Source organism: Myotis myotis, unplaced genomic scaffold (assembly GCF_014108235.1).
Source record: "Myotis myotis isolate mMyoMyo1 unplaced genomic scaffold, mMyoMyo1.p scaffold_m19_p_3, whole genome shotgun sequence".
Lineage (NCBI taxonomy): Eukaryota > Metazoa > Chordata > Mammalia > Chiroptera > Vespertilionidae > Myotis > Myotis myotis.
The window spans coordinates 30,372,206-30,438,036 of NW_023416335.1; the positions used below are offsets into that span (position 1 = coordinate 30,372,206).

At 38.0% G+C, this 65,831-nt stretch overlaps 1 protein-coding gene across 3 annotated transcripts; it reads right to left on the minus strand.

The window, feature by feature from the left end:
- Positions 1-25,706: 25,706 nt before the first annotated feature.
- Positions 25,707-60,418, minus strand: TNFSF13B (TNF superfamily member 13b). Of its 3 annotated transcripts, XR_004965901.1 has the most exons (7): positions 57,770-60,418; positions 57,572-57,659; positions 42,919-42,975; positions 30,443-30,555; positions 30,205-30,355; positions 28,717-28,821; positions 27,463-27,553 (listed from the first exon to the last, which is right to left on the minus strand). XR_004965901.1 is itself a non-coding variant. In XM_036298303.1 (6 exons), exons 1-6 carry the CDS (start codon positions 58,118-58,120, stop codon positions 27,441-27,443), a joined length of 873 nt encoding a protein of 290 aa, XP_036154196.1. In that variant the 5' UTR covers positions 58,121-60,374; the 3' UTR covers positions 27,359-27,440. The 3 variants fall into 3 exon arrangements, 2 of the variants coding, with proteins under 2 accessions (XP_036154197.1, XP_036154196.1); XM_036298303.1 differs by lacking the exon at positions 28,717-28,821 and having other exon boundaries at positions 27,359-27,553; positions 57,770-60,374; XM_036298304.1 differs by lacking the exons at positions 28,717-28,821; positions 42,919-42,975 and having other exon boundaries at positions 25,707-27,553; positions 57,770-60,406.
- Between the last annotated feature and the right edge of the window lie 5,413 nt (positions 60,419-65,831).

Below are 65,831 nucleotides of genomic sequence, written 5' to 3' on the forward strand. Positions count from 1 at the left end.
GATACTGCTAAACATCCTAGAATGCAAAGGACATCCTCACTACAAGGAATTATTCGATCCAAAATGTAAATGCTGCCATAGTGGAGAAAACTTGATAAAACTTCCTTACACATCTCAGTGGAACTAGGTAAGATCTTTCAAATTCTTAAAATATAAACTAGTTCACAGGATGTCATTTTCACCTCCACTGAGAGGAAAACAATGATAGTGTCAGTCTATTTGTGATTCTGAAGTCACAAGTGTTTTCATTTAAAAGTGCTGGCCCTGGGAATGTAGGTGATGTTTCTGACCTTTGATTGGCAGGGTCTGTACGGAGAGTCTACTCCACACTGTGGGTAGATTTGCAGAGCACTGCACATAAATTTCCTTCACTTCTGTTCTCCTTAGTTTCTACGCCTTATAATTTGATTTTTAAATTGTATCTCTTAGGTGTATATTGTGAATCTACAAGAATTAATGGGGCAAGTACTTTGCCCTGTAAAAGCATAGGTCCCCCACCTATACAAGTGGAAAATAATACACATTCCAAAAAGTGTTGCAGGAATCAAATGAGATCATGGGTGTGAAAGTACCCTGCAATAGGTGCTCAATAAACATTTGAAAGTCCTCACTTAAGGTCCAGTTCAATTCAATAAGGCCGAGTCAGGGTCATCAGCATTTGTGTTTGCCATATCTATTTCACCCTTTTGTAGATGCAATTTATAAATCTACTAGTACGTAATATTTTTGTCCTGTCTTACTGACTTCATATCTACCCCTACTAGTTTATGCAATTGTGCTGCATATATTTGGCTTTCCATTGTCAATTCTTCTAGTGGCACTCTGTTCAGACACATTATTTATATACTTAACTCTATTATATTATCATGCCATGAGCGTTTTAAAAAATAATCTATATTGCTTGAAAGGCCTAATTCTGTGGCTTTCATTTCAGTTTTTTAAAAGGAAAAGAAAACGTTTGCGGCGGTGGTAATTAACAACTGATACTCAGATGACATTGTTTAAAAGTTTCCCCCTGAACAGCTGTGGTTTCTGTAATCTACAACCCAGCTGTCTCAGATGGTATTTTTAGCATCACACTCTCTAAATACACAGGCAGGAGTAAAAATACTGTCAAAGGTGATATCACTAGGGAAATTCTAGGAAGAGAATTGGGTGTCTTCTATTTCTTTTCGTTGTTTTAAATTATTGTTTTCTGCAAATAAGTAAACCCTAATAAAATTGACAAGTGTACCTTTAAGGTAGGATCAATGAGTAACCACCAAGCTACACTTTCGAAAATTGAAATCATGAAATCATGGATGCCTCCAGTAGCCTCTTCTGTACGAGAATACTATAACATTAACCTAAAATTAGGACTGTGATTATTTCTGATAAAGGAAAAATATGATTATAAATTTATCCTTTAAAAGAACATATTTATTGAATGCTTACTAGTGTCTAACTTTCTTATGAATTATACAAAAAAAGATCAGTTCTCTAAAGAAAACAAAAACACTTTTACTATCTAGTTGGTAATCTAGTAGCAATAAATAAAGCAATTAAGAGAAAAATAAAATGCTCGATTGTGGTGAAAATAAAGAAAATAGGAATTTGAGAGGGGGGAAAGGCAACTGAGGGATGGATTTACCAGGGAAAAATCTGAAATGCTGCTCTGAACATTCCAGGTTGGCTATGCCTCTGCTCCAATCCCTGCCCCTGTGCCTGGCCAGTGTGGCTCAGTTGGTTGGGCATCATCACATGCACTGAAAGGTTGCCATTTATTGAGGGCTCCATCCCCAGCTGGGGGCATGCAGGAGGCAACCGATCAAAGTTTAGCTCTCACATCAATGTTTCTCTCTCTCTCTCCCCCTCCTTCCTCTCTCCCTAAAAATTCTTTTTTAAAAATCTTACAAATTCTCAAGTTGATATCATTCAGCTTCATAGGCTTAAATATTACCTTCTTGTTGATGAGTCCCAAATTTATATCTATAGTTCAGACTTTCCCAAACTCCATAAACCACATGTTAATCTGTCTACTGGTCCCTCTATTTGGAAGCATACTAGCCTAAAATCTTATGTCCAAAAGCAATTTTCTCTATTCACATCAATGTGATCTCTTCCCATTAGTCTTCCCAATCTCAGACAGTGGCAATTACATCCTACCAGCCTTCATTCTTGAGTTGTCGCCTCCCCTCACACCCTACATTCCTTCTAGCAGTGTCTCATGTTGTCTTTTTTCTGCTCTCCTCGTGGCCAGCTCCTGGCCAAGGTCGCCATTAACCTTGGTTTAATTATTGCTCTAGCTTTCTGACTTCCTCCCTGATTCTGCTTTCTAACTTTCTGACTTCCTTCAGCTTCTCTATGGTATATTCTCCACACAATCGTCAGTGTAAACCTGTTAAAACTATAAGTCACATCTATGCACAACTCTGGAGATGAGAACAAACTAAAATCCTTTCCATCCTCTAGAGGGCCTTACAGTAACGGGCTCCTCATTGCCCGTGTGGCCTCATCTCCTGGTTCTACTCCTGTCATTCTCTTCCCTCCAGGTGCCCAGTTCCCCAAACACTCCAGGCACCTCCCACTTGCTGCTCCCCACTCTCCCTCCTATTAGCCACGTGATCAGCTTTCTCACTTCATTCAGTGTTTAAAATTTTTTTTAAAATTTTCAATTACAGTTGGCATTCCATATTATTTTGTGTTAGTTTCTGGTGTACAGCATAATGGTTAGATAATCATACAGGGTGGGGCAAAGGAGATTTATGATTGTGAGTATGCAAAACAGAGTTGATTCTTGTATTGTTTTTTAAATTATTATATTATTTTCCATATGAACAACTGTAAACGTACTTTGCCCCACCCTATATAGTTTACAAAGTGCTCCCCCCAATATTTCCAGGACCCACTTGGCACCACACACAGCTATTACAATACCATTGACTATATTCCCTGTGCTGTACTTTACATCCCCAAGACTATTTTGTAACCACCGATCTGTATTTGTCAATACCTTCCCCTTTTACCCAGTCCCCCAAACCCCCTCCCCTCTGGCAACCATCAGCCTATTCTCTGTATCTGTTTGTTTGTTGGTTTATATTGTTCTTTAGATTCCATTCCATTTTAATTGAAACATCATTCTGAGAGGCTTTCTGTGTCCATAGTACCTAAAATGTCAATACTCATGTCTACCTCGAACTGCAACAGTTCATCTGTCCACTCCCTCTTTTATACTTTTTCTTAAGCACGTGCTACTATTATATAGACTGTGCTTTATTTATTCAACTTGCTTATTCTATCTCCCCCACTGGAAGGTAGGCTCCCTGAGATTTTTGTCTTGTTCCTTATTACACCTCCCAAAACTAAAACAGGGCTGACACCTAATGAGCTGTCCATTCAAATTTGTTTCACAATCCCATAGGTGGCTTTAAGGACAAGTCTTCAAATATTATGATCTAGATAGCAAGGCATAGATAGGAGTGTGTGCCAGGGTTCTTGTTCTAGCATCTGGAAGGGTTCAGCAATCTGGAGAAGGGGCTGTGTGTAACTTAAGAGTCCAGAGATGAAGCATAATTTTGAAAGGCATTTGGGGGTCAGAGGAGCCTAGCTAAAGAAACTAAGATCTCCTCATCTCAGGACCCCATGCTTTTTATTAACACAAATTGTCCTGAGGAGAGGCAGAGATATACACTTCAAAGGGTCAGGGTTTCCTATACAGAGTCCATTGTCAGAATGGAAGAATAGCCTAGGGCTGTTCAGGTGTTTGGCTGGTAGGAGGCAATAACAGGTAGATTAAGATGCCCTGAGCTGTCTGGCAGCAAACAATCAACCCTTTTCAGGTTTGGGGAAATGCTTTTAGCCATTCCCAACAGGTGACAACATATGTGACTCAGCCCTTGCTGAGTCCCCAAGTTCCATCAACCTTTTGATGAAACTCTTGCAATTATGACAGGCTGGAATTGGCTTCCGGCAAGTGTGGCCTTACACATACAACACCAAAACAACAAACCAAAGGAATACATTCAGTTAAATAAATGAACAAAGAAACAAAGTTGACTCATATTTGAATTCACTCATGTGATCAGTTAACTCAATAGCTTATGGATACATAGGATAGTGTGTCCTTTTTCATGTCTGAGTTATGATCTACTATGTTTCAAAAACATCTGGAGCGTCCATGAGTTTGACTATTTTAGATATCTCTTGTAAGTGGAGAGTAGAGGGGAAATGAGGAGTTGCTGTTCAATGGACATAAAGTTTCAGTTATGCAAGATGAGTTACATTCTAGAAATCTGCTAGAGACAACATTAGGCTTATCGTTAATACTGTATTAAACATAAAATTTTGTTGGTAGTAGATCTCATGTTATCTCTTCTTAACACAATAAAAACCAAAAAATTATTTGGAACAAAGGATTGCATAGGTTTGCCTCCTGTGGCTTTAGAATCTCCTTCTTATCGATGAGAGTTCCAAAAAAGTATTTGGTTGGTCAGAGAAGCAAAAACACCACCTTCCCTCAGATGGAGACTGGACATATGAATATACAGTGAGAGTTCTTACGACTAAGATAGCATCTCTATAAAATAAAAAGGAATTGCTCACTGCCGAAAGCCCTAAGAGGTAACCATTTCTCAAATGTGTGAGGGAGGTATTTGGTGACCTTCCTCTGAGTATCTAACTTCCTATTGCTCCGGAGATGTGTTAAATATTCACAATGGGCAATTGATTGCTGGAACTAGGGGTCATCATGCCTTCCTTAGATAAACATTCCCTTCTACATGATCCTTCCTCTGTCTCATCTTTAGCAGAAGAAAAAAAATCTTTTTTCTTTTAAAAAAAATAAAAGATTTTAGTGAGGAAGGGCGAGGGAGGGAGAGAAAGAAAGATTAATGTGAGAGATTGCCTCCCATATGTGGCCCAACCTAGGATCGAACCCACAACCTGGATATGTGCCCTGACCAGGGATTGAACCTGAGACCCTTCATTGCATGGGACTATCCTCCAACCAAGCCACACCAATTAGGGTGAAGAACAAAATCGAATATCAATGTGTGGGGGAGTCAAATAGAACCACAGGAATCACTCCCTAATTGTTGGTCCATCATAAGGGAGCGCTAGATTAAAACGTAATGAATTCCTAGCAAGCTTATTCTTTGGAGATGGAATCTAGCATGCCCAAAGAGTTATTGTGTACTACTTGAAAACAGGTTCTATGTCTTTATCATTTTGAATACCGTGAGTTGAACATATACCTTGCATGTACTCAACAATAATAGTTGATGGAATCAGACAGAAGTTTTTAGAATAGACTATTGCATCCCAACTTTCTATTTAATATGTTAAATAAAAGTTGATGTGCCCTCAAGCTAAACCCACTGGAACAAAGCAAGTAAGCAGACCTCACCAGTGTATCTGTCAGCCTTACTTACAATTCTTCATCCAAGAGCTATATTGTTAGGTAACCTGTCAATATTATATTGATGAAGAGAGACACTAAATTCATCTTCCTGTCTTTCTTTCTGTTCAGGCTTCAACTCAGTGATTCTTCAATTACCTAGACCCAATGACAGGACATTTTTTACCACCTTATTTCCTGTACATCAAAGTTCAAAATATGCCAGTTCCTTCCAGCAATTTGTCTTTTTTGACATTAGGTAGTTTTGAACATTTATGTTCATCACTTTTGACATAAGTGCCCTCCTCACTCAGCTGAGAGACCCTCAGAGTCACCAACGGGAGGTTAAATGCATCCGTGGCTTTCAATATAATGGCTCTCTGAGGATTGTCTGAGAAAGAGGTACCCTCAACAACAATTTTGACTTTTATTTTCAATCTAACAAATTGCGAAGGAGCGATGACGTCCTTTCTCCTATGGCAGTCATAGAACTCCAGATTCTTTGAAACATAGCAGGATAAAACTTGGGCTCTTTAAAAGGAGAACTCTATCGCCAAAGGACCAGAGGAAGTGTGGTAGGAGGGCAATGCATGTTGGTCACTTTCAGGAGAAACGGAACCTGAGCGCTGCATTCTCTGGATCTTGGCATGCACCCAGCTTTTGGCCTCAGTATTAAAGGTCGCCCTTCATTTTCACTTCAGCCACCTCTTCTCTGCCACAGATAATCTCTAGTGACTACTAGGTTTATATCAAGCCAAACCGATTAGAAATTATGATTACCATTATGACCTCGAGAGACTAAAATGACAGTATTAAACACTGGTGATATCCAAAGCTTTCTACCAACATGGTTTGTTTAGTGGTTTCTTTCTCATTATTTCTTCACATTTTATTGCTAGTTTTTGTATGATGTTATTTCAAAACTGTTTGTCATAACCTCTGCATAACCTTTTGTGCTTGCCCTGTGCTTGCCCTTTCAAAAGCTTCTTCCCTTCTTTACAGTGTCTAACTCTTTAAATGAATACACACCAAATCTTACCTATTCTCAGCACTTTTTAAATAAACCAACACCAATTCTCTGAGATTTGAGAATGTTGGATGATCTTACAACTTACTGTTTTTTCCTCTCTGTTTAACATAGTACTGAAAGTCCACTATTGTGTATTTCTTTGGGGGGGGGGGGGTTAAATGCCATCCTACCACAATCATTTATTAAAATGTAAAGTGTACACTTTTAGGGATCTAAGACCACTGCAGATCTGGGGTTGGCGGGGGCGCGGGGAGGGTTGTAGTGTATGATAGAAAAAAACTGCAATACCATAAATATAGCATAAAACATGAAGATGTTTATTTTCACTATTGCTTTCATCTTAGTTTATGCTCTGTGTGTTTTACAAAGACCTTTTGCATATAGTGGATATTATTCTCTAGATATGTATACTAGTATATCTATTCTTATTTAATGTTTGGAACAACCCATTCATAGATGAATAACTGAGGTTTAGAAAATTTAGTGACTCCTCCTAGATGTATAAATAATCATCTAATGACTATCAGATTCTAAACCTGGTCAGTAAGGGCATAAGAAAAAATGCTGAAAAACAGTTTCATCTTCATCAGATTCAGTGCTTACATTGAAGTAATTGGATATTTATCCAATTCAGGTATGAAAGCAATTTGCTTTAAAGACAAAGGACATTACCAAAATGTCTGACTTTTCCAAATTGCAAGTAGTTTGTTGCTTTGGCCTAATTGGGAGGAAATATAACATAGGAAGAGCATGTTCTTTAGAGTCATATACACTTGAGGTAGAATACAAATTTTTCACTTCCTAGCTATATGGCTACAGAAAATTTGCTTAATCTTGCTGATGAAATAAGGCTTAATAAAATGATCTGAGAATGAAGAATAAAGTGAGAATAAGTAATCCTATTAGAATACCTGGCACAAAGTATTTACTGAATAAACTGATATAATAATAATTAATAATAGTAATAATAATAATAATAATAATAAGAAGAAGAAGAAGAAGAATAGAAAGTTTAAGAAGAGAGGATGGGAAGATCTAGAAGCTAGATCTTCCAAGCTTATAGTTATGGTATAGTTTGAATACCATAAATATAGCATAAAACATGAAGACATTTATTTTCACTATTGCTTTCATCTTAGTTTATGCTCTGTGTGTTTTACAAAGACCTTTTGCATTATGAAGTTTGAACACACTTGAACTTTAAATCTAATCTAGCCTTTGTTTTGAAAAGGATTTACACCTCAGCCTCCTCCTCAGACAGCTGTGGGTCTGTCGTGTCCCAGTTTGGTTCCACCTGCTGTGTCACACAACCCACAGCTGAACACAAGTAGCAGAGAGAAACACAAGCCCGCCAGCTGGGGCCCAGACTTGACCTAATGCAGTATTTTGATTAAATGTACTCTCTTATGCTTGGGAACACTCCGCGTTGGGTTCTGAAACCACAAGATCTTCAGTTCCCTTAAGTGAGTACTTTAGTGGGAGCTTGAAGGCTATAAACCAGTTATAATAAAGAGGATGGGAGGATATATATATATTTGAAATGGATCTGGCAGGGGGAGGCAAAATGATAAAGGAGCCAAATTTGACTCAGGGGTTTGCCTCCTCGATTATCAGAGCTCTTCACCGGATTCTTAAAACCCTTCGTCTCTGCACTTCTTGTCTTCCCAAACCCTCTTGTCCTAGACCTCCCACATTTTAATGTTCTCTCCTTCACATTCTGCCAACTTTTCCCTAAAGTGTGTATATGATTGTTTTCCTCTGCTTCATAGACAAAAAGTGGTTCCCTATTTTTCCTGCAAGACTGACTGTCACATCTCGCTTGCCAGCTTTACCCCCTTGTCATTCCCTTTGGCCGCGCACACACATGCACACTCACACACACACCACTGGTGGGACTCTTAGTTCCTGTGGTCTTAAATGTTCTCTTTCATATGGCTGAACAGTTGTCCCAGGACCATTTGTTAAATAAGCCAACCTTTTCCCACTGAGCTAACAAACCACTAATATTTTATTGCATGTAAACTGGGCTGTATTGCTGGATTATGTCAGTTAAAATTATTTGGTTTACTATTTGTTTAAACTAATCTATTTATCTATCCCTATGCCAACACCATATTGAGTCAATGCCACTGGCTTTATGGTATTTGCTGACATCTGCTAAGTAGGTTTTAAAATGAGTTTTCTTGGCTATTCCCAGAGATTTGCATTTTCACATGAATTTTAAGACCATTTTATCCAATTCCAAATTGGATGAATTCTATTTGACTTTTAATTCTAGATTTCCTAAAATATACATATTAATATTTAGAGAATTGACTTGTGGCATAAATAATACTCTTTATTATGACTGGCTTTTTAAAAATGTCAAATGCATTTTAATTTCTTTATTAAAAGCCTTATTAATTATTTTACAGAAAAAACACAGAACAAGTCAAAGTAGCCATTTTGGACATCCCAAAGCTATTTTGTCTTTTTATAGCTTTTTTTTCTGGGAGCAAGAAAAGAAAGGTAAAGGATAAAGGGAAATATTGGTGGGAAACCTCTGGGTAATTGAGGTCCTGGCAGTCAAAGTAGGAACAATTTGAGCGACAAAATAAAGAAGTAATGGATTATACCCAAAGTATAAAGTAAACATCCATGAGTCCATATGGTATAAATAAATAAGTGAATAAATTAATAAATATGGGAGAAACAAATCCCCCATGCAGAAGAATTTCAAGTAATTTACAAACGATTTCATGTAATCTACATGCTCTACCCTCAAAGAGTGAAGCATAAATTTCCAGTCCTTAGATGGAGGGTAAGTATAGTGATCTCCTTCCTTGAATGTTTACAGTGGAGAAATGTGACAAACTCTACCTTAGCCAAGTGATTAAGGCCAGCATCAACAGTCACAAATTATGTACATTCAATATAATGTGGCAAATGGTACTTTTTGATCTTCCTCCCAGAAACCCATAACCCCATTCTTATCATGAAAAATACATCTGACAAATCCCAATAGAGAAGCTTCTGAGTTTCCACTGAGGTAATTTTCAGGGTTTGTTGCCCAATATGCCCAGGATTTTTGGTTTGGGGGGATTTTTTAGGTCCAAGATAGATGAGGTAAGAGGTATATTTTGAAACAACTCATCCAGAGCAAAACATATAACCGCTCATTTGTCTTAAAAGGCTGGCTTCATGTGAGGTTGTATCCGAAAAAATGTTCTATTATTGTTGGTGTGTACAAATGTCTGAATATTGATGGCCCAGGAGTAATTTAACAATTTAAAAAATAATGGAAGGGAAGGCCATTTTTACTGGAATTTCAGACTTACTCATGTAATCAATGGCTTATTTTATGAAAATAAAGTGCTATCCATCTAACCGAATATAAAGAACACTTGGATTGACACAACGAAGAGGCTCATTTTCATGGTGCTTCAGCCTCATCACTCTCCTTCCTCCCACAGACAAGCTTATTGAATGAAGTAAAATGCACTCAGCGTCCCATGTCCTTGTCTTCCCTGCATTTCTTCATCTGCTGCCATTAGCCTGATGTTCTTTCAGAATTGAAACTGCTCTCCGCAAAGCCAACAAAGACCCAACTGCTGAAACTTGTTGGAAAATGTTTGTTCTCATCTTAGTCAATCTTGTTAAGACAGGGTAGCACCTGTGTCCGAAACACAAGAGGTAGTCGGGGCTCAGAGCAGGATGAACATGACAACTTGAGCGTGCGGTCGGGTTACTGAGCTCACTGCAAAACCAGTTACCAAGCCATGCAGGGGATATAAACCATGCCCAAGGGCTCGGGTGGACCCAGTGCCCTCTGGCCTCCTCAGGGCCTGCAGGGAGTTCCAGGGTCGATGCAGTCTGCATGGACCAGAAAAGCACAGAGCTGCAGACGTAAGGCTTTTTTCCACGATAGGCTGGAGGAAGGAGTACGATGACTGCACCCCAAGGCTCTTCTCGCTGTGCAGGCGGCATGTCTCTCTTAGTCATTTCCGTCCGGCCAGTGGGCCTGCGGGACCTGACCATGGACATGCACTCTACCTCCTAAGTGTCTACTTTGTCTGTCCACCCTTTCCCTTCCTCTCCACGACTGCCCAAGTTCAGGCCCTCCCAACCAAGTTTCTTGCTTCCTCTCTCACCCTGACAAACCAAGGTCTGCAGCACTGCCAATGCAATCTTACAAGTAAAACTAATAATATAATTACCCATTAAAATAAATTAATTTACTTAATCCCACTGCCTCCAAGATAAACGTTAAACTTCTTAACATGTCATATGAGTACATAATCTATATAAATACCTTACTCTTTCCTGAGCAGATTAACAAAAATAAAAACCCTGTTACTTAATGCCCCCTCTGTTCACCCCAATAGTTAATCTATTTTAGAAAGTCTCACCACTCTGTACCGTAAATCTCTTTGCCTGTCTATACTAATAAAAGCCTAGGTGGCCCTCACACGTGACATCATCACAAGATGGCCGCCACAAGATGGCTGGGTGCACAGCAGAGCCAGGTCCTGGCGGCCGCTCCACACAGTAGGCCTGGGGGTCCCACGGCTCCACGCCGTGTGGAGGTGGCCAGTCCTGAAGTCTCTGCCACCTCGCACGGAGGAGGCGGGTCCTGGCGGAGGAGGCAGGTTGTGACAGGGGAGGGCAGTTGTGGACAATCAGGCTGGCAGGAGATTGGCTAGGGGGTGATTAGGCTGGCAGGCAGAAGCGGTTGGGAGCCAGCAGTTCTGGATTGTGCAAGGGATGTCCAACTGTCGGTTTAGGCCCGATCCATCGGACCTAAACTGGCAGTCAGACGTCCCCCGAGGGGTCCCAGATTGGAGAGGGTGCAGGCCGGGCTGAGTGACACCCTCCCCCCCGTGCATGAATTTCGTGCACCAGGCCTCTAGTAGAAATATAAAAATACTAATATTTAGATGTTTAAGTGAATGTTAGAAGGTGTGTAAATTTAATCTACAAATTATTCAATGAATTGTTAGTTGACTTAATCTGAGATCTCTTGAAAACCATTAGAATCCCAGATATATTGATAAGAATAACCTCAACAATAATAGTTATTAAATAACAACTAACTGTCAGATGCTATGTTGCTCACTGGATTAACATAGAGAACATAAGACTTCCCACCATCAGGTGATCGCAAGAGTCCCTCCTACATATAAATAACTAATTTCAACTCAAAGTAATGAAATAGGTATAATAATAAAAATATCAAATATATATGATAGGCCATGATGAAAGTTATTTTACATATTTTATTTCATTTAATCATCATGATTATTTAAGATAGATATGTTATCAGCCCCATTTTACAGAAGTGGTCATGGGCTTAGGGGTCCTAGGTAAATTTCCCAAGTTACGCTGCTAGGAAATGAAAGATCTGGGATTCAGGCTAAAATTTGGTTGATTACAAAGCCTGCCCTTTGAGAAGAATATGCAGCATACTTTTGGGCATACTTTGTAAATACTGCTAACAGGACACGTGTGAGGAAGGAACACCCATGTACGAAGTTTATTTTCACTGTGAGTAAAAAGACGAGGCTGGGTTTTCAGTTCCCATCGCAGGGATATTCCTGCCCACGTCCATGTTCCCCCTGCAATTACAGGGGCTGAATGTCTGAAAACTATTGGCTTGCCAGCGGACGTAGATTCCATCACTGAGGGACACTCACTGGAGAGCTGGAGCCGGGGAGCCTGCGGAGCCCGTGGGGTTCCAGCAGCAGCCAATGGACACTGCAGCTTCCACGGACATCCCTGCAAACCCCAGAGCTGGCCCTGCAGGGAGCTGAGATTGCCCGTCATGGGTTTTTTCAATTCCTGCCTTTCTTGTCTTCCTGTAGCCAGTGGCCACTTTCTATTTCCTCTGCCAGGCATTCTAGCATTTCATAACGCCAATCCCCTGTACTAAGTCCTTCCAACTTGAAACACTAGTGTGACTTCTGTTTTCCTGACAAAACCCTCCTGATGCTCAGACCCTGTGTTGGTTTTCTGGGCTGGTGTAGCAAAGCAGCGCAGACCGGGGGCCTTGAAGAGCAGGTATTGATTGTTCCACAGGCCAGGGGGCTGGAAGTCAGAGACTGAGGTGTCTGTGGAGAGTGTGGGTTCCCCCTGAGGGCTGTGAGGGAGAATCTGCCCAGAAGGAACAGAAGGGGCAGGACATGGAGGAGAATGGACAGAGAGAAGGGCTAACAAAAACACAGAACCCGTAAACACTGAGGTTGGGCCCTGGCCAGTTGGCTAGGGCATCATCCTACTATGCCAAGGTTGTGGGTTCTATCCCTGGTCAGGGAGCATATGAGAATCAACCAACGAATGTATAAATAAGTGGAACAACAAATCTCTCTCTCTCTCTCTCTCTCTCTCTCTCTCTCTCTCTCTCTCTCTTTCTCTCTCTCTCTCTCTCATCAATTAAAATAAAATTTAAAAAGCACAAGGTCGGACTAAATGGAATTTAAATGATTGATTTCTCATTAAAAAATAAATTGTATGAGCATTTCAGTTTACAGTTTATGCAGTTCCTGGGAAGAAAAGCTTTCTATTATTAGCCCCCAAAGTAATCCAGGAGCAGGCATTATCATTGCACCCCCTCTAGTGGTTATCATTACAGGAAACGAAGCAGCCTTTTGTGTTAAAAATTAAGGACCAGGATTGGATTTAAGCCACATTTTTCCATACCTTTAACTGTTCCCTGTTATAAATTAAGCCTTCTGTCTCTGAATATTTTCATCAAATTTTCAGATCTTTATCAATACTCTCAATTTCTTCTTTTATATTTTTCTAATTAATTTATCTCTATGTTTAATAGATTAAAGGAGAAAAAGAAAATGATACCCCATCTAAAGAACACAACACAATATTAACTACCCAGAGATAATTACTATAAAGACTTCACAATTCTCAGTGTGTGGGCATCTGAGGTTTTCTACATTTTTGTTATTGCAAAGAGAGCAAAGCAGGAATGAAGGAATGTAAATGTTAAAAAGGTAAGTTAGGAAGGAGTAAAGTAGAAATCCCTCCCCCAAGTCCTTAGTGGCACTTAGACATTTTAAGAAATCATCTTAAGAAGCACTATACTTAAAAAACAAACACCCTTGAAAGAATATTCATTTTCATTTTTCTGTTGCTCATCTTACTTTCAATCCCATCACACAGTAAGCTAGATTGCTTTGGCTAAATGGCTTTTAGCCTAATCATAAGCTATTTCTTAACACAGTCCTCTGTGTAGCTCCTACCAATTAATTGGAGTGATCTTGAAGGGTTCTTTTTCATCAGAGAGATTGTCTTTAGGCATAAATCAATCCTTTGCTTGGAGTAAGTTTGAAAGAAAAAAATCAGGATTAAGGAAGAGTTACCAAGCTGCAGGATAGTCCCAGTATTCTGCTGCTTGTTTAGAAAGTACAAGCCTTTACCAGCACCTAAACAAGCAGTAAACCACTTAATACAGAGACTAGCAATAGTAAAATGTTACCCCAAATCTAACTTCCAAAAATAGAAAATTATATCAAAGACATCCTCCACTGAGATGAGGGAAGGGGCTCAATGAAAGGATGATTTATTTAAGCTAATGATGAGCTATAATGACTGAAAATTATTTCTCCTTGTTTTTTTTTCTGGGACTTTGTGTAGTAAAGACTTAGTCTACTTTAGTAGAGACGAAATAGAGACTTCTGCAAGCTAAGTTCTCCCACTCTCGTTCTACCAGTCAACTCCCATCACTATCTGAAATCTCCAGAGTAGATGATATATGAGCAGAAGAGGGAAAAAATAACCCAAGTTCTCATATCCTAAGCTTCTTCATTAAAACAAGGACACAGTTATATTACTTTACTTATTAGCCTTTTTCTATGACATTTGAATCCAAGAACAGAGATAGAAGAAACAATTGTCATTATTAAATTTGTATGATCATATTAGAAAATAAATAACATTTTAAAATTGAAGCTACAATCTCTCACAATCTCTCGCAAAGATTATTTATCCCTAAGGAATAAAAACAACGTCACCTTTACCTCAAATATTTCTTATCTGAATTGTGACTTATCCGGAGTCAGTGAATTATTAGCTTATTGATAAGAAGTGCTACTGAACTGTTGTGTTGGCAGTGGGGATTGTGTATGCAGGAAACAAAAGGGACTACTTCAATTCTTTGTGAGCATTTCAATTCTATTTACTTGAGATGTAAAAAATGTGTTATTTCTCTCAATAAGACCTTACATAATGCATAATGAAAGAGCCCCCATCTTTTTACAAACTGGCACAATATAGAGAAAGAAGTTGACATAGGGCAGGAAAGTCAAAATTGCACAGCATTCCATATTTTCTTAAGTTAGGGTTTATGAGCGCTTCATTCCTTTAATAATTCATTTCCTCAATCAAGAAACAAAAGTATATACCTTTTATGAGCAAAACACTGTGCTAAAGCAATGGAGATAGAATGGTGAGTAAGATAGAGACAGCCTTTGCCCTGATCAGCATCAACAGAGACACACATTGGATGTAGATAATTATCAGACCCACCATGGGCAGGAACTGAGCTACATGTTTTATAAACTTATTTCTAATTCTCACATCAACTCTGTACAGATTACTGCCCCTGTTTTACAGATCAAGAGACAGACTTAGGGAGTCTATTTAGATGTGCTCAAGAATGCATACCTAAAATTGACACAGTTGGGATTCCAACCAGTTCCATTGGACTCCAGGCCTCCTACCCCTATCACAGTACCAGCCTGCTTTTCCAGGTAGTGCGATTAGATACATAAAATATGTAAAAATAAAGTTCTGAGTCATTTCAGAAGAAGGCTTAAGCAACAATAAATGGAGAGAAAGGTGCAAAACCTTCATGGCAAAGAATGTGAATTTCTAGATAAATAGACATTCTTATATTCAAATTTTTAATTAAACAGAGAAAAATAGCAGTGATTCCATCCCGACTGCCATTTTAGATACATATGTGAACTGCTCCACAATTATTAGTTCGTAGCTTGTAAGTTCAAAGAAGAGAGTGTGGGTGAAGATTTACAGAAGGTTTAGGTTTTTCTCGGAGTAAAATGTGTGTTGTCCCAGAAATATTAAAGATGCCCTGGGTTGTCTTACTGTTTTTATCTGGTGCATTATTTTAATTTAAAAGAAAATTTATAATTTGGAGCTCCAAGATAAATATAAGTAACGCAATCACTAAAATTATGATATATCTTAAATATTAGTAACACAGTCATTAAAGTCTAGTCTCTTATGGTATATTTTTAATACAATTCACAATACAGATATTCCTAGTGATGCATGGCTAGTCCAGTTCAAACAAAAGTAAGAGAAATTCAATGAGGCTGCCTCTAGTTCAAGGTCTATTAAACTTAATTCATTATTAAACTCAAAAGCTAATTAGAAATAAAAAGGAAGAGAGACGTAGATGCATTCTCTACCATGAATTGAATTCGTTTGGTTCAGGAAACAAATGTGAAGGTTATGACCATTGCAGCCTGAATGGAGCTTCATATCAGGAACTTCAATAGGACTTGCAAGTATTCAATTTAAAGAAAATGTTTTGTCAAAGGGAAGACAATGAGGCTATGAACAGCGGAGTGCCTCCCAGACTCCTGTGCGGCTCACAGGCAGGGGAGTGAGGGAGTTTGATGGGCGGTGGGGGTGTCAGGGCTGGTGGAGGAAGGACCAACCTGCCTTCCCACAATTTCTACACTGTGAATAGTGCTGTGAATGGTCATTAAATCACTTATTAAAACCACTCTTATTGCCTTTATTAAACTACTAGTAGCCCTGCGCACAAATCTGTGCGTGAGTAGCTCGCTTCTGCTTGCCTCAGCTGGCCACCCTGCCCACAAATGCTGGTAGCTCTCTGCCCCACCCTCCTGTTGCTCTCCTCCACTTGTAGATGGGTCGTGACGTGACGTAATGGCACCCGAGCTAATTTGCATATTCCTCTGTTATTATATTAGATTTGAAAATAGAAACACTAAGTCCTTTAACAAAGAGGGTCATTGGGACTCTAAATCTTTACATTGGTTTGATGGGAGAAGATGATTGAAAAAGCAATGGAATCCATAGCCCCCCTCACCTGTGTTGCACGAGGAAGGGTAGAGAGTGAGAGTGAAGGAGAGAGAAAGAGAAAAGAACCCCTGCTAGCAACAGAAATCAAGTAGTGCTGGGGCAGGCTGCTTTTAGACAGCAAAACATATCTGAGCACAGACTGAGGAAAGGACCAAGGAGAATGAGACCCTTTAGCCATGAATGGGGCACACTCTTTGTGTAGTCAGTAAACTCATCTTTTACCCTACAAAGAAAATAAAGCCTTTCAGGCACACTGTTTCTTTCCTCTCTCTTCTTGCCTACCGCATCCTCTATCTTTAGATTATTCTAGCCTGCCATCCGATGAAGGCTATCTAAAGCCATCTCCTTGCATTCATTCTGTATCCCATACCTGCCCAGGGTCTCCAGTTTCCACCATCACTTGCCTCTTCTTCAAACCGGCCTTTCTCCTACCCAGGGTTTTGGCCTGTGTGCCTGCCCCAGGTTCCCCCTCCAGCTACTGCCCTCCTTCCCGGTCATCACCAAATTGCTTGAAAAACTGTATTTTGTCATTAAACTGCTTACATAATATGCCTTATGGGGGTGTAAAAAACATCCAAACCTGTAGAGAATTTGTATGAATTTAAGCCAAATTGACAAACAAATGCCACAGCACAAGAGCTCAGATGCTCCCCAGAATAAGTTTGGCAGTTTCTTTTATGTGTTTCAAGTTAAGGAGAGATGTAAGGAAGTACATGGAGGTGGGGGAAGCCAAACCGGGGGTTGGATTACAGGGTGGGTAACAAGATTATGTGTTCTCTTGAGGGAATTTCCACATCTGAGGGGCCTAAAAGAAACATTTCCAAGGTGTGTTAACCTAGATCCATGGAAACAATAGACAGGGCTTGCCAAAGCTTCCAGGTTTGTAAACCATTTAGTTCAACTCATCAGGCATCAACTTCCATCCATTGGAACAGAGTAGAAATTGTGATATTGCAAAAACTTCCTTTAGAAGTTGAATATGGTTTGAAGAAACACTAAAAGGGCCTGATTGGTCTTTTCACACTCTTCTAGTTCCTGGTTTTTATCATTTTTAGTATTCCTCTATCCATGTAATTGCATTTCAGAGTAGTGTAAAAAAAAAAAAAAAAAATAGTGTAACCATTCACTTTAGTTGTTCTCGTGCTTCCCTCTAGTGGTTATAGATATGCACAACATCTCGGCAAGGCAAAGGTGGGACATTGATCGCTACATTGTTCAAGCTGAACATTCTCCGTGTTTGCTTCCACATTAATATAGCATGTGCAGTTAAGTAATATAATAGAAAAACATATGGATCGGAAATGCATTAATTGGGAACTTGGAAAAACACAGCCAGTTTAGATGATCGTGTATCTCTGATTTGATGTGATGAGAAGGGCACTCCGTTTCTTTGGTGTTCTTCCCCAAGGCATAATAACGCCATTCTAGCCATGAGAAAATTGTCAGGCAAACCCAGACTGGGGGCATTTTACAAAACCCCTGCCCAGGACTCCTCAGAAATGCCCGGGCCATGGAAAAGAGGAGGAGGCGTGACAACTAAATGCAATGAAGTAGCCTGAACTGGATCCGAGAAAACAAAAAGTACGGGGAAATACTACAAAATTCTAATACGGTGTAGAGTTCAGTTAATAGTAGTGTCCCAGTTTTCTTTGTGGGGTTGTGACAATGTGATGTAAGTAACGTAGGATGTTAACAACAGGGGAAGCTGGGTGAGGGATACACAGAACTCTGATCTTTGTAACCTATTGTAAATCTAAGTCTATTCTAAAATAAAAAGAGCCCTTGAAATATTTTCTCAGAAACAGAGGGTGTTTTTTTCTTCTTTTTCATCTTCCTCTAAGCCTCTTCCCTTCCTTCTTGGGAATATAATTTCAAGTTTCTAAAGTTTTAAATTAAATTCTGTAACTTTCCGCACAAATCTTCAAAATTTATTTTTTTGAAAACATTCAATTTTGCATTTTAAATGGGTAATTTGTACCTTAATAAGGCTGTTAAAAAGGAAAAAGAAGAAAATCTGTAATCTCTATCCATTGATTCTAATTGTATCCTCCAGCATGCTATAGCTCTTTAAATATTGAAAATATTCCCCCCTCCCTCCCTCTCTCCCTTCTTGCCTTCTTCTTCCTCTTCCTCTTTATTGTTAAAATTTATTGGGGGGGGGGGTCTTTCTTTTTTGATTTATTCCTCTTGTATAGAAATTTCTAGTTTCTTTAGACTTCATTATTTGACAGTTTCCTTATTTTTCACTCTCAGGTCATGTATTGGGAAACTCAGAGTCTCTCACCACAGGCAGGTGAACAACCTTTCTTTTCTCCTTCAAATTATAAGAGAAAATTTATTTGGAAAGTTACAGAGTAACTTACTTAGTAGAAGTGAACCAGCTGGGCTGGGTGGGCTCAGGAAATGAGTTACAGAGGCAGAAGGGCCCTTGGAGCTTAGGAAAGAGAAAGGCAAAGGTACCCTGCCTGGGGGCACATAGAGGGGGCGGGGAAAGGCACCTTGGTGCTCCCAAGAGGGAGAGCCTGCTGCGACCAATCCTTCTTGAGACAGATGTGGACTCCTCATTCCCTGAGTTAACACTCAGGCAACAGCTAGCAGTCTGATGACTTATGAGTTTCACAAATGAAAATGAGCTTTCCCCACTCATTCAAATGGCTGGACATAACCTCCTGGTGATGTATCCACTCTGCTAATGTGGGTTAAAAGGAATGTACGCTAAGTGCTAAATTTCCTCTCTTGACACGTGTGAAGACAGATCCCTCAATGCACAGACCACATCCTCACTCCCTACGGACCCTAATTTCAACCCCAAAGCAGCCTATCTTCTCTGGAGGGCTTCCCTCCCAGGCTGGATGGCAGCCTTTCAAGGTGATGGAGGCGATTTCTCAGCAGGCAGGATGCTGTTTAGAAATGTCTAGTTCATTTAAACTGCGGTTTTGGACTCTAATCTGGCAGCCCTGTCAACTCTGAGGTTTACACTTAAGAAAATAAATTAATCCATTTGTCTTAACATCCAAGGGAGCCAAACTGCCATGTATTATGCAACAGACTTATCTGAAATGCAAGTGAAAATGTGGCTGTGGTTTTGTTCCCAAGTGACTCTACCCACACAGTCCTGTCCATACTGAGTGTGGCTGCCATTCCACTAGGTGATCAGGGACCCCAGCTCTGTGCTCTCTCCCTGTTGAAACTCCTCAGGAGGACCCATTCTTTCTCAGCACTTATAGGAAGGCTGAGCAGAACCCTTCTCCCCTTTAACCCTCCTTGCTCCCAGCTGAGCCCTGCAGGCTGGTATCATATGGAAACCCCTTGGCCCATGAAAGAGTCTTCCCTGTGGACATTTTTTCTCATCAAACTCCCTCTTATGTGGTTCTCTTGCCACTGCCATCTGATCTCCTGAATCTGGTTCCCTCTCACTACTATCTGGTTAAACTTAGGATGACCTTCTGTTCCCATACTGAAGTTTTTGCCCCACCTGTCTCCTAAGTCTTGGAAATACTTAACTTCCAGGGTGGGGTGTAATAAGAGATGTTTGTTTTCTTTATCATTTGCATTGCTGAGTAGAGGGAAGGACCTGAAGAAGGGCCAGAAATGTTCCTAAACCCAAGGGACCCCTTCCTTCCTTCCTTCCTTCTCTACTTTCTTCTTCTTCTCCTCCTTCTTCTTCTCCTCCTTCTTCTTCTCCTTCTTCTTCTTCTACTACTTCTTCCTCTTCTTCTTCTTCTTCTTCTTCTTCTTCTTCTTCTTCTTCTTCTTCTTCTTCTTCTTCTTCTTCTTCTTCTTCTCTCAATCATTCTCTCTCTCTCTCTCTCTCTCTCTCTCTCTCTCTCTCTCTCTCTCTCTCTCTCTCTCTCTCTTTCTCCCTCTCTCTCTCTCCTAATCTATTCAAGATATCTTAAAACTAAACAACCAAACCAGGTATTCCTGACAATTTACCTTAGCTTAGCTTCCATTTCCTTTGCAAAAATAAAACCAAAGAGTGCATGTCTCTTTCCTTCTTTTGATTTCCAATTCAAATCCCTATTCTTATGTACGTGTCTGAGGATGTGCGTACGTGTGTCTTTTAAGCAAGAGCATTTAGCACTTAGAATGTGCCAGACACTATATCAGTTCATTTATTTCTCATAGCAACTCCATGAGTTTACCAGTACTATTACCTTCATCCCCCAAATGATAAAACTAGTAAACAACTGAACTGGGATTTGAATTCCAGGGGTGTGGCCCTAGAGATGTGCTCTTAACTACCATTCTCCATGTCTTCCCTCTAATATCTTCAAGCAGGGACACCTCATAATTTGTGCGGCCCAGTGCAAAATAAAAATGCAGGGCCCCTTGTTGGAAAAATATTATGAACTTTGCAATGGCAATAGCGGAGAATTAAACTAAAAATAGGGCCTTCCAGAAAGTGTGTGGCGCCTTGTGCTGTTGCTTAGATGGCATATCCAAGAGGTCAGTTTTGTCTCCAAATACTCCTTTCTAATAGTGTGTGTGTGTGTGTGTGTGTGTGTGTGTGTGGCTATAATGGCTATCAAGGAGAGGGGTGATGGGCAATTATTCACATGCAAGACCACGTTGTATCAAAGGTACTGTCCTAATTTTGATTTTAGTTCTGTAAAATGCTAACATATGGGGAATAAAAGTAAAGGGTATAAGAGATGTCCTTGTACTCCTTCTTCTCTATATTTTTATAAGCTTTAAATTATTTCAATATGAAACCTCAGAAATTCAAAAACATGTAAAGCAGAGTGAATCAGTCACTTCAATGGTAAAGAATTCCCTCCTTTCTTTCGTACCGATTTTTTCCTGTTATTTGTCCATTCGTCACCATCATCTAATTTTGAATGATGCCAGTAAACAAGTTGAATCTCTTTTTTGGCCTCTGATATCCAGAGAGTGGGGTCAGGGCCTCGGTGTGGGGTCAGGAGGTTGCTGACAGTGAGCTTGCACTCAGTGGTCACATCATGGTCATCACAGAACCTTTTCCAGATGGAATTTTGCCACTTCATAGTCAGCTCCAGGGGAGAATATTTGGCCTGCTATTGGTTTTTACTACTCTTCTAAAACACACACACAATAGCATTATTTTTATAAAAACATTCTCATAAAATATATCTACCACTATCAATACAAGCCTAAAGGTAATGTTGCTACCTACCATCATAACTAGCTAGCTAATATTAAAAATAGGAAAGGAGCAAAGGGGAGGCCAGACATTATAAGCATGGTCATCAGGGCAGCTTCACCAGGAAGCTGCAACTTCATGCTCCACAGGGAACCATCCGTCCATTCGCTGCCAATCACTGGGGAAGGGATCTAACAAAGGGGGTGATGGGCACATGCCCAGAGAAGTGGAGTGAGATAGGGAAGGTATTTGCCTGTCAGTCTAACCTGAGAAAAAGATAATTAGCCACAGGGATGGAGTCACTGCAAGCATGTGAAATCCTGAAGGATTTCTTGGATAAGCTCCCACTTAAAATCCCCCAAACAATGAATTCTCTCTCTTGCCACTTGCACTCCAGTTTCTCTTTGCTCCGTGACCTGCACTTGTTGTGTGCCTCCATAGCCATGTAACCCCAGAAGTCATATGGCCCATGGTCATGCGGACTGCAGCTGGGAACATATGGAACAAGAACTCTGGGCAATGGCTTTGATCCTAGCTCTGCTGAAGACAAGATGGGTCTTTTTCCATGGCAGCATGGACGGAGACAGGACCTTGCAAACTAAGGGACTTAATTCCACAGAAAGAAAACTTTCCACAGCACCTCATTCTCCCATGGGGGCCTCAGGAAATATTTATTCCCATGACACCCCAAGAAGCCCACTTCCACCAGCAATAGGTGGGGACACAGAGAGCACCCCATCAAAAACAATGATACAACCAATGTTTTCCTCTAAATGGTCTAAAATGGATTTCATTATTTTATTCATTTATTTGTGAAAAAATGCTACTTTTGTGTAGCTGGAAATGTTAAACAAAGAAATTAATCAACTTGCACTGCTGCATACCAGATATATCACTGTTTCTGTACTGTTGACCTCATTTGTTTAGTCCTTGAAAATGACAAAGTAATCAGCCACTGGGTGATCCAAATTGACAGTTCAGTGTCATAACACCATCTCAAACATTTCTTCATCACACAGAGCTACTCACCCAATCTCAGCACATTGGTTCCTATCTTTGTGATTGGTTTTAAATACAGTGCACAGTTGCAGTAGGACCTACAAAAACATACAAGATAAAACTAAAACAAAACAAATGCCCAAAATTGTAGAGAAAAAAGTATCGCATATTCTAAATATATCATTCAAAGTATCGGTAAGGGCCATAAGATTGTGAAATAAATCTAAATAAGTAACAAATCTTTCCTTGTACTGTATTATTAAATATTTCTATAATTTTATTTTATCTTTATTTTTAAAGTGATCTTAAACACAATGTCATTAAATTATTTTTTAAATAACAAAAGGCTTAGTAACTTGGATAATGCCAATGGTGAAGATGAGAAAATCAAAGACAACCTCAAACCAAGCTTAAAAGAAAATTGCCCTCTCTTCTGATGGTCTGGACATGGCTTTGCAGGAATAGCCCGTGTTTGGAGGTGCTGACTGCCCCATGCCAGCCCTTCATTCCTGTGCATGGCCCAAAAAAGAGTAACACGGAGAAGCTACTCCGACGTGAGCAAGGCTAGAGATCTTAGATTCCCTTTCTAATCATAATTAATTTGTAAAACTTAATCAAATTTATTTTATATACTAGAGGCCTGGTGCACAAAATTCATGCACTGGGGTGCGGGGTGTCTAAATTGGCAGTCGGACATCCCTCTCACAATCCAGGACTGCTGGCTCCCAACTGCTCACCTGCCTGCCTGCCTGCCTGATCACCCCCTAACCACTTCCCTGCCAGCCTGATTGATGCCTAACTGCTCCCCTGCTGGCCCGATTGCCCCCAACTGCCCTCCCCTGCCAGCCCGGTAACCTCCAACTGCCCTCCCCTGCAGGCCTGGTCCCCCCCAACTGCCCTCCCTCCACTGCAGGTCCAGTCACTCCCAACTGTTCTCCCCTGCTGGCCATCTTGTGGTGGCCATCTTGTGACCACATAGGTGTGGCCATCTTTGACCACATGGGGACAGCCATCTTGTGTGAAGGTGTGATAGTCAATTTGCATATTACCTCTTTATTATATAGGATATTTTTTTATTGTTGATGGTATTACAGCTGTCCCTCGTTTTCACCACTTGATCCCCCTCCACCCAGCCTCTATCCCCATTCCCCAGGCCTTCACCACCCTATTGCCCGTATCCATGGGCTATGCATATGGGTATATAACTTCTTTGGTTTATGTCTTCTCACCCCCCACCCCCACACTGAGGTATGTCAGTTGGTGCCATGCCATGCTTCAGGTTTTATTTTGTTGGTCAATTCATTTTGTTCATTAGATTCCACAAATAAGTGAGATCATGTGATATTTGTCTTTCTCTGATTGGCTTATTTCACTTAGCATAATAGTCTCCAGGTCCATCCATGATGTCCCAAAGAGTAAGAGATCCTTCTTTTTCACAGGTACATAGTATTCCATTGTGTAAATGTACCAAAGCTTTTTTATCCATTCATCTAATGATGGGCACTTGGGCTATTTCCAAATCTTAGTTATTGTAAAAAAATAAATAAATAAATAAATTTTAAAAGGGAGAGAGATCCCACCTACCCAATTAATGAGAGTCTGCTAATAAAGACATATCCTGTGGTGAAACTCTCCTTCTAGTAACAGTTCAAGAAGTGAGAAGTGTTTCATCATTAAAACAGCGCATACTTATTGTAGAACACTCAGAGAAGGCAGAGAAAGGAAATTAAAACTATTCTACCGTTCTAAGATAAGCCCCTGCACTCAAAGACAATCGCCATTGCTTTCGTGTTTGCTTTTCTTTTGTCCTTTATTTTTATGCTGATATTTTTTGTTTTGCCAAAAACGGGATCATACTCTACATGCTGTTATAACCTGCTTTTCCACTTGACTCTCTTGATCATCTTCCAGGACTTGGAATAGAGTTCTAGGACATAATTTTAATGGCTGCATAGCATCCCATTATGTAGGCATACCTTAATCTACACAGCCAGACACTTATTGAAGTTGTTTCTTTTTTTGTTAGGGTGTGAGGGGCTACTCTTAAAATCATGCTGTGACAAATATCCTCAAAGGGGGGGGGGGAGGAGGTAAATCAAATTTATACAAACTTACAAGATTAATTTTACAAAGTGAATGTGCATGCAGTTAATCTGGAGTAAGCAATATTTTATAACTCCCAGGTTCTTAGCATAGGGCCAGACAGATAACAGGCACTATTTTATAATTCATAATTCAAATTACAAAAGAATTTATGAAATTTGATCAATAAATTGCCGCATCCATAACAAACCACACTGGGAGGACCGTCTCTTACACGATGACTGAGAGTGGAGCTGATTTCTCCAGAGGCCACTGAGGGCTACACATGATTTCCCTCTGGGCTCTGTGCTAACTGGCTTAGTTCCCACACAAGTGAACAATTTAATACCCTCAAGTAGTTATTCATCACACTCCTGATTTCAGATTTGGACACGAGTGTCTGGACTGGATCCATACACTTAAACCTTAGAAATGTTCTGTTGTAGGTAATCCTAGTATAACATCTTTTTTTTCCCTAAAATCAGTTGGGGGAAGGGTAGAGCAGTGGGAACTCGGGCAGCTGCTGCTGCAGTGGGAGCCCCATACACACCTTAATTCTATTTCCTGATATCTAAATAAACTTTCATTTAACCAAAGTCTAATATTTCTCACATTTCATATATGAGGAAGATAGGGTTCACATTTTAACAATGGTTTAAACTGAAAGTAATATAAGATTTAAGAATATTTTATGTGGCTGAATTCTACACCTGCTGACAAAATATGCTAGGTCATTTATAAAGAATAATGGTGCAAACTGCAGATTTTAATAGCTTAATGTGCAAGCTTATTATAGTGCAGGATTTATCTTTTCGAACTTATTCTCCAAGAAATATGTAATTTATATCCTTTCTTTATATAATACTAATGTGTACAAATCCTTTTTTAAATTTAAATATATTTTATTGATTTTTTTACAGAGAGGAAGGGAGAGGGATAGTTAGAAACATCGATGAGAGAGAAACATCAATCAGCTGCCTCCTGCACACCTCCTACTGGGGATATGCCTGCAACCAAGGTACATGCCCTTGACCGGAATCAAACCTGGGACCCTTCAGTCCACAGGCCAACACTCTATACACTGAGCCAAACCAGCTAGGGCTACAAATCCTTTTTGAAATATATAAAATATTCTTGATTTCAAATACCTTATTGTCATGCCCTAACACATGTGACTTTCTAATGTTTTACAAGTATGTACCTAATTTTTAAAGTGGCATTTAGTAGTTAAATGGAAAGAAACTAAAAGAGGAGTGGTGTTAGACAAACTCAATAAAAAATGAGGCAAAAGACTCGGAGAGTTTTTATTTGGCAATCCAAGTTAGCAGCAACACTAGGAAAATTCCTAACCACCTCCTGGTATCGAAACTCTTACCCTACCTACCCCTTCCTTTTAATGATTATATTGTAAAACAAAATAATTGCAAAATAGATTTTGTTTTAACCAAAAAAGTCAAAATTATATTTTAACAAAGGTTAAGTTTATATACAAAAATACAAATCATTCCTTTTGTTTTGAAAATTGTACCTTTAAAATTGTTTTCATACAGACTGGGGAAAATTTAGTGCTGAGCAGGGTCTATTCTTCCAGCTACTGATTAAACTAATGAAAGAAACTGTTTAATGAAGTGAAAGCTCTTTAAATTGATGACATTTAAAAAACAACAGCAAGCAAAACAAAGGGAAAATAGATGTAATAAATGTCAGTATTATAGCATTCTCAAATGTGGTTCTTTATAAAATGAAAATTAGGTGGTATCTTCTGGCATATGGTAACTTTATAAACAGCATATAGCATAATTCAGGATGCCAAGAAATTGAATTAAACCTCACCTTCAGTAAAGCTAATAACATGACTGTTTTTGAAGGTTGGGACATGTGAACAGTAGTTTAAAACAGAAAAGGAAATAAAGAAAATTTATATTACATTATTACAAATGTATTCATTAATTTCTAGTGAAGGTTTTGTTTTTATATAAGAACAATTATAGTATTTTTTTCAATTAATGGTTATATGCATGAATTAAAATTACCCTACATTAAGTTTCTGAATATTAGCTACAAACAACACACATATGTGCAGACACATGAGTTATTCTCCTTCTATGAAACCTGTTGGGGAGTGTTCCATTGGGTAATATATAACATCAGAGAGAAAAATTGCAAACTTGAAATAAACCAAAAAGGACTTAAATAGTAATATATCTTCAATTGTTTAATATGATGTTTAAATTTAGGCTTTAATTACTTTTACATGTAGGAAATGCAAAATTTCTATATATTTTTTCTTTTTACTTTCTCCAATGTTAACTGAAAAGGAGAGGGGTGTATTTTGCATAAACAGAGAGGATGAATTCTGAGATTTTCCCCTAATGTCTTACTGTCCTATGGAAATGGGCACTTGTTTCATAGTGAAAAATGGAATACTGTTTTTGAACAAATCATTACGGCTCTTTTGAACCCTGAGCTTCCTCTAAGACAAGAAGCTATGACTAAATTGTTTGACATGGCATTATGGTGAAAAAGTCTTTCTAATTCTATCTTTCCTTAAATGAGCTCTACTTCTTGTAATTCACATGACACCCTTTGGCTGTGGTTGTCTGTTAAATTTCCTGTCCGGTCTAGTTTCAGCAAACCAAAACAAATAGCTCACAGAAAAGGCTATGGTAACTACTTTTTTTTCCCCTTTTGGTATTTCCAGTTAAGTGCTTTCTCCTTAGAGATACATTTAAAGGGAGGAAATTAGCCACAAACAAGGTGTAAATAGGTCACAGAAGTTTCAATGCACCAAAAAAAGTGCCATCTCCATCCTGTGAAATTTTAGCATCTCCACGTGGTATCGCAAGTAGAAGTTCATCTCCTTCTTCCAGCTTTGCAATGCCTGGAAAAGAATGGTTTACAAAAACTTTAAGTGGTTGTCCAATGGGGAAGAAAATAAAAAGGAATGTCAAATAAAACAATTTTGTTTTGGAAAAAGGTTAATGTAGGCATTTACACTTCAAATTACAACAGTGGACTTCTAAACCAGTTACTATTCTACTAGCCTAAAGAAAATTAAATGAACAGAAGGAGTTCCAGCAGATGTAAATGTATTTACCACTTACTGCTTATAAAATGAAGAATCTAAACAGGAACCAAATGTTAAAGTTTAAGAAAAAAAATGTTAACTGCATCATAGCACATCCATTGATGGAATATTATATAGTTAAAAATGGTTTTGCTTCATTTTATTGACATGATAAACTTTTTATAATAATTTAAAACAAAAATACACAACTATATTTACTTCTAAATGTACATATAAGATGTATAAATCATTAAAAGTATAAAAAGTGCTATTCATTAACAAAGCACATCTATTACATAGTTTTTCTCTAGACTAGAGGCAAGATTATGGGATAAGGAGTAATTTGGATTACTTTTTATTAGTCATTATCATAGAGATTAAAGATAATATAATATTTTGGCAAAGGCTATAGATCACAAAGCATTAAGTAATATTAACACTTAAATAAAATGAGAATTAACCCCTACCAAAACCTGTTTTGTTTTTTATTTTTCTGTAGGAAATTGTCAAAAGTTTTCTAAAGTAGAGAGAATAATATAAACTCCATGTACTCAGTATTTAGTTTCAATGATTGTTAACCCATTCTCAATCTTGTTTCATCTATAATTTGAAGCAAATTCTAAACATCATATCATTTGAATGCTTCTGTGTGCATCTACACAACTTATCCACAAAAACTGACTACTTTTAAGGTAGATTCTATTTAAAATTCCAGCACTAAGTTATTGGCTATTTCAATTCTTTGAGCTTATAGCAATCTAAACTTTTCTACAATAAACACATTTAATTTGTAAATGGAATAATGAATAAGATTCTGCTTAGTGTACAAAAGAGGTTCTTTGGAATTATGTTGGGTCCCTCAAAAGGACCAGTTTTAACTTTTTTTTCAGGTTACTATGGAAGCATTTTGGACATTTACATAGTTTTGTATAGTTTTTAATGGTTTTGAACACATGTGCCCTAGAACAGATACAAACCTGAATTTTCCTATAGAATGGATTTATTTAATACTAAGCTTATTAGCATGGAGAAATATCTTCAGGGTCAATATTTATTCTTAAAAAGTAAGGCACCCAGGAAATCTGTCAAGAAAGTAAATATGAGAGCAGCAGCTTATTAGAAAATCTGAAAGTTTTCTGTAAAGCTATAACTACTAATGGGTATAAATAAATAGCAGGTTGGCATAGCCTCGTTTAATAAAATTTTGCAACACCAAAATACTAGTCACTGCTGGGTGCAGAGAAGCTTTTTTAAAAATGAAAATTAGGGGTTTCCAATGTAACAAATTTCCTCATCGCCCTGTTAAAGCTGTTTATGGCTGCAGACCCAGAATGACATCATCCCTATCATCACATGCTATTTCCCTTTCTTTCTGATTCATTGTGCATTTGTTAATAAAGGCCTTTGAAATATGCCATTTCAAGTTGAGCAGCCAGTCTCCAACCCTGTTTTTCCTACTGCCATGCATGGCAACTGCAACTGAAGACATTCCTTGGGGTTCCAAATGGATTTGTCAAACTCACCATAGAGGAATGAATGAGTTAAGATAAATATTATTTTTTTTCTAATACCAGCCTTGATTCATTTGTAATTACCCCCCCCCAAACAAAATAAAGGCCATGTCAATACAGCCCAAACAGACCTGAAATAAATAAAGCCTACCCTTTCTCTTTTCTCTCCATATCTTTACTGCCCCTGAGTTGAAATACAGGCTCACTGCCACAATTTCACATCCCCAAGTCACCTGTCTGGGATCCATTGCACCACATGTCACCTGTATGAAAGTGTGAGAAGCCACTGGGCAACTTGACCTGATGCTCACATCAGCCAAGGGGAACGCCTTCCATAGCAAGTAAAGAAGAGTTTCTGTTAGCTCACACTCTGGAATCAACCTGGCTGGTTTAAACCAAGTCCTGGAACTTGGTCATTGTGCAACCTAAGACAACGTGGGTCTTAGATTCCACCTTCCTGAAACAGGAGGGTTAAGTGAACAACCATAAAGTGCAGACCAGGGTGCCTGGCATATGGTAATCATTCTCTTATTCTTCTACTAGAGGCCCAGTGCATGAAATTCATGCAAGAGTAGGCCTTCCTTCCCCCGGCTGCCAGTACCGGCTTTCCTCTGGCACCCAGGACCCAGGCTTTCCTCACAGCCCTGGCTTCATCCAGAAGATTCTCCAGTCTAATTATTATATTATGCTTTGATTAATATAGATTATTATCACTGTTGTTATTACAGTGTGAAGAAGATACAGCTTAGAATGGTTCTCAGTGTTGATTGCTATGAAGTTACTGCCCTTTTTATATGTATATTAAATTTATTATGTGTATAAAAATGATAAAACTATTAGTAATGATTTTATCTGCTTCAATTAAAACAGACCAGCTTATCACTCAAGATAATCAAAACCACACAGTATAACGAGGAATGTCTTTTTGTCTATTTACAGAGAACTATTATTTACCAGCTGAATAACAGGAATTATTGGGTAGTGTTTCAGGCATGTTTTGAATACATCTGAACAAAGTCACCAGACTCAATTCATCCCCAAAGACATGGACTTTTTTCCTCTGTATTAGGTGTCCCATGGCAAACGTGCTATCGGTGTATAAAACCTGAGAAACAAACCAAAGAGCTTTGTCAGAGATGAGCACAAAATAGGAAGCATTATATAGCAACAGCAGAATGAGGGTGGAACCTACCTGACCATATATAAAAAAGTAACCGGTTTCTTTAACTAATATTTTATTTTCTCTTTCTTCTAGGGCTCTTCCTCTTTTAAAGCTGAGAAGCCAGGGAACAAATGTGTAATCTCCTACAATGAAGAGAACAATTTATAAGACAGGAAATTGAGAAAATCAGTTTTTCACCTCGGCCTGATTACTAAACTAAGTCTGAGACATAGAGGAGATTTTATCTTGAAGAAGAAGAAGAAGGAGGAGGAGGAGGAGGAGGAAGAGGAGGAGGAGGAAGAAGAGGAGGAGGAGGAAGAGGAAGAAGAAGGAGAAGGAGAAGGAGAAGAAGAAGGAGGAGGAGGAGGAGGAGGAGGAGGAGGAGGAGGAAGGGGAGGGGGAGGGGAGGGGAGGGGGAGGGGGAGGAGGAAGAGGAAGAGGAAAAGGAAGAGGAAGAAGAAGACAAATCACAGTACTCCACTGGTTTCTCCACTGTTATTTACATATTAACCCAGACAACTACCAGACATAGGAACTTGAGACCAAACCCTTCATTTGAAATGTCTGTTTTTTCTCTCATTCTTCTGAATTCCAGCAATTCACCTAATAAAGGCTGGATGGGAAAGGCTGAGGCAAAGGGTGTACAAAGTGTCTCCAAATAACACACTAAGAGAGATTTCTCAGTTTTCCTTCTGTTCCCAGAGCAGACTCAGTGAGTTTGTGAGAGTTTAGCAAAGGTTATCAGGAGAAAGCAAACTCCTCTTTTCACTGAAACAATGGTAGATCCACTGTGTAAATGGATTGTTCCTTTCAAGGTGAAGAATGCAGATGGTCTGGTCACCATGATGAAGAGGAAGCAAAGTCCGTGGATGTCCATGTAGCAATCATGGATCCAGGATGTTTGTTGTTCAACTTTGAGTTGAGTTTAGCAAAAGGTCAGCGACTTAACAACAGTTCTAAGAACTGAGACACCAGATGTGCACAGGCCCCACCTACTCAGTGGCCTCCCTACTCCATTTTAGGTGACTCTGAGCAATGCTTATTGCATTTTATTTTTTCCATTACCACTTACTGGAAATATTCCTATTAAAGAGAGTACGTGTTTATTTGTTTTTATGTATTGTCTGTATTTCCCCCCACTGCACACACATGCATATACATCCACATTCACACTCACATACACACATGGATTCTACTCCATAAGGCCAAGGCTATGGTTCTTCTATGGTCATAGCTGTAAACCCAAATGCTAAGAATAAAGCCTAGCACATAGTATGCAAACAGTAACATATGCTGTTGAATAAATATCAAATCCTTAAAGAAAACAAACTAAACAGTAAATTAAAAGCTAGAATATACACTTAAGCATAAACATTATAACATGTTTCTACATCTTACAACTTAGATTTTTAGCATGCTAGTTAGACTAAGTGCTGTGATTTAAAGTAAATTTCATCACTGCCTTTATGAAATAATTATGTTGGCATAAAATAAACAAGAGACTTCCACTATCAACATGAGTATGAAAATACATCTCTCCTTCTTTACCTCCTATAAATAATATGAAATAAACAGATCTGTGTTCTACAAAATAACTGCAAATGAGATCACACTGAGGGCTGAGTGTAGAAGTAAAGAGAAGAAGAATAAAAAATGATGAGAAGGGCTGGGAGTGCAAACCTCAAAAAGAACCAACAGGGAGAAACTAAGATGGCGGCATAGATAAACACCGGGAAATTGCCGCTCCCACAACAATTGAAAAATACCGCAAAGGGCAGAGTGGACATCACCCAGAACAACAGGAAGGCTGGCTGAGTGTAAATTCTACAACTAGAAGGAAAGAAAAGCACGCTGAGAGCCAGAGGCGCTGCGGAGGTGAAGTGCAGAGGTACGGCGGCTCGCGCGTGCAGGCGGGAAGGGGGTGGCACCTGAGGACGCAGCTGTCTTTTTGAATCACAAGCTCCCGACTGCTCTGAACTCCGGTTCTGGGAAGTCTCTGGGGACCCAGGACTCATACGGGGAGAAGCTGGACTCTCGGGCAGCGGGCGAACTTGAGTGCGGCTTTCCCTCAGAGGTGCTTGCAGCCGCTACCGGGACACTGAGACGCGCGACTCCGGGCGGAGAATTGGCCATAGCTGCTTTCTCCGCCCTTTGACTCCCTGAGACCCCACCCCACCCAGGCTGCGGCAGAGGCTTTTGCATGTGAGTGTACCTAACTGCAGCCGAGCCAGGCAGACCCGGAACTTCCAAGAGAAGGCCCAAGGCCCCGCAGCGGCTTGCATTGCTTCACAGCTGAGCCTCTTCGTGGCTCCTGCTGTGTGGCCTCAGGCAGAGGCTGAATTAGCACCTCCTTAGATCCAGGAGCCACTGTACCCAGTGGTCAGAGGGGGACCATCCAGACTGCAACTCCTCAGATCCATAAGGGACACACTCAGGGAGCAGACTCAGTGAGCACCAAAGCCCCACTGAAGCAAGTCTTGCCCCAGAAGGGTGTCTTCAGCACAGAAGTTCTCCCACTTCAGACACAGCTGATTCTCACAGCCAATTGGCCTGGAGGTCAATTCCTCCCAGTGATCCTACAACAACCAAGGCACCAACAGTGCACCAAGAGTGTCCACCCCAGGTAACTGGGGAGGCTGAGCTACTGGGCCCTACAGGACACCTGGCGCGCAGGGCCACTCTATCAACACAGGGAAGCTGCCAAAATGCGGAGACAAAGAAACAGGTCACAAATGGCAGAAATGGAGGAAAGCAAACGATTGGATATAGAGTTCAAGGCCACGTTTATAAGGTTTTTCAAGAATTTTATGGAAACCGCCGATAAATTTAATGAATCCCTCAATAAGTATAGTGAGACTATGGAGGACATGAAAAAGGACCAACTAGAAATTAAGCATACACTGACTGAAATAAAGAATAATTTACAGAGATCCAGCAGCAGACAAGAGGATCCCAAGAATCAAGTCAAAGATTTGAAATACAAAGAAACAAAAAAAACCCAACCGAAAAAGAAAAAAGAAAAGAGATTCCAAAAATATGAAGATAGTGTAAGGAACCTCTGGGACAACTTCAAGCGTACCAACATCAGAATTATAGGGGTACCAGAAGGAGAGAGAGGGCAAGATATTGAAAACCTTTTTGAAGAAATAATGACAGAAAACTTCCCCACCTGGTGAAAGAAATAGACTTACAAGTCCAGGAAGCGCAGAGAACCCCAAACAAAAGGAATCCAAAGAGGACCACGCCAAGACACATCATAATTAAAATGCCAAGAGCAAAAGATAAAGAGAGAATCTTAAAAGCAGCAAGAGAAAGACAGTCAGTTACCTACAAGGGAGTACCCATACGACTGTCAGCTGATTTCTCAACAGAAACCATGCAGGCCAGAAGAGACTGGCAAGAAATATTCAAAGTGATGAATAGCAAGAACCTGCAACCAAGATTACTTTATCCAGCAAAGCTATCATTCAGAATAGAAGGTCAGATAAAGAGCTTCACGGATAAGAAAAAGCTAAAGGAGTTCATCACCACCAAACCAGCATTATATGAAATGCTGAAAGGTATTCTTTAAGAAGAGGAAGAAGAAAAAGGAACTCTTACCATTTGCCACAGCATGGATGGAACTGGAGAGCGGATAAATACCACAGGATCTCACTCATTTGTGGAATATAATGAACAACATAAACTGATGAACAAGGACTGATCCAGAGACGGAGAGGCATTGATTGGACTGTCGGGCCTTGGAGGGAAGGTAGGGGAGGGTGGGGTTAAAGGGGAAAGATCAACCAAAGGACTTATATGCAAGCATATAGGCCTAACCAATGGACACGGACAACGGGGGGGTGAGGGCATGAGCGGGGGGGGGGGGGGGGGTAGAGGGTAATGTGGGGACAAGGACACATATGTAATATCTTAATCAATAAAAAATATATTATATAAAAAAAAAAGAACCAACAAAAATCAGCTCCCTAAAGGTGAACAACCTCTAACTTACATACAGAAATCTCTTACAGACAGACAATCCAGGAAATTTCACTGTCAGCTAAAGCACTTGGGAAATTAGGAAGGGGGGCAAAGCTCATTTAAATGAAGGGGAAAAAGGTTTCTGAAGGGGGAAAAAGGTTTTGCATAAAACAAAATAAGATGGAAATAAAAAAGGTTAAGAAAAATGTACAACAATAGAATATAGAAAAGAGGTAGGAATTACCAGCATATACTTAATTGGAACCTTGGAGTTTTGACAAAACAAACAACAAAAAGTCAAGCAGGCTAGAGCTACTACAGACTGAAAGGGAACACCATGTGCCAGGAAAAATTGGTTCCAAATAGTTTAATTAGTTTACTAAAGGCCCAGTGCATGAAATGCATGCACTCGGTGGGGGGTCCCTCAGCCTGGCCTGTGCCATCAGTCAGACATCCTTAGTGCTGTTCTCTCCAGACATGAGCCCAGCTCAGGGCTTCTGGCAGAGTGGTGCTCCCCCTGTGGGAATGCACTGACCGCCAGGAGGCAGCACCTGCATTGAGCATCTGTCCCCTTGTGGTCAGTGCACGTCATAGCAACCGGTCATTCTGCCGTACAATTGATTTGCATATTACCCTTTTATTATATTGGATTAGTTGCTGCTGTACCAAATTATCACAAATACACTGACAACAACACACATTTATTATCTCACAATTCTAAACATCAGAAGTCTCACTGGGCAAAATCAGGGTGTTGGCAAGTCTATGGGGTTTTTTTTCAGGAATTTGGAAAACACATCCTTGCCTTTCCAGCTCTGCAATCTGCCTGTGTTCCTTGGCTCATGGCCTCTTCCATTTTCCCAGGCAGCAAGTACCTCATTCTGAAATCTGCTTTCATTACCATGTTACTTTCTCTGGACTCTGACCCTGCTAATCCCTATTTTAAAAGGATCTTTGTATTTACATTGGGCCTATGCCAATAAACCAGACTAATTTCTCCTAATTCCTTTTCTTAATCACACTTGCAAAGTTCCCTCTGACCTATAAGGTAATATACTCACAAGTTTTGGGGATTAGGATGTGGATATTTACTCTATCTACCACAATAGGCAATTCTGAGATATATATTAAAATAAGTATTACATTTTTAAGGTAAGTAAATAATTCTTTTAATAACCAAATAAGAAAGTCAAACCACTTATGAGAACAAAAATTTTTCTTACTATAGTTTTCTTCAAAGTACAAAAGACAGTGTAGAAATTTCTACAAGACACTCAAGTAAAGAAAGGGTAAACTGAGAATGTTATATCTAGCCATCTGTCCTAAAAGTGTAAAAACTAAAAAGAAACAGCTTTATCAATGCAAACACTTAATGACCATTGTTCCCATGAGCTCATTTAAAGTAAACTAGAAGAGAATTAAATTCATCAATGAAGACATGAATGAGACCACAGCAAAAGGACTTGCAATAAGTATTGACTATATTAATTTGTAAAACAAAGACAAAAACACATAAAGAGAACTGTTTGACAAAAAAAGAATAAAATAGTTTAATGTCATGACAATATAGAAATTAAATAATTAACAAATTTAGAGTAGAAGAGGAAAAATATTGGTAGTAAAATTATCAATTGTCTCATTTGTACCAGCTGGGGTTTAAAGAATGTAAATTAAAGTTGACAGATCAAGTAATAAAAATATAAAATTTTAATAGTAAATAGATAAAAATTAAGAAATATAATATTGCTATCCAAAAATGTATGGTGAACAAGAGGATAGAGAAATAAAGAGGAATCATATTAATTTGATCATAGATGATCAACAAATATTGTCTAAAAATATAATTATAGATGTCAGAATGATGTCATGGAAAATGGCAGAGTAGAAAGCTCAGAAAATAAGTCTCTTCACTGAAGCAGCAAGTAAGCTGGCAAAAACTCATAAAAATCAACATTTTTGGATGTATGAAATATGTAGGTAAAATCTGTATATATGCAAAAAACTTGAGAGTACCAAGGGCCTTCATGAAGAGGGGGGGGAAAAGCCATTAAGTTTCAGTAAGAAAGTATTACAGTATTTTTTGCTTAGTCATTTACCATCTTCTATCTTGGCAGCAGACATGGAAATAGTGGCCTGAGTCCCTGCTGGCACCTTGCTGGTGCCAGGAAGTGAAATACTTACTTTATTCTCAAACATTAAGGATATGCATTTTGACCCATCTTGAGGCTCCCTTCAGATGGATGCAGCTCCTCAGGCTGTTGTCAATCAAAAGCTTTGAAGACATATACTACCTGTAGCTACCTGGAGCAAGAGACAGCAGATCAGACAGTCAGCAGACTGACAAAAAGCCTGAGAAGAAACAGGCTAAGGAGGAAGATACTTAAAGGAATAAGGGCTTTCACACCCTACCCCATACGCCGAATAATCTGCAATGCAACACGCATGCCCAGAACCAGATCCATGCTCAGAAAAGACCTGAAAAAAATCTTAAGCCACCTCTAGTTGATCTTCAGTCTCTACACAAGTGGAAGGGGAAGTCTAAGGCAGAGTTGCTGGCAGCCGGACTAAATGCTAAACAAGTGCCCCAGCTCAGAGCCAATCTGCTAAGAAAAGGGGACTATTTTTTATTATTGCTGTTGTTCCTGGCATTTAAGTGAATCTCTGTTAGGATTAGGATTAGAGATTTAAAAAATAAATCTCTGACATATTTCCTTGGGTAAGGAAAACAAAAGAAAAAAAATACACAAATGGGACCACATCACATTAAAATGTTTTTGCACAGCAAGGAAAACCACCAACAAAAAGAAAAGACAGCCTACTGAATGGGAGAAGATATTCACTAATGATACATAAGATAAGGGATTAATATCCAAAATTTATAAAGAACTCGGACAACTTAACACCAGAAAAACAAACAACCCAATTAAAAATTGGGCAGAAGACATGAACAGACCTTTTCCAAAGAATACACACAGATGGCCAATAGATAAATGGAAAGTTGCTCAAAATCATTAATCATCAGAGAAATTCACATCAAAACCAAAATGAGATGCCACCTCATACTGTCATCAATAAATCAACAAACAACAGTGTTCATGAGAATGTGGAGAAAAGGGAACCCTAGTGCACTATTGATGGGAATGCAGATTGGTGCAACTACTATGGAGAGTCTTTAAAAAATTAAAAATGGAACTGCCTTATGATCTAGCAATTCCACTTCCGGGAATATATCTGAAGAAACCCAAAACACTAATTCAAAAGAATATATGCATTCCCATCTTCACTGCAGCATTATTTACAATAGCCAAGATATGGAAGCAACGCTGCTGCCCATCAATAGATGAGCGGAAAAAAATGTGGATGCATATACACAAAGGAATACTACTTGGCAGTAAAGAAGAATGACTAGAAGGTATTATGCTAAGTGAAATAAGTCAGACAGAGAAAGAAAAATACCATATGATTTCACTTATATGTGGAATCTAATGAACAAAATAAACAAACAAAAATAAAAACAGACTCACAGGTACAGAGAACAGACAGATGGCTGAAAGAGGGGAAGTGGGTTGCAGAGCTGGGTGAAAACAGCAAAGGGATTAAGAGGTAGAAATTGATAGTTACAGAATAGTCACAGAGATGTAAATTACATAGGAAATATAGTCAATAAAAGAGCGCTAACTATGCTTAGTACCAAGTGGGTTCTTGAAATATTCGGGGAGCACTCTATAAAGCACATGATTATCTAACCACTATGCTGTACATCTAAAATTAATACAGAATAATATTGAATGTAAACTGTAATTGGAAAGGTAAAAAAATTGTAAAAATTTTATGATTTTAAGTAAACAAAATCTAATAAATGTCATGCTTTTTAACTTAGATACTTCTATATAAATATTTAAAAGAAATATATTGTTTCACTTTTTTTAAATGTGCCTATCAGCCCTGGCCAGTATTTACCAGTGGTTAGAGCATTGGCCCATGCACTGAAGGGTTGCAGATTCGATTTCTGGTCAAGGGCATGTACCTCAGTTGCAGGTTCGACCCCTGACCCTGGTTCCTAATGTCTCTCTCACATTGATGTTTCTCTCTCTCTCTCTTTCCCTCCCTCCCTCTCCATCCTCCCACTCTCTCTCTAAAAAAAAAAAAAAAAAAAAAAAAAAAAAAAAGAAAAAAAATCCTCGGGTGAGGATTAACAAAAAACACAAACAAAAAAATGTACATATTACACTAACCTTTTTAAATGTGCTTTTCAATCAACATTAAAATATTAAACTATATGTTGATATATGCCCTAATTAGTCTTCGCTAATAAATAATATTCTATGAAAAAAAATCAGGCTGACCACAGAGCTAACAAAAAAAAAAGACTTTAGTGACCACACAGAATAAGAAATACAGTCTTTGCAAAAATATTTTTGAAAAATCAGTAAATCAATGGACAACTGCAGCCCACAACAATCAACAGCAAACCTGTGGGATGGGAAAACATAATTTCCAAACTTACTACATTATAATATTTAAATTGTTAAATCTTCAAAGAAAAATGCAAAACAAATAAACAAACAGAAAATTATGGATCATTCACAGGAAAAAAAAAAGAAATTGTCAAAAACTATTCCCAAGGAAGCCCAGACGTTGAACTTAACAGAAAAAAAAGACTTTACACCTTTTAAATATGCTAAAAGAGCTAAAGGAAATCATGGAAAGGGAACTGAAGAAAACCAGGAGAATTTTGTTTGAATAAATAGACACTTATCAGTAAAAAGATAAAAATTAATTTTGAAAAGGGAACCAAACAGAACTTGTGGAGCTGAAAAGTAAAACAGCTGAGGGGAAAAGTTACTGGAGAGTTTACACAGCAGATAGAGCACACAAAATACAGAATCATCCCTAGCTGGTTTGGCTCAGTGGATAGAGCATCAGCCTGCAGACTGAAGGGTCCTGCGTTCAATTCTGATCAAGAGCACATGCCTGGGTTGTGGGCTGGATCCCAGTAGGGGGCGTGCAGGAGGCAGTCTATCAATGATTCTCTCTCATCATTGATGTTTCAATCTCTCCCTCTCCCTTCCTCTCTGAAATCAATAAAAATATATTTAAAAATAAAGACAGAATCAGCAAAAGGGAAGACAGAACAATTGAAATTATCCAGTCTGAAGAGCAGAAAGAAAAAAGAAGTAAAGAGAACATAAGAGACCTGTAGGACACCATCAATCACACTAATATATGAATTCAGAGAGTTCCAGAAGGAGAAGAGAAAGGCACACAAAGAATATTTGAAGAAATAATTGCCAAACTCTTTACAACTCTGAAGAAGAATAAATCTATACATCCAAGAAACTTAATGACTTCCAAGATGGATAAACTCAAAAAGATCCATACCAAGACATATTAAAATGAATCAGTTTAAAGACAAAGACAGGATAGTATCTTGAAAGCAGCAAGAGAGAAGCAACTCCTCAAGTACAAGGGATGCCTAATAATAACAGCTGACTTCCCACTTGAAACTATATAGGCAAAAGGCAGTAGAATCACATATTTAAAGTTCTGAATGAGGGATTATGTCAGCAAGACATGGCAACGTAGAAAGCCTTATAAATTACCCCTCCTCAGAAATAATGATTTAACAATATTATTGGAACCAAAATACCTTGAAGAGAAATTCAGAATCCAGCTAAGAAGTAGCAGTACCCTAAAGAGCACAAAGTGTACTCACATCAGTCCCTCCCCTTAATAGATTTAGCTCAGCACCAAGAAGACTGCTTCAGCCCATGATTCCCCCCTGTGGAGGGGTGGGGAGCCTGCCTTCTGTGGAGGGGAGTTTGTCTCATACCAAACACGGATAAAGCAAAAGAGCTTGGTCCCTGATACTGTTAGAAATAAAGAAAAGGGGAGAACATCCCCTTATAGCCAACATTTTTTGCATGATTGAAGAAAAGCAGAGAACTGATGCTTTCCCTTCAGCAGGGAAGAACGGAAGCAAAGGGGGGTCTTGTCCCTAGCCTTAGTGTGGCTAATACCAAGCCCTACTAACCAAGAAAATCCCAGTTTCCCAGTCAAAATCAGTCCAGAAAGACTGGAAGAAGTAGCTGCTTCTTCAAATGTAAAGATAACAAAGCAAATCTACAAGGAATATGAAGAATCCAAAAAGCACAACACAATCAAAGAAAGGAAACAAATTTCCGGTAAACAACCTGAAATAAATGGCTAAAATGAGTTGTAAATCACTTTCATTCTAGTGTAAAAGTTAAAAGACAAAGGTATTAAAAAGACCTATGACTACAGTAATTTAAAAGTTACACATTATAAAAAGATGTAAACTATCACATCAATAACATAATGTGTAGGGGAGTGGGAAGTGAAAGTTTAGAGTGGCTGAATGGGTTAAAAAAATCCAACCATGTGCTGCCCTACAAGAGACTCACATTAACTTTAAGGACACAGAGAGTCTTCAATGGAAAGGTTAGAAAACAATATTCTATGTAAATAGTAAACAAAAGAGAGAAGTGGCTATTCTTATATCAGACCAAATGGATAGTCAAAAACTGTCACAAGAGACAAAGAAAGTCATTAGATTATAATCATCAAGAGGATATAACAAATATATATATCGCACATTGGAGACTCTAAATGTGTAAAGAAAATATTAAGAGCTCTTAAAGAGAAAGTAGACAATAATATAGTAAGAGCACAATTCAATACCCCATTTTAGAAGTAGATCATCCAAAAGAAAATTAGTACAGAAATAGAATATTTGAACAACACTACAGACTAAGTAAATGTAACAGATATGCAGAATATTCTATTCTACAGTACCAAAATATATAGTTTTCTTAAAGTACACAGGAAAATTTCCAGGATAGATGAAATGTTAGGGTGCAAACGAAGTCCCAAAAGTTTGAAAAGACTGAAATCATATTAGGTATCTTTTCCAACCACAACAGCATGAAACTAGAAATCAATAATAGAAGGAAAACTGGAACATTCACAAATACATGCACGTTAAACAACACGTTCCTGAACAATCAGTGGGTCAAAAACCAAATCAAAAGGTAAATGAATCCCTGGCCAGGTGGCTCAGTCGGTTGGAGCATCATCCATTACACCAAAAGGTAAATGAAGAAATATCTTGTGACAAATAAAAATGGAAATAACATATCAAAATTTATGGGGCACAGTAGAGCAATATTACTGAAACGTACATGCATACTTACATTTACATACTGTCCAATGCTTGGTGGTGTCACAAAGCCAAACCATGGGTCCAAAGGGCAAAGCACCCAGATGTGCACCCTGGATCAGTGGAGAGCAGCCACCACACCAAGAAAATCATAACACTGAGCAATCCATGCTACAATGGAGTAGCAGCTGTATTTTTCTGTGTAGTTTATAGCATTTATTTTTTTTGGCCAAATGTGCAAAACAAATCTTTTCCAAGTCACATTTCTAAAGATTTTATCTTTGGACCTTAAGGTCTTTTGCTGGCTTAATTTTAATTCTTAGGAAACAGTTTGCTGCCTATTAAAAGTTGAAAACATATGCCTTTGGAAAATGTGAGTCATAAATAATAATATAATTTTAAATAGTTTAATATTTGTGTTATGTTTAAAATAACTAAAATCACATAGAAAAATACACATTCAAGATAGCACTCCTGGGAATCATTACAAAGGGCAGTCCAAATTTGTCATCTGGACTTGTTTCCCCATTCCTGGCTCCAGCTTAATTTCCTGACACTTTTGAACTCCCTTTTATGGGTCACAACCCAAACATTCCCTTGCCCCTTGCTGCTTTATGTTTCTCAATAGCATTTAATTTTATGAATAGCATTTACATCTTATTCATTTCTTTCCCCCCCCCATATAATAAAAGGGTAATATGCAAATTGACCCTAATGGCAGAACGACCTGGAACGACTAGTCGCCATGATGCACACTGACCACCAGCAGTCAAATGCTTAATGCAGGAGCTGCCCCCTGATGGTCAGTGCGCTCCTATAGGGGGTGCTCTGCTAAGCCACAAGCCTCTCCCACCTCCTAGGCAGTGCTAAGGATATCCAACTGCAGCTTAGGCCCACTCCCCAGTGGGGGGACCAGGCCTAAGCTGTCAGTCAGACATCCCCCAAGGGGTCCTGGGCTGCCAGAGGGATGTCTGACTGTCAGCTTAGGCCTGATCCTGGTCTGAGAGAAGGTGCAGGCCAGGCTGAGGGACCCCCTGGAGTGCACAAATTTTCATGCACCGGACCTAATTTTTTAAATAATAAAAAATTGAATTTGCTTTAATATTGATTTTGTTTTATCATATGTTATTTAAAATTTCTAAGTATTAGTGTCTCTAAGATAATTCTGTTTTAAAACATTTATATATCTATTCCCTAATTATTTTGAATAAATTTGTTTATTATTTTACATCTGACTATAAGAAGTTTGAAGTAGAGAGTTGATTTGACCTGAAATTTGAATACAGTCTTTGGACTTGAAACTTCCAACTAATTGGACTATACTGAATTCTAAATGGAAAAATTACTGAGACTATTTTATTACCTTTTCGTATAGTAGGCATGTCACTGTCTGCAATCAGTTGCAAGCAGTCTTGAATGACTGAAAAGCAAAAATGTATCATTTTAGTTACTTGAATAGAAATAGTAAGGGAACTAAGATGACTTAGAACATAAAGCTACAAACTCATTCTCCAGTAACACCAAATCTATTATACTTTCTACATAGCTTGTATATTGTTCCTAAAATTACTTTATGAAATTTGTCCACAGATTTTTACTATAACTTGTACTTGAAATATAATTTGTCCTTTAAAATTTATGTTTTAGAAAAACTCTACATGTTGTTGAAATACAGTAAGCATATCATCTTTGCTAACATTTATTGAGAAGACACAAATCTCCTAAAAATTATGTGTCGAAAGCTAAGTCTTGTAGAGTGTAAACAACTTGCTCAGGACCTAAGGCGGAAAGCACATCTGTTTCACTATGGAGCCAAAGTCAGGTTTTTGTTAAAATATGTGGACTAAAAAGAGAAGAGCTAGAACATCTTTTAAAAATGAAATGAAATGAAAGCATTTCCCTAAGACTGCTTAATCAGTAAAGTTCCTGGGAAGCTTCAATGCATATCACATATTACATGTACAGTAGAATATTGCAGGGAATATTCAAGGGAATAAAAAACTATTCTGTTAAATAAAGACAAAAGCTGTCAGGTAAAAGCAAAATAAGTAGACTGTAGAAAAAGAAATCAAAATAGTAAATATATTTGAAATATATAAGCTTAAGTATGCCTATTTTAAATTAAGAAACTATTAGTTTATATTTTTATTATCTAGCAAGTATTTTACTCAGCATTGAATAGTTTAAAACATGCTTCTCAATGTATAGATTTCAAGAGCTTGACACAAGACTTTCTGCTCCACTTGATTAACTGAAATTTTTATAATATTTAAAGCCTAGAATAACAGATGTAATAATTATATATGATATTCTGAGGCTGTGCAAATGCATTGGCCTAAAAAGAATTCCATTAAAGGGACTTATCACATAAAAAAAAATCTGTTAAGAAATTTCCCTTGGCATTTAAAGGTGGAATATAATGTTAAAAACTGCAATTCCTTTATAACCAGGAAACTTTTCTAACACATTTTTATGTTAATCTGATCAATTCGATAGGAATAGCATGTTTGGCCTACTTTGTGATTCTTTCATACATTTGTAAAACAAGGGTAGTCAGGTCTGTGCCATAAGAAAAATGTGACTCAGCGCAGTTACTAAGGCAGATCCTCTGCCACAAAAATATGTAAAAGCATCGTAACAAGCAGAACAGTTGCAAGGAGGCTTCGAACTTAAGTAACAAAACATCCAAAGCAGCTAAAGTCTGAAGGTCATACCATATCAAAGGTCACACTATATAGCCACATTAAACCTCTTTTAGATGTGTTTCTATTTTTCTAACAAATACTTCTTAAGAAATTACTACTCACAATGCACCCTGATTACTTTTGTGAGGGAGACAAGGGTCAGGCAGAGCACCTAGAGCTCTACTCTTTCTTCCACAGAGAGAAAAGAAGAGGATGCTGACAGAAGTCGAATTTCCATCTTTTCTTTTGTCGTTTTGTGTACATGCATATTATAAAGATTAAATGAGATAATACACATGAAACATTTAGTATATAAAAATTGCAAAATCACTCTTGGCTAGTAGTAGTAGTAGGAGTAGGAGTAGGAGTAGTAGTGTTAGCATTTTTGTTCCTGATACAACATTGTGCCCAACAAACTGGGAACATAATGAAGGACACTGTGAGAGCATGAAGACCAAGTGAAGCTGATAAAAAAAGGACCAAAGAAATACTATAATACATTACTTCCTATTTCAATGAACCCTTTCCCTGTAAGAGAGTTTTACGCAATGAATGATGCCTCCACACTACCAAATTGATATGAAATTTTTAATTTTAACTGAATGTTAATCTCCAAAGCCTAATGAAAACTTGGCTACAACCTACATTTTGAAATACAAGGATCAATTCCCTCATGTAGTAGCAGAAATTTACTTTTTAGAAGAAAAGATGCTATGGAGAGAAAAGTTTACTTCAAGAAATACCCTTCATAAAAGAAAATGGGATCTAAGGATCACAGTAAACTGATGAATAAAACAGAACCAGAGGCATGGAAACATGGAACAGACTGAGGAATCTCAGAAGGAAGGGGAAAGGGGTTGGAAAGAGATCAACCAAAGGATTTATATGCAAGTATGCGTTGCCCATGAACACAGACAACAGGGTGTGGAAGGCCTGAGGTGGGAACCTGGTGATGGGGGACAATGGAAATTGAAAGGGGGAGACATTCTAATACTTTCAACAATAAAGATAAAAAATAAAAATTAATGTGCAAAAAAAAAAACCACAAAAGAAAATGGGATATAAAAGTGACAGTTCAATAGTAGTGTTTGAACCATACTAGTACTCACTAAAGCTAGTGCTAGTCATTATTTTTTATTATTATTATCCCAGAGGAAGTCACTGGGCTTTTCAAGGAGTTTTGTTGAAAAATAAGATTTCCACTCTAGCCGGTTTGGCTCAGCGGAAACAGTGTCGGCCTGAGGACTGAAGGGTCCTAGGTTCGATTCCTAGTCAATGGCACATACTCCTGTTGTGGGCTTGATCCCCAGTAGGAGGCGTGCAGGAGGCAGCCAATCAATGATTCTCTCTCATCATTGATGTTTCTATCTCTCTCTCCCTCTTCCTTCCTCTGTGAAATCAATAAAAGTATATTTTTTTAAAAAGAAAAGAAAAATAAGATTTCCTCATTAGATGTTGCTCAGGTCCCATCAACCTCATCAGTGTTACCTATCTCTTTGCATTTCAACTCTTCCTTCTTAGGAAATTTGATATCTATTACCCACTTATCTCCAGGTCAGACTTTAGGACTCTCTATTTCAACATAGATTTGATCTTAACTATAGATTATTGCTTACAAAAAGTGGGCAAAAAAATGAGCATAGTATTTTCTGATATCTCCCAATAGCATAGATATCCAACCACAAAAGTTTTTATTGTAAAACACAATATCAATAACAATTGTAATACGTAATTGATTGTGCTTGGCTTTCATAAGTCTTTCATACATCATCTTCTCTAATATAATTGAAGGCAATTATATAAGAATTGAGAATAGTTTATCTTTTTATCTAAGCAAGATAATAGCATACATTAAAACTTTTTGTGTCTGATAGGGAAACATATTTCTGAATATATATTTATTATATACATATAATAATGTGGGAAACATAGATAATTATTCTTGTTAAGTACATTTTGACAGCATAAGAAAATTTACTTTTGGAAATATTAAACTTTGTGTAAAATATTTCATTTTACACAAAGTTTAATGTTTCTAAAGTTTAAACTTTAAATGTTTCTAATATTTCTAAAACAAATTAATACATTGATGACAAAAATAGATTACAAGAGAGAATCCCTAAAATAAGAACTTTCATAACAAAATAATTTGCTGGTCAACATTTGATATGATAAAATCTAACCAACTTCACAAATGAAATAGCATTTAAATATTTTCTATTCAAAAACATTTTGAGTTTGACAGCTACCTTCTTAAGTGTAATATTCAAATAGCATTTAATCAGGGAAAGGGACTTGAAAGTTTATGGGATTGTTAATATTTGTTATATTACTTTCTAATTCTTTATCGTTCTTCTCACTCATTGGGCTAGAAAATTTTAATTAGAAGAAATCCCTTAAAGAGCTAAACATTGACCTAATGCTAGACATAGATTTGTGAATAAATTGAAGACAGAATTGCTTTAGGATAAAAATTTCTACTGCAATGGAAACACAACAATTTAGATGTGGAAAACTGGATTATAAAGTTTTATTTGATCTATGATAAACAGTTTGCTTGGGTGGCTACTTATGAAATCAGTAAGAGTGGAGAGAGTTTTAAAAGAATTTCTAGAGAACTAGATTGAGAAATACATACTTGACTACTATAAAACAGGAAAAATAATTAGGAATTGTTCATCTTGAGAGGAACCAGCCTGATACATGTTGATCATATATGTGTCTATGCATAGAATGAATTGCCATGAAGGGAGACAACAGCATGCCAAGTTTCAGCTGTTGACTGGTAATAAATATATGAGGATCATTTGGTCTAAAACGCAATTGTACAAATGAAGTAGCCAAGATATATGGTGAAAAAAATTAAAAGTTTGTGACTAATCACTATATGTGTTTGAAGGAGAATTAAAAACTATAAAGAAATAAAACTGTTTAAAAAAAAAAAGCAAAAATATACAAACTTTCAGTTCTGGGGAATTCAGAGAGATGGTAGTACTATAATGGCCCTGGGGAAGTAGAAAGGGGAGCTGCTTTTTTGAGGGCTGGAAAGGAGTTGATAAAATAAAACAGAAATAACTGCAGCTGATAGGAGTAAAGAAAAATATTTAAATTAAAGATTTGCTATGTGTGTATGTGTAGACAGTTTTAAGCATTAATTAGGCATTGTCATGTACTACTCATAATATAATTATATTCTATGCTTAAGGTAATGTAGGATATGTAAAATGGTAGCTCTTTACATAGCCTCATAGACACTAAGAGTAAAAAAACCCAAAAACAAGTATTTTCATCTAATGTTTTCTTTGTTTTACAATTGATCAAATATTTTAATTTGAAATTATTAATTTTATAGTTGAGTCATCATTGCCACAGGTATGTTTTTTCTTTTGACATGACTTCTTTGCATTATTTTAAAATATTTCCCAATTAATGATGTATACTCAGAACTCATAGGATATCAGTAACTTGCCAGTGAAAAACAATATGCAAACTTCTGGATATTTCTGTCTGGATACCATAGTGATTAATCAAGTTCGACATGTCCCAAATCTGTTTCTTTATCTTCCTCATACACTCAACTCTTACTCCTCTCTTTTTCTCTTAATGGATATATAATTGTCCTCTGAGTTGCCCAAGGTAGAAACTTTATACACGTACCTAATTCCTTCCTCCTCAATCTTGAAATTCAATAAGCACATTTTAATGTTTGAATTTTTAACTTTTGTTCAATTTAGATTCTATATCTCATTCAATAATTTTACTGAGCACTGCATTTACGTCATGTGTTGTGCCAGGGATAGAAAAAAAAAAAGGAAAAACAATTCCTACCCCATAAAACAATCTAGTGGGAAGAACAGGCATGAATCAATATGATAAAAACAGAACTAAAGTTGCAATTGTGTGGGTGAGAGAGAATACTAAGACATTTGACCCAATCAGGAAGGCTTCTCTGAATGATGGCACTTTAATTAAAATCAGAATTAAGGGGATAGGATCTTTCCAGATAAAATTAATAATCATGAGTATTGAGAAAGGCTGATTGGTGTTGGAAGGACACAGCAAGTATGTGTGAAGGAGAGAGAGAGAGAGAGAGAGAGAGAGAGAGAGAGAGAGAGAGAGAGAGAGGAGAGAGAGAGAGAGAGAGAGAGAATGAGAATGATGAAAATGGGAAGACCAGGAGCAGGTTACCCCATGTTCACATTTTTGCCCTATGGTTCTTACAAATTACATTTGCTTACTAAGTTGTGCCTCTTGTGTTTTGTTTTCTACAAATCCTAATCCATCATTTGTATTTCCTCTAACATTATCTTTCTAAACCTAAATTTTATCTTGTTCTTCCAATATTTATAATTTTTTCAGTGGCCGCTCTTGAACATAAAAACAAAGTCTGCTTTCACAGCCTCATGAATTATACTCACCTACCCAGATGTGCTTAAACACACAGTTTCAGAAAAGGAGGTCCTCTTAATGCACCCATGACTGTGTATCTGCCATTCCTCTGCATAAATAGCCCTCAGCTTTTCATCTGGTGAAAGCCCCTTCATCCTTCAAGGCTCAGATCAAATATCAACTCTTTCCCTGATCCCACTACACTGGGAAACATACATTTCACTATTACTAATGGTTTCTTTAACTGTCTCTCTCGCCAGACCATGGGTCACTTGATATTAAGGAACATCATTTACAAATTTGTAATGCCTGGTTTAGAGCAGACTGAAACAGAAATCTGTGAAATAATTTATAAAAGAAAATAGTCATCATAACCTTTCCAAATAATTCTTTAAAAACCCATCCTTACTTCATAATACATTAAATAAATTAGTGCTTTAGGGAAAATAGGTTCTATAAAAAAAAAACTGTCTCCATAATATCTGGACCCTCTAACAATAAATCTTTGGACCCATGTTATATTGAAAACATTTCCATAACGAATAATTCTCAATAATAAAGTAGTTAATCTTCATCTACAGAACTGTAGCATGCGATTATATTTTTAAAGTAAATGGTTGTATACTTTTTGCCTGATTTCTTACTGATTATTTCCCTGACACACTCTATAGCAGCAGTTAGAAGAGAAAAAGGATGAGTGGATGTGTAACTTCAAAACTAATGTCAGAAGTTATGACGAGGCAGTTATTTTCAATTTCCCCTATCTCCAACAGTCCAGCCATAGGAGGGAGGGGAGGAGGAGAGAAAAGCCTGAACTTGTAAAAACACTTCAATCAATCAGCACTTGCAAAAATCTTAAAAATTTAGAAGAGTTAAGGGATAATGTCAAGATGTTGGCATGTGTTATGCCTCTTCCACCTACTAACATAGGCCTCTTTTATACTTTTTCTGTTTCCTGTTTTATTATTGTTCTCATACTCTAGGACACAGTCTTCTCTTGCCCAAATCTACTGAGTCTTCCAAACCCAGCTCAACGCTTCTCCACCAAGAAGTAGGTAATCTTTTAGTCTATAATCATCATTACTAACATTCTATGATTCCATAACTATATGTCTCTCTCACTGTTAATAATATAGCAAAAGTCTGGGTATCAAAGGACTCAGTAATTTTTCTCAAATTTGGTATCTTATTTGAACAGTAAGCATATAAAGCTTGCATAATTGTAAAAACTCAGAATTTATAGTCAATTGATAATGAATTGACTTCTTAAACCAATGAGCTGTTTAATCATGAGACTGACATAATTTTGAAATGTTTTCTTATCTATATAATGAAGACAATATCTATTTCATAGTGTAAGAATCCATTGCAGTCATAATTTACACGTGCTTTATAAAAGCTAAAGAGCTTATTGTTTATTATCTTAAATTTTACATTAATTTTGTTTAATTCCTCTAACTAAATATTTAGTTTGTTAAGAGGAGGAATTGGGCCTTAATTATATCATCTAAAATAAAGGCAGTAATGACGATCTAACAGGGTTATTGGGAGGGTAAAAGATATCACAGGCCAACAGGGCATAACCCAGAGCTTACACATGGAACAAACCAATAACTTAGTTTTCTCTTCTCTTTTCTGTATATTCCAGAGTGTCTACCTCAGAGCTTGGCATAGTGGCTGTTCACTCTAATATCAGGAAAATATGTTTCTTCTCTAACTCTTCAGAAATGGGTATATCCTTTCAAAGAAAATCCCACCACAACAAAGGGACAGCTAACAATATAGTTTTTTAAAGTAGGACTTGACCTATAAAAATCATACTTAAACAGTAAAACTAACACTACCCATTCCTACAGAATTAATAATGAGAACACACCCCTCAGTATTAGGAAATTTATGTGTAAAATACCTTCCCATATCTGAACTTTTTAAAATTGAAAGCATAAAGAATTATTGAGCTTTCAAGAGAAGATAGAAAAGACTTACCCTGGCCTCCCCATTTGAAATGGAAACATATCCTCTTTCCCTTTCCTTGCCCTTAACCCTGCCCTAAAATTTTTACTTTTATTAAAAAGAAATTTTTCTTGATTTCTGAGAGGAAGGAAGAGGGAGAGAGTGATATAAACATCAATGATAAGAGAGAATCATCGATCAGCTGCCTCCTGCACATCCCATGCTGGGGATCGAGCTTGCAACCCGGGCATGTGCCTTGACCAGGGATCAAACCATGACCTCCTGGTTCATAAGTCAATGCTTAACCACTGAGCCATGACGGCCTGGCTAATATTTTCACTTTTTCAATGTATTTGGCATTTTCTAGTGTTATAATTTACTCATTAATTATGTTTATTGATTATTTTCTGTGTTTATCTGCTTTGTTTTCCAATCAATACCCAACAACTAGAATAATTCTTGGAAACTAGCAGCCTTGCAGGATATGTGGAAGAGATGCAATATCACTCTTGGCTCCATTGATTTGTTTCCTGGCTCTTCTGTTTCCCAAAACTTTAAACTTGACAAGAACAAGGTTCAAAGATTTGATTGTCAGATCACTATTTTCATTTCAAATACTTTTTTGAAAATTGAACAGAAGCCTGCTCTTGCAACACTGATAAAAGAGTCTGTCATTACTGAAGCAGGGGATAAAAAATAACACTCATGGAAGAATCTGGCCAAAGATTACCATGACAGCAGCCAGCTGTTTCTGTTCTAGGAAAGAATACGCCCTTACTGGGCAAGAGGTTCCAGTTAGCCTAATTTTGATACAAACTGGATCTTTGAGTTCTACATTTTATGCTTTCAACATGTAAGTTACAGCTGAGCCAGAAACGTCAATGAAACAGACGGGACCTTATAGACCCCTCAGGCTTCCTATCTTTCCTTGCAAAGGAAATGGGACTATGAATTTCAAAAAAGAAGACTCAAAAATAGTATCGGTACTTTTTATTTTAACAATTGAAAAAGTTTACCCCAGATTGACAGCTAAATTACAATAATAGGTGTTAATTTATATTCAAAACTCTGTTTGAATATGATAATACAATGTGGTCTCTTGGATGATTCCCAGGACATAAAAAGGATATTAGTGGGAAAACTGGTGAAATTCAAATAAAGTCTGGAGTTTCATTATTAGTTAAGTTCCAATGTTGGCTTCTTAGTTGTGACCAAAGTGCTATGGTAATGGAAGATGTTCACATTAGGGGACACTGGAGGAGGGATCTATGTCAACATCCTGTACTATCTTTGCAACTTTTCTATAATTCTAAAATAAGTAAAAACTAAAAAAGTTTACTTAAAAATGAAGAAGCCCTGGCTGGTGTGGCTCACTCAGTTGGTTGGAGCGTCATCCTGTATTCTCAAAGGCTGTGGGCTCAATTCCATACCTAGTTTGCGGGTTTGATCCCCAATCTGGGCAGGTACAGAAGGCAACCAATTGATGTTCTCTCTTGCATTGATATTTCTCTCTTTCTTAAAATCAATAAGCATATCCTCAGGTGAGGATTAAAAAATAAAGAAAGAAAGAATAAAAATGAAGAAAAATAACAAAGCAAAATAACAAAGCAGTTTGGTCAAAATCTTACAATAAATATTTAGATGATGAAATATGGGCACTCATGTTTTTATATTTCTTTGATTTGTTCATGTTTTCACGACTATTCATTGTTACAGTTTAGACAAGTACAATAAACATCATAAAAATGTTTGTCTTTCTATAATTTAAAACACGTGATTTCTAATAACCATTAAATACCCTATCAAAAGAAGAAAATACAAAGGCCACCTGATTTTATTTAAAATTAATAAATAATGGGTTCAGTAGAAGCCCATTTAAAGAACTCATTTTCTTGCTAAAGATGTTTATCTTTAGGTTTTTAAAAATTAATAGATTTCTATAAATTTAAGTTTATAAACAGTAAGTATAATTAATGATGAAGTGAGGTGAGGGTTCAAAATATGGGTCATCATGATTCCATTTGTGAAGAAATTTTAATGAGTAATATTTTTAAAGGCAATCACTTTAAAAATTAAAATTAGGAATATCTCCAAATACACTTTATGGGATTTAAAAGTGAATTTTTGGTTAATCTGAGCCATTTGGCAATTCTTTGATCCTGGATTTCCCCACATTTCTGCTGTTATACTATAATCAGAAATTATCTTATGAAACACATGAAACTTAGTAAGACTTTTATTTGAAATACAACATAATTAAGAAAAACAAACTGAAGCCAAAGTAGCAAATTTTAAAATTTAGTAAAAGCAGCACTTACCCCTGGGACGACTGGAAGTAGTAGCAAGTGGGAGTGAGGGATGATGGTGGTCCCTTCATCTACTGCTGTCAGTTTATAAATATTCATCAAGCTATATTTTTGAAATATGAACCCTTTATCATCTATAATACTAAAAGTATAATATACTAATTAGACCAGACATCTTTCTGGATGTCCTTCCAGACAACCTTCCCGACGATGCCGGGGCTGTGAAGGAAGCCCGGGTCCCCGGTGCCTGCCTGCAGCTGGAGGGAAGCCCGGGTCCCGGGTGCCAGAGGGAAGCCAGTGGTGGCAGCCGGGGGAAGGAAGGCTGCCACCACGATTTTCATGCATCAGGCCTCTAGTATGTAAATAATACCTCAATAAAAAGGAAAAAAAAATAAATAAAACCATTAATCCATAAAATTTTAGTTAAAGAGGTTGCTGAATATAGGAGCTTCTCCATAAGTTTGTAGTTCAAATGGTGTCTACTTGCTGCACCAAGAAGGTCTGAGGCAAGAGGTTCCCAACTCTCCCATGGCTCTAGTCTTGTGATCAGGCTTATTCTTTGGTTAATTAGTGGCTTTAAATGGAAAGTTTAAAATTTAATAACTTGGTCTCTAAGTGAAACATGGAAAAATCCCACCAGCAAAATAATTCCAAGTCAATCTTTCTCGCTTCAAATTGAGGCCCAAATCCATCCACAAATATTAAAAGAATACCTACAGATACAAGTGCCATGATACGTATACAGGAGAAGAAAAAGGAGCCAGACTGCATACCTTCCTACTCTTTAGCTGTGCAGACAGACATATACAAATGGATAGATGACAGTTTTCCTAGATGATATGTAATTTGTAGCAAGTACTGAGGCAGTACTAGGCTTGCTGGTGCTGGGGAGGTTGGGCTTTCTAGACCAACACACTAAAATTTACTTATAAGTGGTATATACACACAATAACATTGCGGTGGCTGATGAGATTTATGTTGGATTTATAAAAAATAAGAATAAGTAACATTCTGGTGTATTAGTTGGCAATATTTAGCTATGAACTTTTTTGACATAGTTAAAAAATAATGGCACATTGTCATTGAGAAGTATATGTAGAAAGCAGAGTTCTAGATAAAAAAATAAAAATAATATTATAATTCTGTTAACTATAAATCCATAAATATGTTGCTGTGGTTTACAAACAAGCATGAGATCACATGCTATATCATTTATTTTAAATGATGTACATTTTTAACAGTTTAACAAGCTATTTGAAAATGCTAAGATTCCAGAACAGCAACAAAACTTTTTTAAATTAACTTGGAAAGAATAGTGAAACCTACACTTAAAAACACATGTCTTATTGGGAAATTAAATTCAGTATTTAATAGAGATATTAAACATTACTGAATATATAAATTAAACAGTGTAAAAATTCATTTGTCTCCTCAGTTTTAAATTCCAAGAAAATGTTAATGATCCCAAAGTGTATATAGAAAAGTAATAAATAAAAACAAAAGTGAACACTTTGAAAGTAAAAGGGACAACCAAAGGTTTTTGAGCCTTCCTGAAAATATATCAGAACTGGAATGGAAACAAAAAAACAAAAAAATGAGGAAAGCTGCATAGGTTCAATCTGCATAGAATTTTCTCAATCTGCAGAACATTCTACCAAATAACAACAACAGACTCAGATTTCAGACAACATTCTTGGGTATATTCATTCATTTTAGAGCTGTACTAGAACAACAGTCCAGCTGATTTCATTGACAAGGAATAGCATATAGTACCTGTCACTAAGCCTCTTATCCTCAAACCTTCCATCTGAGGTTATTACTGTTATGAGTATACAGAGAGAGATATAAAGATATATAGAGATATATACTATGTACAATATATATAGATGCATGGCATATCTATATACATATATACTATATACTACACATATATACTAGATACAGAGGTAGGTGAACTAGGTTTACAGTTGTGAGTACGTGAAACATAGTTTATTATTATTGTATTATTTTCCATGCAACAACTGTAAACCTACCTTTGCCCACTCCCATGTACTATATTAAAGGTCTATAAAAATTGGAGGCAAAACATGATGACAACAATGATCACATCTGAACTGTGAAAACTGGGTAATTTTTATTCACTTGGTTAGAATTTTCTGCTATTCTCTAAGCTTTGTAAAAAATTGCAAATTATTCGAGGACATTTTTCATCAGTATATAATTTTTTGTGCCATAAAAACACATATACTATGTAAGAACATGTACATGGAAGGAGTTTTAAAATATTAATAGAGAATATTTGGGGGAGTAAAACTCAAGAGGTTATTGATTTCTTATTCTATTCTTTTCTTCTTAAGTCTGCTGAGCCTATGTCCTCTTTGCAATGGTAAAGTTAAGGTTTATTTTTAAAACTAATATGTAGAACCAAGGGAATACTAGCACATAAGGTTAAAGATGACTGAGGCATCCTGATCCTACTAGATAGTGAAGCTCATTACATTATACATTTACTTAAAATGTTTTATTTAATACAGATAAACAGATTAGCAAATCAATGAAAATGAGTCTCCAAATGCATTCAACTACATATGAGGAATTTAATATAATAAAGTAAGCTTTCCATCACAAACAAGTTAAAAATATCATCTAATAAATTTGGTTGAGATATTTAGCAGCAGTTTGGAAGGAAAACATAGTAAGAAGGGAAAGTCAAAGCTAGTATGACATATTCTACCCAAGTAAATTCCAAAATTATTAATGAGTTGAATATCAAACTAAAACACTAAGTTATAAAAAAAGTCAAAACAGCAGAGAATAGAGTAGACTAAGAGGTTGTTAATAAATGTTTTTAGCTTTGATGTATGAGAGAAAATCAAAAGGAAACGTTTATCACATTAAAATATACAAATGCAATATCTCTGTACAAGTTTTAAAAAGCAGCACAATATTGTGAAAATATTTACATAAAAATTTTGATGCACGATATGTCTAATAGAGTTTATTCAAAGTTATAAAACACAGAAGAGACAAATGAGAGAAGTTATAAATAACATTAGCAGAAGATAAAATTAGAAATTATCAAAATATGTGTAAAAATTTTAATTCTTATTTGTAAGCAAACAACAAATTAAATTTGAGATACTGTTTTACAGGTACTAAACAAGCCAAAATAAGTTTTAAAAAATAAGATGCTGTAAAACTGTGGAGAACTTGTACACTACATTTTAATTGCATTTATAACTCATTTTGAAAACAATATGGCAAAAGGTAGCAAGGGTGATAAAAATGAATATCCTCAGACATCCCATCTACAGAATTTATGTTGATCATATAATTCCACATACACAAAAGAGATTAGCACAAAAATTTTGGTGTGTTCCATTATAGTAAAAAGGGGGGGGGAGGAAATGATTATGTTAAATCACTGCATAATGAATAAGTTAACATAGATGTGTGAGAATTACTCAGCAATTGGGAAAATGCTTAATATATAATGATAAGTGAATAAAAAATACCATGTTATGAATGCTGTATTTTTTTCAATTATGTAGAAAATACAAATGATAAAATGCAAAATATGAAAATAATTGATGTGTTAAAGTATAGTATAAATACATTTCCTAGTTTAAAAATATTTAAACCCAATTGTTTCTGATAATTAGCACAAATATATGATAACAAGATAAAAATATGGTTTTATGAAATAAAAATATTTTTTATAAATAAGACATTTAGTGAAAAACAAATGTACAGTCAAAGCATCGATTGTGGTGTGTGTGTGTGTGTGTGTGTGTGTGTGTGTGTGTGAAGAACACCTAGTCTCTATGTCTTTCACACATTTCTCTTCAGAAGTACAAATATGTATAAATAATTACACGTGTTGTTTATCTCACAGCCACTGTGAAGATGAAAGGAAACAGTAGGTGTGACAATACTTATCCTAGGACATCCCTGCCTGGCACATTCATTCTAGGTGCTCAAAAAATGTTCCTCAATGCAAAGTCAAATAATGCCAAGGGTTTACTAAATTTTGTTATTAGTAAACGCGATGCAAATGTTCTTCATCTTTATGAAGGAACTAAAACTGAGCATTTTAGGAGGCCCCACCAGACCTTAGGTTTCAGGAGTCTTTAAACTTCCATGGAACAAGTGGAACATGAAGAAAGATAGAAACCACGGATATGTATACATTGCAGAGAAGCTTTAAAAATCAGTGTGTCTGTGCGTATAAAATAAACTCTGTTAAGCACGAAACAAAATAAGCACACACACCTGCTTCGTTTGATTTCACAGCGTGCCCTCAGGAAATGCTTGTCTGAAGCTGAAACTCCATGACCCAGGTGGACAAGCGCCAATTCTACGCTAACATGAAGTGCTTTTTTTTCTCTGGAGCGATAGGCAATGCTTCTGACACAGGAGTGAACTATTTGATGAGAAATATGTGCCCCCTGTTCCTCCTCAAGTACTTCTATGCACACAGGCTGCTCATTGGAGGACAGAACCTGCTGTGCAGCCTATTGAACCTGCCGATGCTCGGCTTGCTGGAAAGCCACGTCTGGTGGAGACGGTAAAGTTCGCAGTCTCTAGGCTATGTCCACCTCTCGCTCCCCCAAACCAGTGCTACCCTCCACACCTGTGGAGGCTGGATCTCTGATCCCTCAAGGCTTCTGTGCCGCAGACATACCTGATTCTTCTGGACCCTGAATGGCACGCCTCTTCCTGATGCTCCGACTGAAGTTACTTTCTTGTGCCGCTGGTGGTGCAAAGATCCCCTAAGAGCAGAAAACACCCAGGTTATGACAAAGATGTCTGAGGAAGGATAGGCAGCACCGTGGGGAGAACTGTGCCTAGGCCTCACCCAGCTCAGCTGCTTCGAACTTACTTTCAGTGCCGAGGTGGCAGCTGGAGCTTCCTGCACAGCTGCCCTGGGGGCTGCTGCTCCCGCCCGGGGAGGGCCTGGCAGCTGCTCAGCTTGGTGCTCCAGCAGTTCCTCCCGGAGGCTCTTCAGCTCCCCTTGCAGGGCAGCCACTCTGCAGAAGGACACCACTGTGAGGCAGCAGGACACCAGGGCCAGCAGCAAGGTCAAGGCCAGCAGCGAGCCATCTCTGGAGAACCGGGCAGAGGGGCTTTCCTTCTGGGGGAGGAGGGAGACATACTCCTTCAGTTTCATTTCTTCTCTTCTCTTCAGACCAGGAGAGAGGCGTGCCGGCTTCCCTTCTGTGGAGTCATTCATTTCACTCCTTGGACTTTGAAGGTTTGGGTCTTCAGAATAAGTGACCACGGGGAATGGGTCATTTCCTGTTATCTGTGTTTGTTGATGTCCTACATTGACTACAGCGGCCAGTTTGGCGCTTGCCCTCAGGAGAATTCTCCTGAATTTTCTTCTCCCCACAGGGCTGCATCTCTGCCCCTACGTGCAATAGGTCTTCCTGGCATCCGCACTTCCAGCGATTGCTCAATCCGTCTTCCTCATTTCACTTTCAGTTTTTGTAAGAATTGTAATGACATCTCCAAACATTCAGACACAAACGAGTCCCTTAAATCTATTGATTCTATGGAACTTAGGGTTTGAGAGAACTTGTAAGCGACATGAGTGTTTAAGGAGCTCCCCCTTTGGCATGATGAGAGAACTGGGTCTGCTGGGGCCATGTGGCTTTGCAGGGAAGGGAGAAAAGAAGACGCAAGTTCCTGCTGGTGTAAGAAAAATAATTAATGTGAAGGTCAGATAAGCGAAGTGCCCTAGCATTGAACTGTACTCAGCTGGAGAGTGATTTATTAACAGCTCTCGAGTAGAAAATAAAATGAAGTATCCTCAAGGGGAGCATAGGAGTCCTCTGGGGAGCAATCTTTCTATTATTATCTTAGCAAAGTAATAAGAAGGATGTGACTGAAATGTGTACGCCTGTTTAGATTTGAGGAGGGTTCTTTACAGGAGGGGGAATACATTTTAAAGGGAAGCCTGCGTCATCTTTTACCTCTGGGACTCACTGCTAGGAAGTCAGTTACCCACAGGACAGCTTGCCCTGAGGAGGTGCCCACCCCTGCTGTTCCCACATCTGGAGCTTCTAGTACCCCTGTCTTGAAGGAGAATTGACCTTACTTCCAGCTCCCAATGCCTCAGCCCCACCATTCGTTGCTCTTTCCCTATAGCACCTTATGCTCTAGTCCACACTAGGCTGCCTCTGCCCCAGTCTAACAGGTTTACCAAGTGAACTATTCAAACCAGGGTCACTTTAGCTTCAAATCTCTATTGTTAGGCTTGATGTTGTGGCAAGGACACCCATCCTGAGGTGTCTACCTGGACATTGTCTGGTTTCTGGTTGCTTTGTCTCCAGCACCTACATATCCTGTAAGGAGCTCACACTTCAATAACTGAGTTACCAAGCACTTGCCAAGGCCTGGTGAGGCACAACTGGGTGCCAATACTGCAAAGCATTAGCTCTATCTCACCACACGTCTATGTCATCTTTAAAGACAGTTACAAAAATAATTTCAGTGAAGGTAAGGGCTCCAGAGCCAGGGTTCAAAAGTATAAGCTCTCTGTTAAGTGGGATGATAGCTGTCCCTGGAATTGGTAGTGAGGTTCACCGAAATGTAGAACAAACTACATTTCATATGCTTCCATTTTTCATCCATTTTTACTCATTGCCATTGTTGTGACATGAGATGCTTCTTTCATTCACCCATTCCATGAAATACGTTACATTACGAAGTCCCACAAGAGAGCACTTGTAAACGTCTGCAAGAGTTTCCCAAGCAAACAGCTGCTGAAGAGTAGGCACGTCTTCACCTTTACCGAGTGTCACCGAGCTACCCTCCCATGTTTCCTCATTGTCTCGATAAGTGCGAGTTCAGCCGACTTACTCATTTTTACCTACTGGGATTATTATTGTTCCCTTCGTGTCCGCAAGTCCCAAGATCTTTTTCAATGACTTGACAAAAATAATAAATTATTCTAATCATTACCTTGGTCCTCCAAATGTGCTGTCTCTAATCTATCAAGTGGAAGTCTTCTATGAGAGACAGCAAACTCTTTTGGTCAGACATCACACAATACAAGTCTTTTGTCACAGCTCTTGTTTCCATGTCAATCAGACAGTGTTTCAATTTTTAAAAAGCATTAGTTTGGGAATTATATTAAAGCCTTCTGACTGAAAGTAACTGGAACTCACTCAAATTATATGTGTGTGTTAATATTACCCGAAAACGTAGAAATAAAAGAATTCAAGGCAGTGCTAGAAATCAGTTGCTCTCTCTCTCTTCTTTCACTCAGAGCACCTGCTCATAGCCACTGCGTCTTTCTGGGAGTCAACCTTCTTCCATTGATGACTGGCCATTGGTCTCCATATTCTGTTATAAACGTTCTGAAGAGAAAGGGAATAATTAATTGCTTTAGCGAATTCCCCCTGCCTTTGTTGCTCTGTTGGGCAGAGAACATCATTGCCGACCCTCTCAAGAGGGAGTCACTGACCACCCACATGCAGGCCATTTTACAACATGTAGCCCACCTTGGGTCAAGCAGTGGGCAACTCTGAACACAGAGGGAGCTAGTGTTTCCTCCCCAAAAGGCAGCACGGAGGCCTCCCCTGACCAGACATGGGGCAAGCAGACTGCCATTTGCATGTCCTCCATGATGATCACACAATTTCTCTGAAGACAGGTAGAAAACTAAGAGGCATTCATCTACTTTTGAATTTCTAATTAGAAGAACAAGAGGAAGTTATTCCATAAATTAAAGATCTATTTCCTGTGGAGGAAATGGTTTGATGGTAATTCAACTGAAATTCTGTTAAACAAAGAGCATGTTTATTTACTGAATAATACACCAAACCACAAGTTTATTCATGGGAGGAAAAGCTGCCATACCTGAGCCACAGAGTTCTCTGTCAGTATTTTGCTATTTTTTATCCACTTCTTTTTCTCAACTGAAATGTACAGCATTCTCCTGTAACATAGCTATACCAAATTTAATTAACAAATTGAGATACCATGTTCCTTGTCCCATTCACCCAGGAGTGGGCAGTAAGGAATGTGCGAGGGTACATTTGAAAAGAATTTAAGTTATCCAAGGCACTAAACCTCAGCAAAAAATAAACATCCACTCTTTGAATGCTTGCTTCTTATACTGACAACTTCAGTTTAACTTCTGGCTTAATAATACTAGGAAGAACTAGCGGTTTGGGGAAATCCCTTGTAAACCCCTTTCTTTGAGGAAAAGGTTGCCTTTCATAAGAGTTGTATCACTCAAGCACAGAGACAGTTTTTCTAGATAAGCAGAAGTACCTAAAAACAGATCTGGGTAAAAATGGCTTCTAAAGTACTCAGAATATAAAAAATAGTTTCATTTCAGAAAAAAAAAATCATGTTGTTGTCTGGTAGAAATAGATATGTAATCAATGGTTATTATAGTTACAATGAAACTTGATTTTGAAGGCTAAATGCTAACCATTTGTAAACTTAACTGCAAAATAAGCATATGCTTTTAAAATTATACAACTCTGGTCATTTCCTGTACAAAAAATAATGTCAGTGGCAAGGCTGATTTCTTTCTTAATAGACATATTAAAAAGAGAAGTGTGAATGCATTTGCTGGAGCTTAATTTTTGTCATTGTTGGAAAAAAGGCACTTTAGTAAGAACTTCATTTTCATTCATAAATATGTTCTCAATTTGTTGTACAGCTGCTTTCAAATTTAATGCTCTTGAATGTTAGTCTTTATTTAAGTTTATTTTAAATAAATTTCCGTGTAATCAATGCTATTTTCAATTAGAGTGCAATTTAGTTGTGTCATTCTTTACTTTTATAATAATTATATAAGAATATTTTCATTAACATTAAGGTGAATATGTGCCAGTCAATGCGATCATCTACCTATTTTATATACATGAATGAACAGCCTATAGAATACACATTGACACACAAGGACACTCATCCTATATAATAAATAGATAATATGCAAATTGACCGTCACACCTTCACAAGATGGCTGCCTACAACCAGGCTGGAAGGGGGGGTTAGTGAGGGACGACCAAATGACTGAACAAGCAGGCTGCATGGGGTAACCAGGCCAGCGGGCGGGCTTTGAGGGTTGACCAGGCCAGTAGGGGGCATTTGGGGGTGACCAGACCAGCAGGGGAGGCAGTTGGGGCGACCAGGCCAGCAGGGGGGGCAGTTGGGGGTGGCCAGGCTGGCAAGGGAGGGGCGGTTGGGGGTCACCAGGCCAGCAGGGGGGGCAGTAAGAGGCAACCAGGCCAGCGGTGGGGAGGGCAGTGAAGGGCAACTAGGCCAGGGGGCACTGTTGAGGGCAACCAGGCCAGCAGAGGGGGGCAGATAGGGTGACCAGGCTGGCAGGAGGGACAGTTAGAGGCAACTAGGCAGGCAGGCAGGTGAATGCTTAGGAGCCAGCAGTCCAGAATTGTGAGAGGGATGTCTGACTGCCGGTTTAGGCCCGATCCCATACTTCAATCCTATTCATCCCAGGGATCAGGCCTAAACTGGCAGTGGGACATCTCCTGAGGGGTCCCAGATTGGAGAGGGTGCAGGTTGGACTGAGGGGACCTGACACCCCCCCCCCCCAGTGCACGAATTTCGTGCACCTGGCCTCTAGTGCTAGTATAATACCTGGTTAGATTCGACCACCTCAAAGATGTTGGGAGAAATGATAAAGTAATCCTACCCATGCAGGAAATATTACTTGTGAAATTCTCTTTACCTTTAGAAATTAATAAAGCAGAGTTTAGTTTTGAAACATATTTTTTGGCATTTCCTTTTTTTACTTGAATTTATTGGGGTGACATTGGTTAATAAAATTATGCAAGTTTCAGATATGCAATTATATAATACATCATCTGTATATTATATCATGTGTTTTTAATGATTTATTTGAAATTTCGTTTATTGAATGTAAGTAGTTAGGAGTTAGGAGTGCAGACTCTGAAGTCAGACATGTCTGTACACCCAATTTTTTGTCACCATCTTAACAGATTATTTCCTGCTCAAGATCTAGAAACTGATTTTGTTTCAATATCCATCTTTGTGTGATGCTGACCAATTGCATACTTCAATCCTATTCATTGCAATGCAGACCTAGTGACTCCATCCAGTGGCTACTTATAGCTAAGAATAAACAAATGAGCGGTTTTTAACAATCAGGTATTGTTATTTTTCCTTTTTGAAAAGGGTGACTGGATTTATTCTGGGTTCACATAGAAAATGCAGGTCCATTAGATACATCAATGTTAAAAGGAGGCTCATGAAAAAGAGTGCATCATTTTTTAAGAGAAACACAAGAAAAAGACACTCTTCTTGTTCTGTCACATATCCGCATAGAACAACCTAGAACAGTGCTGGCTGCCCACCCACTGCTGTGAAGTCCTGGCTGCCAGTCTGAGGGTAAGAGAGCAAGATCAGAGAAGAAATCTGGGTCTTTAATAGCACCATTGTGCTGCTGACTTAATCATGTTCTCTTATTTGGGGCCAACTTCTTTGTTTTTTTTAATCCTCACCTGAGGATCTGTTTTACTGATTTGAGAGAGAGAGAAACATCAATGTGAGAGAGAAACATCAATGTGAGAGAGAAACATCAATTGGTTGCCTCCCATAGGCATCATGACTGGAGGTGGAACCCACAACCTAGGTATATGCCCTGGCCAGGAATCAAACCAGCAACCTTGTGGTGTATGGACAACACTCCAAGCAACCAAGCCACCCAGTCAGGGCTGGGGACTTCTTATACTAAGTAATACTTTTTCCTTATTCTTTAAGCCAAGTTGGTTAATGCACCCAAAGACATCCTAATTCTGCTAGATTGAGAATATTTCTATTCCTACAACTAAAGAACTTTGCACACAACAGTTTTGAATGCTCTTTTAGCATTTTTCCAAATGTCCTTTTAAAAACTACAATGTAAAAAGAAAAGGTCAGCATGCATTGCTAGAAAAACTAATTCATTTAAGAAAAGTCTTATTCTCAGTTCTATAGAGTTATTTTTTGATAACTTCAGTTATTTAGTAGTGTTAGGAAACTTAAGAAAACATCTCTAAAAGTGCTATTATGTGGAGGTGTATTTAATGGACCTGCCTTTTCTATGTGGACCCAGATAAATTCAGTCCCTTCTTTCAAAAAGGAAATATGAAATCAGAATTAGGAGTCTCCTTGTAAGGAGTAAATCACCTCAAAGAAAAGACAAACCAAGGGAGGACCAGGGTATTTTGAGAAAAATGCAACTTAAGTGAATCTTTCTTCTCCTTCCTACCAACGTTTTAAGCTATCTATCTTTCCTGAGCTAAACTGAAGGGAGCCGGGAGCCTAGAGACTAGCTAGGCTAGATGTTAGTGAGACCTTGGTTCTAATTGGCCCTACACAGAGAAAAATGATGTGAGGCTTTTCCCCCAAAAGTAAGAATTTACACTATTGTATATGAGACTGGAGTCTGAGTGGATCTTGGAATGAATGGGTAAGCAGAAATATATGAACTCCATGAGCCCCATATGAATTTGCCAAGTTTCCTTGACCTCTGAGAGCCCACAAAGGAACTAGATGGGTAGAGTTCCTCCTTCTGTCCTTCAGACTGGGACAATATAAGGCAAGAAGAGGGAAAGAAAGTCTCCTTTAATGCCTCATCAGTAAACTGCAAGTTTCCCTGCAGGTACAAGCCTTCTGCTGGGGGTTTGTGACTTTGCAATGTGACTGTAGCTCTGCCTATCATAGGACTCCTCTATTTCCTGGTCCACTCTATCTGAGTTGACTTTGAGAGTTGCTTTGACCAGTAAGACATGGCAGATGTGACCCAGTTTCAGCTTTCACTCTCTTGGACTGCGTCCCTGAGACTACCATATAAGAAAGGCTGCCTAGCCTACTTGGGGATGAGAAGACACATGGAGAAGCACCAGAGTGTCCCAGCCAAGAGCCAGCATCTACTGCCAGACATGTGAGCGAGGCCCTCTTGAGCCTCCCAGCCCAGCCTGGCTGCCAGAGGCATGCACCACATGAGTGAGCTGAGGTGGAACTTACAAAAGAACCACTCAGAAAATGCACAGAATCACAAAAATAATAAAATCATCACAGTTATAAGACACAAAATTAGGGTGGTTTATTACACAGCAACAGATAATTGAAATATCCCACTCACTGATTACAATTTAATAAAAATAGAAATATTTACAAAAGTTGATCAAAGAGTAGATTACTTGATCATGTAAAGATACACAGGTAAAGTTTAAATCAAGGAGGTATGCAAAACTGAAGTTAGAAATAACTACAAAGTGATCAGAATGAAAACAATTTATACTAAAACAGCAAAAGTAATACTCATTCATAAAATTATAGTATTGAAAAGAAAGCTATAGTCAAAATACAATGATGTTCAAAAGAATCAAATGCTCATGTGAAGAAATTAGAAAAAGAATAAAATAAGCCAAAATAGTACAGAAAATGAAAAAAAAGAAAACTGATGAAGATAAGCATTGATGATTAATTGCTAGTTAGGATGTGAGCACAGGACACATTTTCAAAAATGTAAAATAATAAAGTTGTTTTTAAAAACAATCTGACAATACCTAATAACACTGAAAACATACACATACTTCAAATCACCAATCTTACTGCTAAGAATCTATCCATGCTGGAGAAAACAGTAAAAAAGAACATAAAATCTCACTTAAGATTAAATTCCAGTCCAGCTAGCATGGCTCAGTGGTTGAGCATCGACCTATGAACCAGGAGATCATGGTTTGATTCCCAATCAGGGCACATGCTTGGGTTGTGGGCTCGATCCCCAATGTGGGGCATGTAGGAGGCAGCCAATCAATTATTCTCTCTCATCATTGCTGTTTTTATCTCTCCCTCTCTCTTTCTCTCAGAAGTCAATTAAATATATTTTTAAAAAGATTAAATTTTATATGTTTAGTCCTCTATTTAGAACCAGTGAATACTTTATTGTTTTC

What these genes read in the sequence shown, in the direction of transcription:
- TNFSF13B (XM_036298303.1), bottom strand. Translation starts at nt 58,120, where the DNA reads ATGAATGACTCCACAGAAGGGAAGCCGGCACGCCTCTCTCCTGGTCTG. An exon ending in CTGCCACCTCGGCACTGAAA is followed by an intron (nt 57,660 to 57,769) that starts GTAAGTTCGAAG and finishes TTCTGCTCTTAG; the next exon opens with GGGATCTTTGCACCACCAGC. An exon ending in TCAGGGTCCAGAAGAATCAG is followed by an intron (nt 42,976 to 57,571) that starts GTATGTCTGCGG and finishes TTTGCTTTTCAG; the next exon opens with TCATTCAAGACTGCTTGCAA.